We start from the raw sequence: 72,089 nt of genomic DNA, 5'->3' as shown, positions 1-72,089 counted from the left end.
TTCATCGAAATCATTCATCTATATTCTAAATATCTGCGGTCCCAGCACCGAGCCTTGCGGTACCCCACTAGTCATTGCCCGCCATTCTGAAAGAGAACAGTTTATTCCTACTCTTTGTTTCCTGTCTGCCAACCAATTTTCTATCCATGTGAGTACCCTACCCCCAATACCATGTGCTCTAATTTTGCTCACTATTCTCTTATGTGGGACCTTTTCAAATGCTTTCTGAAAGTCCAGGTACACTACATCCACTGGCTCTCCCTTGTCCATTTTCCTAGTTACATCCACAAAAAAATCCAGAAGATTAGTTCAGCATGATTTCCCCTTCGTAAATCCATGCTGACTTGGACCAATCCTGTTACTGCTATCCAAATATGCCACTATTTCAACTTTTATAATTGACTCCAGCAACTTCCACACCACCGATGTCAGGCTAACTGGTCTATAATTCCCTGTTTTCTCTCTCCCGCCTTTCTTAAAAAGTGGGATAACATAAGCTACCCTCCAATCCACAGTAACTGATCCTGAATCGATAGAACATTGTAAATTCATCACCAATGCATCCACGATTTCTAGAGCCACTTCCATAAGTACCTTGGGATGTAGACCATCAGACCCTGGAGATTTATCAGCCTTCAGTCCCATCAGTCTATTCAACACCATTTCCTGCCTGATGTGAATTTCTTTCAATTCATCCGTTACCCTAGATCCTCTGGCCAGTAGTACATCAGGAGATTGTTTGTGTCTTCCTTAGTGAAGACGGATCCAAACAGGCACGAGCCGTGAGTAATTACTCAGGGTAGGCAGGCTTTTAAAAAAATCTTAAAACACACATGCGCAGATTGTTCTCTGTAAAAATAAAGAAAGTAACAATTCAATTTGCCCAAGGCTTCCAAATCTCCTTCATACTGAATGGGAGGGGGGTGGAGGGTGACGGTAGGTGGAGAGATGGTGGGAAAAACGGGAGCACACCGGGACAAGTTGAATCAGCTGAGATAGCTAAATCTATTTTAGCTAACAACCGAACCTTCAGCCTCCAAGATGCAGGTACATTTTCGTGCCTTATTTTTGGGTAAAAAATAGCGTCTTCATTGCCGGGAATTACGGTATTTAAAAACATATAGCTCAAATAAATCTACTTACTACATTATTTGTACACAAACTCCATTCTTCTCTCTATGTTTCTTAAGATACTCTTAAGATAATGGCAATCCATGTTTGAAAAACCCTCCAACAAAATTGCACTGCGCATGCACAGTACGTAGTCCACGGTAGAAAGCAGAATTTCAGCTCCCCTTGAAATTGACGGCTTGAAGCTGCGTTGACTGCACGTCAGCTGCACAGACCTCCGCGTATTACTTGTACTGCGCATGAAAGGCACAGAGAATTATGCCTACCTAAGAGATCGATCTCTTAGGTAGGCATAATTCTCCCATGCCTTTATTATTTATATTTAATAATGACCATTTTATAATTTTAGTCAGGGCAGGCAGTGCCTAACTTGCATACCATGACGGCACGTGCCTAGATCCAAAGTACCTGTTCAACTCGTCTGCCATTTCCTTCTTCCCCATAATATATTTACCTGTTTCAGTCTTCAAGGGTCCAACTTTGGTCTTAAGTAATGTTTTCCTCTTCACATACCTAAAGAAGCTTTTATCATCCTCCTTTATATTCTTGGCGAACTAACTTTTCTACATCTTTTCTCCCTGAATTGCTTTTTTTCACAATCCGACACACTCAAGGGACAATTAATATTTATACCAAGCCAATTAGCATACAAACATATATGTCGTTAGAGTGTGGGAGGAAACCGGAACCTCCCGGAGAAAACCCACGCAGGTCACAGAGAGAACGTACAAACTGCACATCGTCAGAAACAATTAGTTGCAATGTTACAACATTTTGAGATTTTAAAAATCAAGTCTGCAATTTATCCCATCAGATAAAGCATAAAAAGAAGTTTAATTTGACACCTAATTCACTTTCATATCTTCAGTATTAAAAAAAATTATGGCCATTTTCATACTCGTTTATTAGCGTTTTGTTCCCTATTGTTTTTCCATTGACTTAACACAAAAGCTGTGGGGTGGGAGATTACAACCTTCACGTGGTCCGCCCTGTTTCGACAAATGCAATCAACCCGGCATGCACAATCAAATAAGATCAAATAGAACAAGTTGTCCGACAACTTTAGGCTGTGCACACCATACGCAAGAAGAAGAAGTACACAAAAGCTGTGACGAGGACAGTCAAAAGCCCATAACTTTCTTAAAAATCAAGAGAACTGAATGACATTTTCAGGTATTTAGAGAAGTAGCTGTTCTTGGCAACACAGCTCGGCGTGCACCCTGCGGGATTTGGTGAGAATAATTCATTTTTATATTGGAATTAACATATATGTCTTTATTGATACTATCACTTGTAGTAGTGTTATTAACAATACATATTGTGGTTTTTCATTTTTTTTTTTTTTTTTTTTTTTTCGTTTCTCTTTTCTTTCTTATATATAATCAAATTATTATTTAATCACTCTCTTAATGATTTATAACTGTTCTATTCTTTTTCTATCATTATTTCTAAAAAAAATAGTAGATAAGTATTACTAGTGTTTTACTTAATGCAAATTGAATTAATTTGATATAAAGTTGTTTGAAGCATTGTAATTGATTACCTTTAATAAAAAAATATATATCAAAAATCAAGAGAACTGAATGACATTTTCAGTTATTATAGATTGAAGCATTCGGAAACAAACATAAAACAACTAGAATGTTGCCTGGGTTTCAACAACTAAGTTACAGAGATAGATTGAATAAGTTAGGTCTTTATTCTCTGGAGCGCAGAAGGTTAAGGGGGGACTTGATAGAGGTCTTTAAAATGATGAGAGGGATAGACAGAGTTGATGTGATCAAGCTTTTCCCTTTGAGAATAGGGAAGATTCAAACAAGAGGACATGACTTCAGAATTAAGGGACAGAAGTTTAGGGGTAATATGAGGGGGAACTTCTTTACTCAGAGAGTGGTAGCGGTGTGGAATGAGCTTCCAGTGGAAGTGGTGGCGGCAGGTTCGTTGGTATCATTTAAAAATAATTGGATAGGCATATGGATGAGAAGGGAATGGAGGGTTATGGTATGAGTGCAGGCAGGTGGGACTAAGGGAAAAAAGTTGTTCGGCACGGACTTGTAGGGCCGAGATGGCCTGTTTCCGTGCTGTAATTGTTATATGGTTATATGGTTATCTTACTTGGGTGACCTGAAATTAAAGCATATAATTAGTTAATTACCTAATTGTAGTTAATTACAAAATTGACCGTTGTGACGGAAATAGTAATAAACACCCTGACTGCCTTGAAAATTCAAAAATGTGATATTCTTAAGATCAGAGCTTTAATATTATAGTATTATATGCTGCAAGTCTGTAACAGATAGGTAAATAAATTACAATTTCTAGCAATATACCAAGTATTTATGGAGAAGTCAGTTGCTAGCTGGTACATTGACATATCATAATCAGTAGCATCATAATACTTCTCAGATTGTGACAAATAAACAACTCTGTACACTGTGTTTTTCCTCAACTTTTCAATTTTGGCATTGTAAACCACAAGTTTTTGCTCTTCAAACCACGCATGACATGCCTTTCTGCCCACTACTATCCCATTAAGAATGTCCTGTAGATTCCATTTCTTAAGAAAAGGACTTTTTTTTTAAATAGCCTTAGTATTCAAATAGCAAACTAATCCCTTTCACACAAGAATTCACAATATAACATGATTTTAAAATCTCACTATCATGAATTTATATGCCAGATGGAAGGAATTTAATGTTTAATTCCCATAAATTAATCTAGAATCATCCACTCAATATAATTAAAATCATTATTTTTTTGCACAATAAATGGGACTAAAACTGATATTTAGAATAAAAATATTGACTATGGATAGACAATAACACAAAATATAGACGATTTAGATGCTCCTTTGACATGATTGTCCAATAAAAAGAGCATTATGGCGAGTGGGTTTTTCTGGAACGGGATCGATTGGAACATTGCATTTGCGGTGAATTTGAGCCCCATATCGGCAGGAAAAATACTGCTGGTTTGTATAACGTAAAATTAGATTAAAACCATCCCAAGAAACAAGATTATATGTAAAATATACGACTTTGTTTTGTTCCGTTCATACGATCCGTCACGTTGTTGAGGTTAGAAGTCGCTTTTTAGTTGAATCTAATTATTAAATTGTCTCGCGATTAAAAAATAAAGAAATAAAGAAATAAAGAAATAATCGGGGATGGAAGTCGGATCGATTTTTCTTCAACAGCTAGCAGCCCAAGGAAATCCGCCTCGGGCAGGCGGTAAAAAACTTTAATCGCGCCCCCCCCCCCCCAAAGGCGCCAAAGTCGCGCACACGGCCAGTGGCAGAACAGCAGCGCCGTTGAAGGTAAGTTTTGTAACATCGCTATAATTAGAATACGAGAATAATTCACATATCACTGTACCTTAATTGGTAAACTTGACGATAAAAGACCTTTGAAACCTTTGAACCACGAGCGTGAAAATTCCCCAAAATACACAAACACCTTGACAGGTGGACAGATCCTGGGGAAACACGTCCAGGAAGGCCCATTGTGTCTGATTGTGGTAGTGAATCCTATCGGGTAGCAGAATACATCGTCTCCCTTCTTAATCCACTGGCACAGCAGCACCTCTACTTCAGACCACGTCACATTCCCTGACTGTGCCACCTGATGTCGTACACTTACATGGACATCGAAGGCCCGTCCACAAACAGAACAGACAGGAACATACAACAGTTAAACATATCTCAGAGAAAAATGCTGACCCTGACAGACTAGACGAGGCTTTGGTCTAGAAGTGGCCCGGGCGATCAATGTCTTTTCACCAAGAACTGGATGACATTTGGGAATGTCACATTCAGAAACAGAGTCAGAGGAATTCATTCACATCTTTCACACATACCACCAAGGTTAAAACCACCACAAACCAACAATACATTGACTTTCTGGACTTTCCCTAAACTTGCCGGACCTCTTTCCCTGATGAAGCTATAGACAAATCAAAACTGGAAGATTGGTGTCACCCAGTCGTGGACACCACTGGATTGAATTGGCATTAGAGAATGGTGGGCACAGTGGTGTAGCTGTTCGAGCTGCTGCCCCACAGCACCAGAGACCCGGTTTAATCCTGACCTCCAATGCTGTGTGTGGAGTTTGCACATTCACCCTGTGACTGCATGGGTTTTCTCCGGGTGCTCTAGTTTTCTCCCACATTCCAAATACGTGCAGGTTTGTATGTTAATTGGCCTCTGTAAATTGCCCCCAGTGTGCAAGGAGTGGATGAGAAAGTGGGATAATACAGAACTAGTAGGTATGTTGCAAAACTTACCTTCAGCGGCGCTGCAGTTCTGTCACTGCCCGTGTGCGTGACTTTAGCGCCTTTGAGAGGGGGGTGGGGTTAAAATGCCGTTTTCTCCAGGCTGTTTAAATCGATGTTGGTCATCCTGTTTAGTTGCTCAAGAAAAATCTCTCCTACTGCCGTTCTCTGCACTTATTTTTAAACTAAGTTGGATAATTTAATTGTTAGAGTAAATTAAAAATCATCTTCTAAAGCCGTGAACACCGACAACTGGACGGATCTCACGTAGGGGACAAGGCAAGGTATGCTGTTTATTTTTACATAAAAAAGTACTTCTTAAGATGCCTTTAATGAAAATTTTAAGTTGCGAGAAGGTGACTTGGATCCCATCCGAACCGGCAGTATTTTTCCTGCCGACATGGGGTTCAAATTCACTGCAACCGCAACGTTCCAAACCATCGCGTTCCACAAAATCCCACTCGCAAGATGATTTAAATGGCCATTAATTTATAGCAATTAAACACTAAATTCCTTCCATTTGGCCTATAAATTCATGACAATGAGATTTAAAAATCGTTATATTGTGAATTCTTGTGTGAATGTTATTTGGACATTTAGGCTATTTAAAAATGTAAATCTTTTCTTAAGAAATGGATAGATGTTTAGTAATTGAATTTTGTAATTAGCTACAATTGGGTAACTAACTAATTATATGCTTTAATTGCAGGTCATCCAAGTAAGATTGTTTAATATTTGTTTCCGAATGCTTCAATCTATAATAACTGAAAATGTCATTCAGTTCTCTTGATTTTTAAGAAAGTTATGGGCTTTTGACTGTCCTCGTCACAGCTTTTGTGTACTTCTTCTTCTTGCGTATGGTGTGCACAGCCTAAAGTTGTCGGACAACTTGTTCTATTTGATCTTATTTGATTGTGCATGCCGGGTTGATTGCATTTGTCGAAACAGGGCGGACCACGTGAAGGTTGCAATCTCCCACCCCACAGCTTTTGTGTTAAATCAATGGAAAAGCAATAGGGAACAAGATGCTAATAAACGAGTATGAAAATGGCCATAACTTTTTGAATACTGAAGATATGAAAGTGAATTAGGTGTCAAATTAAACTTCTTTGTATGCTTTATCTGATGGGATAAATTGCAGACTTGATTTTTAAAATCTCAAAATGTTGTAACATTGCTAGAACTAGTGTGAATGGGTGATAGATGGTCAGCGTGGACTCGGTGGGCCGAAAGGGCTGTTTCTAATCGTATCTCGAAACTAAAATGGTGACCACAAACAAACAGACACCCATAACCTCTTGCGCACCACCAGCCACCGTCCAAAACATATATTCAGAGGGACAATAAAGACACAACCGATTCACTTCCTCTACATTTGCACCACAGGTCTTCAACCTGTTCACTGCACTTAAACTGAGGATGACTCAGGAAGGAAATTGAAATAAATCAAATCAGACAACTTCAAGAGAATAAAAAAACTTAACATCATTAGTAGAAACAAGGAACTACAGATGCTGGTTGGATAACTTTTCAGGTCAGGATCATTCTGTGAGCCATCATTAATTCATTGCCAATCAGGATGGAATAAAGCAAACAAAAAAATAGCAGATTCTGGAAATCTGGCAAATCCAAAACTGTGAAATAGCTATTTGCCTGAGATACTGTCCACACCATTACATTTGGCCCATATATCTCCAAACCTTTCCTATCCATGTACCTGTTAGTCCATGGATAGTCCATGTCTCAGCTAACGCCTCTGGCAGCTTTTTCCATACACCCACCACCCTTTGTGTGAAAACGTTACCCTTCAGATTCCTATTAAATCATTTCCCCTTCACCTTAAACCTCTGGGATTAAGGATTAATCATCTGAATCTGGCAAATGTCCAAACAGGTTGTTTAAAGAATTAGTGAACATCATAATCAGCTATTATAATTCCCCCTCCCCCTCCCCCTCCCCCTCCCCTTCCCCCTCCCCCTCCCCCTCCCCCTCCCTCTCCCCCTCCCCCTCCCCCTCCCCCTCCCCCTCCCCCTCCCCCTCCCCCTCCCCCTCCCTCTCCCCCTCTCCCTCCCCCTCCCCCTCCCCCTCCCTCTCCCCCTCCCCCTCCCCCTCCCCCTCCCCCTCCCCCTCCCGGCGGGAAACGAAACGTCCGTCGACGACCCGCTCCCGCGCTGCCCAAACATCGCGAGAAGTGGAGACGTGCCTCGTGGGAATGGCGCCGGTTACAGGGTGAAGCCAGGAAGGGGCGGGGCTGCAGCTGCATCTCACACACACTGTCTGCGAAGCTGCTGCTGCCTCAGCTGCAATGTTGCATCAGTGCCTCTGGACAAGTGTTTGGGCAGCAAAACCCGTCCCTCACGCTTGGTTCAGAGGGACGGAGTTGTGGCTCCTCTCACTGTTTAAGGAGTGAGGTTGAAGCCAGTGATGGAAGTGCAGACACAGACACGCGGCTCTGAGTTAGTGTGGGCTTGATGCTGCACAGAATGCAGCCGCTCTCAAACTGTCCCTGCAGCAGCAACGTGAGGCCGATGGGCTTTGGACAAATGGCAGTGGCCACATCCCAGGAGTTTAAAATCTTTCATCATTTTACCCCAATCTTCACACGTGACCACTGCTTTGTTTTACAAGTGGCCACAACCTATACGTGTTGGCTTCAATGAGCTGACAGGAACTTCAACTTGGGGAAGAGAGAAAGCGGGAGAGAGCGAGAGAGACTTCACTGAGGACCGTGATGTGCGCGGTGCCGGGACCCTCGAGTTGTCCACACCAGCCGTCGCCGACAGCACACAATGATGTACACAAGCGTGAGGTTTGTGCCTTTATCTGTACTTTACTGGATGTTGCTGTAGTAAAGATAGTTGTTTGTAGCCCAGAATGTTATTTTCTTATTCATTAATCCCAATCCTCGAAACCTGTTTTATTGCATCACAGGTTGTAAGTTTATGTTGGAGCAGCAGCCATTAATTCCAAACAAGAACCAACATTCAGAATTTTTGTTCTCATGTACATTGGAAACTATAATCATTTTGGAATTTAAAGGACAGCTTTGCCAACAAAGACAATTGGGTGTTTATTGACCTACAGCAAACCCGTAATCTTCAGCTGAAGATATTTCACACTGCTGTAATAGAGATGAAGGAATATCCAGACCAGACTGATTTGTCACTTGGCACATCAAGAATGGTCATGGGCATAAAAACAAAATGCTGGAGTAACCCAGCAGGTCAGGCAGCATCTCTGGAGGAAAGGAATAGGTGGCGTCTCGGGTCAGAACCCCGAGGGTTTCATCGGTATAAACCAGTATCTGCAGTGCCTTCCGACACACATGGCCATGGGGATATTTGTATGCCTGTCAATAATTGGTGTATTTGTGTACTCAGAGAGTCAGCCCTCACAACAGTAATGTGTGTAAGAAGGGACTGCAGATGCTGCTTTATAAACCGAGGATAGACACAAAAAGCTGGAATAACTCAGCGGAACAGGCAGCATCTCTGGAGAGAAGGAAGTCAAATCAAGTTTATTTGACACATACACATACGAGATGTGCAGTGAAATGAAAAGTGGCAAGGGTGATGTTTCGGGTCGAGACCCTTCTTCAGATTGGGAAGCTTTTAGACTTGCCTTTGAATCACTGTCTCAGCAAAGGAATAATCAGAGGTGTCTTGGCAGCTACAATATGTCCCCATTGTGATTCCTCAAAGTTCACTTGTCTGCACTCAGTAGATAATTATCAGTAAATAATTTTAGCACTTGATAATTCATTGATTATTGTGTAGGAAAGAACTGCAGATGCTGCCTTAAATCGAAGGGAGATACAGAATGCTGGAGTCACTCAGTGGGTCAGGCAGCATCTCTGGAGAGAGGTAATAGGTGGCGTTTCGGGTCGAGACCCTTCTTCAGACTGATGTCAGGGGAGGGGGCGGGACAAAGATGGAATGTAGGCGCAGACAGTAAAGACTGGTGGGAGAACTGGGGAGGGGATGGAGAGAGAAAGCAAGGGCTATCTGAAGTTAGAGAAGTCAATGTTCATGCCGCTGGGGTGTAAACTACCCAAGCCAAATATGAGGTGCTGTTCATCCAATTTACGCTGGGCCTCACTCTGACAATGGAGGAGACCCAGGAAAGAAACGTCAGATTGGGAATTGGAGGGGTAGTTGAAGTGCTGAACCACCGGGAGATCAGGTAGGTTAAGACAGACTGAGTGGAGGTGTTCAGCGAAACGATCGCTGAGCCTGCGCTCGGTCTCGCCGATGTAGAGAAGTTGATACCTGGAACAGTGGATACAGTAGATGAGGTTGGAGGAAGTGCAAGTGAACCTTTGCCTCACCTGGAAAGACTGTTTGGGCCATTGGATGGAGTCGAGGGGGAAGGTAAAGGGACAGGTGTTGCATCTCCTGTGGTTGCAGGGAAAGGTACCTGGGGAGGTGGTGGTTTGGGTGGGAAGGGACAAGATGACCAGGGAGTTTCAGAGGGAAAGGTCTCTACGGAAAGCAGAAAGGGGAGGAGGTGGGAAGCTGTGGCCAGTAGTGGGATCCCGTTCATTGTTTATTGTTGTCTCTGTTTAAAGCCAATAAAAACTCAATGTACTTTGAGTTTGGGAGATTCTACCGAGAGGCTCTTCATTAGAATGTGTTTCTCTTTTACATCAACCAGCTTCAGCCACTGAGTGACTCCGTTCAAAGGGCACAACAGTAGCTGATTAGTTAAATTTCTTCAGCTGTATTTGAAACACAATGCCATGTGGTTAAGATTTTATGTTCCAAAAATAATTGATTCATTTGAGGGAGAGCAGGAACATTGGAGAGGTGAAAGATACCCAGAGGGATGGATTTGAACTTTAAATAATGAAAGTAGTTTTGCTAAACAGCTGTGTGTTGTGGGGATTCTCTGAAACAGATGTCAACCGATTCAACCATTTGACCATTCAGCATTAAATTAGTAGATCTTCAATAGGCTGCGATTCTACCCCAATCTACATACAAAAGTTAGCTATGTTTATAAAACTAGCTGTTCTTCTTGGTCAAAACACAAGGTTAAATCAAGCACTGAGCTAGTCTCGAATGAAAAGTTTATCTTATCTGGACCATTCGTGACCCATGATTTACTGGGTGCTTCTGATTGAGCCCAAGCATTTTCCCAAACATCAAACTGTTTCTAAGCCAGCTGCTTGTGGGCACGTGGTGCTGTTAGCAGACAACTCCATCTTTGCTGCAAAGCCTCTTTGGTTAACCCTTACATTACATTCCACCCCTGGGAGTTGTCCGTCTACAGAACCCATGTACCTACTCGTCACTGAGTGCACAAGTTAAAGCAGGAATAGTAGAAGGTTCAGTGGCTCTCCCTGACAGTTCCCGTCACTCACCCCACAATATAAGTCCATGGTCAGAAGAATGCTGTCCTTCCTGTATTTGCCTCTCTCCAGGAACACGTCGACAGCTGGTGTGGGACAATTCCACCCTTGGAAAAAGGTTCTGACTGTCTACCTTATCTATGCGTCTCATCATTTTATATACTTCTATCAAGTCTTCCCTCAACCTCTGACGTTTCAGACAATCCAAATCTATCCAACCTCTCCCTGTACCTGAAACCTTCTAATCCAGGCAGCATTCTGGTAAACCTGCTCTGTACCCTCTCCAAAGCCTACACAGCTTTCCTGTAATGGGGCGACCAGAACTGCACACATTACTCTAAATGTGGCCTCACCAAAAACCTATAGATCTGCATCATGATTTCCAGACTCTCGTATGCAATGCCCCTTGTATTGCAGGTAAACAGACCATATGTCTTCTTTTAGAACCTATTTCTTTTGTGCTGCCACCTTCAGTGATTTCTGACGCCTCCCAGGAGGCCACAGAGAAGCCTCTTGGGTCAGTGGAGGGTGCTGGTGGCCGAGGACAGGCCTCGGAGCCGGAGGACACTCTGCCGGAAGAAAGGACGACCCGGTATGAAGGAACTGCTGTGAGGGAGGGGGGGGGGGGTGAATTTCACTGCGATTTGTCTCATTCATTTATCATGACTCCAAGTTCCCTCTGCACTACCATGCAGTTAAGGGTCATACCATTAACTGTATACCTTCCCCTTACATTCAACATCCCAAAGCACAATACCTAGAGAAAACAAAAAAAGATCTCGGAGAAAACGCACGCAGGTCACGGGGAGAATGTACAAACTCCGTATAGTCATGATCGAGCCCATGTCTCTGGCGCTGTAAGCCAATAGCTATACCACTATGCCACCATGTCCTTATCAATCATCCATTCATGCTAGTTCTATGTTATCCCATTTCCTCAACCACTCCCTACCCACTAAGGGCTATTTCCAGAGGCCATTTAACCTACAAACCCGCATATCTTTGGGATGTGGGAGGAAACTGCAGCACCGAGAAGAAACCCACTTGATCACAGTGAGAACATGCAAACTCCACACAGAGTGCACCCGAGGTCAGCATTATACCTTCGTCTCTGGCTCCACCAGCTACACCATTGTGCCGCTTACATCTGCTGTGCGACCAACCCTTCCCATTGTCCGTCCACCCTGGGACCCTGAATGTTTCAGTTCTGACTCTCCAATCTTCTCTCTCCACCATTTCACCAAATCCTGCCAACTATGCCATCAATGTAACGTTACAAGCAGGTTTTCCAAGATTCAGATCAATGATTGGAGAATATTTCATAGAAACATAGAATATAGGTGCAGGAGTAGGCCATTCGACCCTACGAGCCATTCAATATGATCATGGCTGATCATCCTAACTGTTCCTGCTTTCTCTCCATATCCCTCTATTCCATTATCCCTAAGAGCTATATCTAACTCTCTCTCTTCAAAACTTCCAGTGAATTGGCCTCCACTGCCTCCTGTGGCAGAGAATTCCACAGATATGCAACTCTCTGGGTGAAAATGTTTTTCCTCATCTCAGTCCTAAATGACCTACCCTTATTCTTAAACAGTTACAAAAAAGGTTCAAGGTAACAAAGAACTGTTCATGATAGTAAAATCCAGGAAAAAGAATCAAAGGCACAAACCTCACCCTTCTGCACCTCGCACCTTCACTGATGTGAGTGGTTGCTGGTCGCAACGAGTCTCCCGGCCTCTTTCCATCGGAGACTCTGCTCGGGACGGCAGGTCTGGGAACTCGAGGGTCTGGCACCATTCCGATCCTGGTCCCAGGTGAAATCCTGTCAGCTCACACACAGTGTGCACAAACGCTCAATAATCCTGCGCTTCTTCACCAACCTACACTCAACTATCCCTTGTTAGATTAGCTATGGGAACAGGAGTTATTTAGTTGAGCTACAGCTCGGACGTCCCTGGCAAGAAACTTTTTTTTTGTCTTCCTGCTGTCTGTCCCCGAGCTGTATGATCTGAGATCCCAAGATATACTGGGTCTTCCGAGTTTAGTTTAGAGATACAGGGCTGAAACAGGCCCTTTGGCCCACTGAGTCTGTGATCCCTGCACACTAACACTATCTCACACACTGGGGACAATTTACAATTTTACTTAAACCAATTACCCTGCAAACCTGTACATCTTTAGGGTGTGGGGGGAACCCGGAGAAAACACATGCAGGTCACGGGGAGAACGTACAAACTCCGTGCAGACTAGCACCTGTGGTCAGGATCGAACCCGGGTCTCCGGCGCTGTAAGGCAGCAACTCTACCGCAGCGCCACCATTCCACACTGAATGAACACAATTATTTTCCAAAGTCCATACTGTTTCTAAGCAAGCCTACTGCTTCCATCAATGCTTATAGCAGATAACTGTTCTGAGCTGAGAAGCATATTTTACTTAAGTCTGAAGAAGGGTTTCGGCCCGAAACGTTGCCTATTTCCTTCGCTCCATAGATGCTGCTGCACCCGCTGAGTTTCTCCAGATGTTTTGTGTACCTAGCATATTTTACTTGTTGCATTACTTTGGTATAACATGGAGCCCAGATGATTGGCCTTTGCCCTTGTACTCCGTGCTGAGGAGAGGGGCCGGACGGACGTTTGTCAGACAGGGGAGATCGTCTTCTTGGGCAACAGGACTACAACTGCCCTGTGCCATGAGAGGGCCATGACCCTGGTCGCCAGGCTCTCCCTCAGCACCTTCTTGTAATCGCCCCTCAGGACATCCCACAGGTTCCAAGGAGCTCCACCATCAGCCCATCCAGTCCTGGGGATGTGCCTCTCCTGAGCTGGTGGAGGGCATCAGGCAGCTCTTCCAACATTAGGAGAGCATTTCAGTGTTCGGCTGACTGGCGGTAGCCCTCACGTATGATCAACCGTGTACCCTCGTTGGATGCATCTGAACATGATCACATGACAGGACCATCCACAAGTCCCTTAAATGCCACTAATGTATGTGCCTCTTCTCCAGAGAGAAGGGTGAAGCGTAGTCCACATCATACAGCATGTAGACTCGGCAACCTCACTCAGTGACTCAGGACCACTCAAGCTGCAAGTCCCTCAGCGCTTCCTTCTGCTCTTTTTCTTTTTACAAGATGAGGTTTATTCCAACTATAACATTCAGAGTTTTTTCCAAAAGTAAACATTAATCAGAATAAAAATCCGCAAACTATTACCACATCAACCTGCCCATGGGTCTGCTCCGAGGATTATAGAAACAGAAATTAGGTGCAGTAGGAGGCCATTCGGCCCTTCGAGCCAGCACCGCCATTCATTGTGATCATGGCAGATCGTCCAAAATCAACAACCCGTGCCTGCCTTCTCCCCATATCCCTTGATTCCACTAGTTCCTAGAGCTCTATCTAACTCTCTCTTAAATCCATCCAGTGATTTGGCCTCCACTGCCCTCTGTGGCAGGGAATTCCACAAATTCACAACTTTCTGGGTGAAAACATTTTTTCTCACCTCAGTCTTAAATGGCATCCCCTTTATTCTAAGACTGTGGCCCCTGATTCTGGACTCGCCCAACATTGGGAACATTTTTCCTGCATCTAGCTTGCCCAGTCCCTTTATAATGTTTAACTTTACATTTGACTCCTCCCATTTCCTCCAAACACAAGGCGTAGCTATGGGCACACGCATGGGCCCCAGCTACGCCTGCCTCTTTGTCGGGTACGTTGAACAATCCTTGTTCGATGCGTACCAGGGCCCCATCCCCGACCTCTACCTCCGCTACATTGACGACTGCTTTGGTGCCACCTCCTGCACCCACACACAACTGACTGACTTCATCCACTTCACCACCAACTTCCATCCGGCACTCCAATACACCTGGACGATTTCCGACACTTCCCTACCATTCCTTGACCTCACCATCTCCATCGCAGGGGACAGACTCCTGACCGACATACATTATAAACCCACTGACTCACATGGCTATCTGGACTACACGTCTTCCCACCCTGCCCCCTGTAAAGACTCCATCCCCTACTCCCAATTCCTCCGCCTACGCCGCATCTGTTCCCAGGATGAGACATTTCATACCAGGGCATCGGAAATGTCCTCGTTCTTCAGGGAACGGGGATTCCCCTCCGCCACCATAGATGAGGCTCACACCAGGGTCTCATCCATACCCCGCAACACTGCTCTCTCTCCCCATCCCCGCACACGCAACAAGGGCAGAGTCCCTCTGGTCCTCACCTTTCACCCCACCAGCCGGCAAATACAACACATAATCCTCCGCCATTTCCGCCACCTCCAACGTGACCCCACCACTCGCCACATCTTCCCATCTCCCCCCATGTCTGCCTTCCGCAAAGACCGCTCCCTCCGCAACTCCCTCGTCAATTCTTCCCTTCCCTCCCGCACCACCCCCTCCCCGGGCACTTTCCGTTGCAACCGCAAGAAATGCAACACCTGTCCCTTCACCTCCCCCCTCGACTCCATTCAAGGTCCCAAGCAGTCGTTCCAGGTGCGACAAAGGTTCACCTGTATCTCCTCCAACCTCATCTACTGCATCCGCTGCTCTAGATGTCAGCTAATTTACATCGGTGAGACCAAGCGTAGGTTGGGCGACCGTTTCGCCGAACACCTCCGCTCAGTCCGCCTTAACCTACATGACCTCCCGGTGGCTCAGCACTTCAACTCCCCCTCCCATTCCCAATCCGACCTCTCTGTCCTGGGTCTCCTCCATTGCCAGAGTGAGCAACAGCGGAAATTGGAGGAACAGCACCTCATATTCCGTCTGGGGTCCTTGCGCCCTTATGGCATCAACATTGAATTCCCCCAATTTGGCTAGCCTGTGCTGTCCCCTCCCCTTCCTTCACCCTCTAGCTGTCTCCTCCCACCCACCCATCCGCCCGCCCTCGGGCTCCTCCTCCTCCCTTTTTCCTTCTTTCTTTCCCCACCCCCCATCAGTCTGAAGAAGGGTTTCGGCCCGAAACGTCGCCTATTTCCTTCGCTCCATAGATGCTGCTGCACCCGCTGAGTTCCTCCAGCAATTTTGTGTACCCTCCTTTATAATGTTATATGTTTCTATAAGATACCCCCTCATCCTTCTAAACTCCAGTGAATACAAGCCTAGTCTTTTCAATCTTTGATCCAGAGTACTAATCCTTTGGGAAAAGTTTGCTTTGGGATACGGAGACTGACGGCAGGGGTGGGCAATGCTAAAAGGGAACAGGTCCTGATTCCGATACCCATGCAGGTTGTGTGCTTAAGGCAGAATTCAGAACTGGCTTATTCACAGAAGATAGAGGTTGTGGTGGGAGGAAGATATTTTGGCTGGAGGCCTGTAACCTGTGGACTTCTGCAGGGATCTGTGCTGGGACTTCTGCTGTTTGAATCATATAAATGACTTGGACATAAATTTAGATGGGATGGTGAGTAAGTTTGCGGATGGCACCAACATTGGAGAAGTTGCAGACAGTGAGGAAGGCTGTCAGAAGATGCTGTCAGAAGATGTAGTGTGATATATATCAGCTGCAGAAATGGGCAGAGAAAAGGCAGATGGAGTTAAACCCGAGCAAGTGTGAAATATTGCACTTTGGGATGTTGAACATAAGAGGAAAGAATACAGTTAATGGCAAGACCCTTCATAGCAAAGATGTGCAGAGGGATCTTGGTGTCCAAGTTCATAACTCACTGAAGGTGGCAGCACAAATAGATAGGGTGGTAAAGAAAGTAGATGGTCTGCTTGCCTTCATTACAAGGGGCATTGAATATAAGAGTCTGGAAGTCATGATTCAGATATATAAGTTTTTGGTGAGGCCACATTTTGAGTATTGTGTGCAGTTCTGGTCGTCCCATTACAGGCAAGCTGTGTCGGAGAGGGTGCAGAGGAGGTTTACCAGAATGCTGTCTGGATTAGAGGGCTTCAGCTACAGGGAGAGGTTGGATAGACATGGATTGTCTTCTCAGAAACATCAGAGGTTGAGGGGAGAGTTGAGAGAAGTATATAAAATGATGAGACACATAGATAGGGTATTGTGGGGTGACTGACAGGAACTGTCAGGGAGAGGCACTGACCCTTCTACTATTCCTGCTTTAACTTGTGCACTCAGTGACGAGTAGGTAGATGGGTTCTGTCGACGGACAACTCCCAGGGGTGGAATGTAATGTAAAATTTAAAGAGGCTTTGCAGCAAAGATGGAGTTGTCTGCTAACAGCACCACGTGCCCACAAGCAGCTGGCTTAGAAACAGTTTGATGTTTGATAAAATGCTTGGGCTCAATTAGAAGCACCTGGTAAATCATGGGTCACGAGTGGTCCAGATAAGATAAACTTTTCATTCGAGACTAGCTCAGTGCTTGATTTAACCTTGTGTTTTGACTAAGAAGAACAGCTCGTTTTATAAACATAGCTAACTTTTATTTATACATTGAGGTACAAATACATGCATATTTCGAATGAACTTTAACTTTGGTGAGAGCGAGAGAGACTTCACTGAGGACCGTGATGTGCGCGGTGCCGGGTCCCTGGATTTCTCCAGACCAGCCGTCGCCGACAGCACACAATGATGTACACAAGCGTGAGGTTTGTGCCTTTATCTGTACTTTACTGGATTTTACTGTAGTAAAGATAGTTGTTTGTAGCCCAGAATGTTATTTTCTTATTCATTAATCCCAATCCTCGAAACCTGTTTGTATTGCATCACAGGTTGTGTTGGAGCAGCAGCCATTAATTCCAAACAAGAACCAACATTCAGAATTTTTTTCTCATGTACATTGGAAACTATAATCATTTTGGAATTTAAAGGACAGCTTTGCCAACAGGCAGGGTGTCTACTGAGACAATTGGGTGTTTATTGACCTACAGCAAACCCGAAAACGTCAGCTGAAGATATTTCACACTGCTGTAATAGAGATGAAGGAATGTCCAGACCAGACTGATTTGTCACTTGGCACATCAAGAATGGTCATGGGGATAGAAACAAAATGCTGGAGTAACCCAGCAGGTCAGGCAGCATCTCTGGATGAAAGGAATAGGTGGCGTCTCGGGTCAGAACCCCGAGGGTATCATCGGTATAAACCAGCATCTGCAGTTCCTTCCTACACACACGGCCATGGGGATATTTGTATGCCTGTCAATAATTGGGGTATTTGTGTACTCAGAGAGTCAGCCCTCACAACAGTAATGTGTGTAAGAAGGGACTGCAGATGCTGCTTTAAACCGAGGATAGACACAAAAAGTTGGAATAACTCAGCAGAACAGGCAGCATCTCTGGAGAGAAGGTAGGGTGACGTTTCGGGTCAAGACCCTTCTTCAGGTTGGGAAGCTTTTAGACCTGCCTTTGAATCACTGTCCCAGCAAAGGAGTTTGAATAATCAGAGGTGTCTTGGCAGCTACAATATGTCCCCATTGTGATTCTCCAAAGTTCACTTATCTGCACTCAGTAGATAATTATCAGTAAATAATTTTAGCACTTGATAATTCATTGATTATTGTGTAGGAAAGAACTGCAGATGCTGGTTTAAATCGAAGGGAGACACAAAATGCTGGAGTCACTCAGTGGGTCAGGCAGCATCTCTGGAGAGAGGTAATAGGTGGCGTTTCGGGTCGAGACCCTTCAGACTGATGTCAGGGGAGGGGGCGGGACAAAGATGGAATGTAGTTGGAGACAGTAAGACTGGTGGGGGGGGGGGGAGGGGACAGAGATGGAAAGCAAGGGCTATCTGAAGTTAGAGAAGTCAATGTTCATACCGCTGGGGTGTAAACTACCCAAGCCAAATATGAGGTACTGTTCCTCCAATTTGCGCTGGGCCTCACTCTGACAATGGAGGAGACCCAGGACAGAAACGTCAGATTGGGAATTGGAGGGGTAGTTGAAGTGCTGAACCACTGGGATATCAGGTATGTTAAGACAGACTAAGTGTTCATATCTTCAATAAGGCTGCGATTCTACCTCAACCTACATACAAAAGTTAGCTATGTTTATAAAACTAGCTGTTCTTCTTGGTCAAAACACAAGGTTAAATCAAGCACTGAGCTAGTCTCGAATGAAAAGTTTATCTTATCTGGACCACTCGTGACCCATGATTTACTGGGTGCTTCTAATTGTGCCCAAGCATTTTCCCAAACATCAAACTGTTTCTAAGCCAGCTGCTTGTAGGCACGTGGCGCTGTTAGCAGACAACTCCATCTTTGCTGCAAAGCCTCTTTGGTTAACCCTTACATTACATTCCACCCCTGGGAGTTGTCCGTCTACAGAACCCATCTACCTACTCGTCACTGAGTGCACAAGTTAAAACAGGAATAGTACAAGGGTCAGTGGCTCTCCCTGACAGTTCCCGTCAGTCACCCCACAATATCAGTCCATGGTCAGAAGATTGCTGTCCTTCCTGTATTGGCCTCTCTCCAGGAACACGTCGACAGCTGGTGTGGGACAATTCCACCCTTGGAAAAAGGTTCTGACTGTCCACCTTATCTATGCGTCTCATCATTTTATATACTTCTATCAAGTCTTCCCTCAACCTCTGACGTTTCAGACAATCCAAATCTATCCAACCTCTCCCTGTACCTGAAACCTTCTAATCCAGACAGCATTCTGGTAAACCTGCTCTGTACCCTCTCCAAAGCCTACACAGCTTTCCTGTTATGGGGCGACCAGAACTGCACACATTACTCTAAATGTGGCCTCACCAAAAACCTATAGATCCGCATCATGATTTCCAGACTCTTATATTCAATGCCCCTTGTAATGAAGGTAAACAGACCATATGTCTTCATTTAGAACCTATGTTATTTGTGCTGCCACCTTCAGTGAGTTCTGACGCCTCCCAGGAGGCCACAGGGAAGCCTCTTGGGTCGGTGGAGCATCGTGGGTCGTCGAGGGTGCTGGTGGCCGAGGACAGGCCTCGGAGCCAGAGGACACTCTGCCGGAAGAAAGGAGGACCCGGTGTGAAGGAACCGCTGTGGGGGTGGGGGGGAATTTCACTGCGATTTGTCTCATTCATTCATTTATTATGAAGTTGGACTCCAAGTTCCCTCTGCACATCCATGCAGTTAAGGGTCATACCATTAACTGTATACCTTCCCCTTACATTCAACATCCCAAAGCACAATGCAGAGAGAAAACAAAAAAAGATCTTGGAAAAAACGCACGCAGGCCATGGGGAGAATGTACAAACTCGTATAGTCGGGATCGAACTTGGGTCTCTGGCGCTATGCCACCGTGCCGCCCATAAAATGCCGCCAATGTAGCTCAACTAAATAACCCCTGTTCCTATACCTAGTCTAACAAAGGATAGTTGAGTGTGGGTTGGGGAAGAAGTTCGGGATTATTGAGTGTGTGTGCACACTGTGAATGTGCTGACGGGACCTCACCTAGGACAAGAAGTGTGGCAGCTTTTCCAGCTTATCCCCCAACTCTCTCTCCCAATACTGAGGTGGCCCCCATTTAGTTTAGTTTGGAAATATGGCATAGAAACAGGCCCTTTGGCCCACCATGTTCTTATCAATCATCCATTCACACTAGTTCTATGTTATCCCACTTCCTCAACCACTCCATACACACTAAGGGCTATTTACAGAGGCCATTTAACCTCCAAACACGCATATCTTTGGGATGTGGGAGGAAACTGGATCAGCAAGAAGAAACCCACTTGATCACAGTGAGAACATGCAAACTCTACACAGAGATAACCCGAAGTCAGCATTATACCTGGGTCTCTGGCTCCACCAGCTACACCATTGTGCCGCTTCTTACATTCGCTGAGCGACCAACCCTTCCCATTGTCCGTCCACCCTGAGACTCTGAATGTTTCAGTTCTGACTCTCCAATCTTCTCTGTCCACCATTTCACCAAATCCTGCCAACTATACCATCAATGTAACGATACAAGCAGGTTTTCCAAGATTCAGATCAATGATTGGAGAATATTTCATAGAAACATAGAAAATAGGTGCAGGTGTAGGCCATTCGGCATAAGAGCCATTCAATATGATCATGGCTGATCATCCTAACTGTTCTTGCTTTCTCTCCATATCCCTCTATTCCATTATCCCTAAGAGCTATATCTAACTCTCTCTTCAAAACCTCCAATGAATTGGCCTGTACTGCCTTCTGTGGCAGATAATTCCACAGATTCACAACTCTCTGGGTGAAAATGTTTTTCCTCATCTCAGTCCTAAATGACCTACCCTTATTCTTAAACAGTTACAAAAAAGGTTCAAGGTAACAAAGAACTGTTCATTATAGTAAAATACAGGAAAAAGAATCAAAGGCACAAACCTCAACCTTCTGTTCCTCGCGCCTTCACTGATGTGAGTGGTTGCTGGTCGCAACGAGTCTCCCGGCCTCTTCCCATCGGAGACTCTTCTCGGGACGGCAGGTCTGGGGACTCGAGGGTCTGGCACCATTCCGATCCTGGTCCCAGGTGAAATCCCGTCAGCTCACACACAGTGTGCACAAACGCTCAATAATCCTGCGCTTCTTCACCAACCTACACTCAACTATCCCTTGTTAGATTAGCTATGGGAACAGGAGTTATTTAGTTGAGCTACAGCTCGGACGTCTCTGGCAAGAAAAGTTTTTCTTGTCTTCCTGCTGTCCTCTAGCTGTATGATCTGAGATCCCATGATACAGGGCAGAAGCAGGTCCTTTGGCCCACAGGGTCTGTGATCCCTGCACACTAACACTATCTCACACACTGGGGACAATTTACAATTTTACTTAAACCAGTTACCCTGCAAACCTGTACATCTTTAGAGTGTGGGGGGAACCCGGAGAAAACACATGCAGGTCACGGGGAGAACGTACAAACTCCGTGCAGACAAGCACCTGTGGTCAGGATCGAACCCGGGTCACCGGCGCTGTAAGGCAGCAACTCTACCGTAGCGCCACCATGCCACATTGAATGTTGACACAATTATTTTCCAAAGTCCGCACTGTTTCTAAGCAAGCCTGCTGCCTCCATCAATGCTTACAGCAGGCAACTATGTTCTTAGCTGAGAAGCATATTTTACTCGTTGCATTACTTTGGTATAACATGGAGCCCAGATGGTTGGCCTTTGCCCTTGTACTCCGTGCTGAGGAGAGGGGCCGGACGGACATTTGTCAGACAGGGGAGATCGTCTTCTTGGGCAACAGGATTACAACTGCCCTGTGCCATGAGAGGGCCATGTCCCCGGTCGCCAGGCTCTCCCTCAGCACCTTCTTGTAATCGCCCCTCAGGCCATTCCACAGGTTCCAAGGAGCTCCACCATCAGCCCATCCAGTCCTGGGGAAGTGCCTCTCCTGAGCTGGTGGAGGGCATCAGGCAGCTCCTCCAACATTAGGAGAGCATTTCGGTGTTCGGCTGACTGGCAGTAGCCCTCACGTAGGAACAACCGTGTACCCTTGTGGATGCATCCGAACATGATCACATGACAGGACCATCCACAAATCCCTTAAATGCCACTAATGTATGTGCCTCTTCTCCAGAGAGAAGAAGGGTGAAGCGCGGTCCCAATCACACAGCATGTAGACTCGGCAACCTCACTCAGTGACTCAGGACCACTCAAGCTGCAAGTCCCTCAGCACTTCTGATCTGATCCCTTCCTTCTGATCTTTTTCTTTTTACAAGATGAGGTTTATTACAACTATAACATTCGGAGTCTTTTCTAAAAATAAACTTTATTCAGAATAAAAATCCGCAAACTATTACCACATCAACCTGCCCATGGATCCGCTCCGAGGATCATAGAAACATAGAAATTAGGTGCAGGAGGAAGCCATTCGGCCCTTCGAGCCAGCACCGCCATTCATTGTGATCATGGCAGATCGTCCCAAATCAATAACCCGTGCCTGCCTTCTCCCCATATCCCTTGACTCCACTAGCCCCTAGAGCTCTATCTAACTCGCTCTTAAATCCATCCGGTGATTTGGCCTCCACTGCCCTCTGTGGCAGGGAATTCAACAAATTCACAACTCTGGGTGAAAAAGGTTTTTCTCACCTCAGTTTTAAATGGCATCCCCTTTAATCTAAGACTGTGGCCCCTGTTTCTGGACTCGCCCAGCATTGGGAACATTTTTCCTGCATCTTGTTTATCCAGTTCTTTTATAATTTTATATGTTTCTATAAGAACCCCCTCATCCTTCTAAACGCCAATGAATACAAGATCTTAATCCTTTGGGAAACGTCTGCTTTGGGATGCGGAGACTGACGGTGGGGGTGGGCATGCTAAAAGGGAACAGGTCCTGATTCCGATACCCATGCAGGTTGTGTGCTTAAGACAGAATTCAGAACTGGCTTATTCACAGAAGATAGAGGTTGTGGTGGGAGGAAGATATTCTGACTGGAGGTCTGTGACCAGTGGACTTCCGCAGGGATTGTGCTGGGACCTCTGCTGTTTGAATCATATAAATGACTTGGACATAAATTTAGATGGGATGGTGAGTACGTTTGCGGACGACACCAACATTGGAGAAGTTACAGACAGTGAGGAAGGCTGCCAGAAGATGCTGTCAGAAGATGTAGTGTGATATAGATCAGCTGCATAAATGGGCAGAAGGCAGATGGAGTTAAACCCGAGCAAAGTGTGAGGTATTGCACTTTGGGATGTTGAACGTAAGGGGAAAGAATACAGTTAATGGCAAGACCCTTCATAGCAAAGATGTGCAGAGGGATCTTGTAGTCCAAGTTCATAACTCACTGAAGGTGGCAGCACAAATAGATAGGGTGGTAAAGAAAGTAGATGGTCTGCTTGCCTTCATTACAAGGGGTATTGAATCTGTCATGATGCAGATATATATATGTTTTTGGTGATGCCACATTTGGAGTATTGTGTGCAGTTCTGGTCGTCCCATTACAGGCAAGCTGTGTAGCAGAGGGTGCAGAGGAGGTTTACCAGAATGCTGCCTGGATTAGAGGGCTTCAGCTATAGGAGAGGTTGGATAGACGTGGATTGTCTTCTCTGAAACGTCGGACGTTGAGTGGATGGTTGAGAGAAGTATATAAAATGATGAGATGCATAGATAGGGTATTGTGGGGTGAGTGGCAGGGAGAGGCACTGACCCTTCTACTATTCCTGCTTTAACTTGTGCACTCAGTGACGAGTAGGTAGATGGGTTCTGTCGACGGACAACTCCCAGGGCTGGAATGTAATGTAAAGGTTAAAGAGGCTTTGCAGCAAAGATGGAGTTGTCTGCTAACAGTGCCCACAAGCAGCTGGCTTAGAAACAGTTCAATGTTTGGGAAAATGCTTGGGCTTAATTAGAAGCACCTAGTAAATCATGGGTCACGAGTGGTCCAGATAAGATAAACTTTTCATTCGAGACTAGCTCAGTGCTTGATTTAACCTTGTGTTTTATAAACATAGGTAACTTTTATTTGTAGATTAGGGAGGGAGGGAGAGAGAGAGGGGGAGTAAGTAACTCAGCGAGTCAGGTAGCATCTCTGGAGGAAAGGAATAGGTGACGTATCCGGTCAGAACCCCGAAGGTATCATCGGTATAACATTTGGGTTATTTGTGTACTCAGTGAGGCAGCTCTCACAACAGTAATGTTGGGTGTCTGGGCTCTCTCTCCCAGAAGCTTTGAGACCTGCCTTTGAATCACTGCCCCAACCAAAGATCCTATAGCTCCGCTATAGGATCTTTGGCCCCAACCAAGGAGTTTGAATAATCAGAGGTGTTTTAGCAGCTATAATTGTCCCCATTGTGATTCTGCAAAGTTTATTTTGAAAAATGAAAGTAGGGTTTTGCCGGACTGCTGTGTGTGGTGCTGATTCTCTGTAACAGATGTTTACACAGGGCTGCCAACTCCCACGCATTGGACCAAATTCTCACGCTGATGACTTAAGTTCTCGCTCTCAAAAGATCATTGAAAAATATAAAAATAAATAACTATAGTCATACTCCTCCACACTCACCAATGAGAATAGTTTTCTGTCGGCGGGTTCCCCGTAAAGAACAAGCAATTTAATTGACTTAAGCCCATCGCATACTATTTAAAATTGCAATGTAGACAAAAATGTGGGAGAAACTCAGCGGGTGAGGCAGCATCTATGTCTAAGTTTGACCCTTCTTCAGACTCAAGCATTTCTCCAGCATTTTTGTCTTCCGCTCTATTGATGCTGCCTCGCCCGCATTCACATTCCTGTGCAGATGGTGTGATAGGTGAGACGCTGCGGTAGCCCCAGCACCGAACGCCCCCCGCTCCCCCACCCCGAGGCACCGCTCACACCTCCCATCCTCACCTCCGGCGGCTCTGTGTCCGGCGGCCGCTCTGTCGACGCCAGGTGCGGACCGGGTGAGTGGGGGCGTCGGTGCCACCTCCGCAGTCGCGGGGATGAATCTCGGGCTATAGCTCACTTCCGATGCCCGACCCCCGGGTCAGGGACCCTCACCTCCCCCGGGCCCCCGGGTCACTGACCCTCACCTCCCCTGGACCGCAGCTGGACACAGAGCACCTGGGCCTGCCCACATTCCCGGGGAAAGAGGGGGAAATGCTCCCCGGACATCGCCAAGTCTCTGCTCACTCCGGGTGGTGTCACCGCTTCACTGACACACACTCTCACACACAACTTAACACACACCCGTACACACACACTGGCGCACACACAAGGTTTAAAGGGATATTGGCCAAATGCAGATAAATGGGACTAGTTTAGATGGGACATCTTCATCTGCATGGACAAGTTGGGATGAAGGGCCTGTTTCCATGCTGTAAGACGATGACACACTGTAGAAAGGGTGCAATTACTCGAGAGGATCCAGGGGCCATTTCTGAACATGTTGGCAAGGCTGGAATTTTTTTTTTCACTTTGAAGGAAGATTTGATAACGGATTATATTCTCTGCAGCACACAGGTGAAGAAAATACTTAGTCGAGGTGAATAAAATGAGAATAGGACCTGTTTCGCTTAACAGAGTGTGTCGGAAGGAACTGCAGATGGTGGTTTAAACTGAAGATAGACACTAAAAGCTGGAATAACTCAGCGGGATAGGCAGCATCTTTGGAGTGAAAGAATAGGTGATGTTTCGGGCCGAAACCTTCAGACTGAAGAAGTTGAAAACCAAGCATAAAACACAATGACTGGAGATGTGTGTTATCCAACTAAGGGCAGAAATCAGAATCATGTGTTCATCTTTATTGATGTGACACCATAATAAATATATTACAGAAAAAATAATTTAATGGGGTGGCACGGTGGCGTAGTGGTAGAGTTGCTGCTTGCAGCACCACAGACCCAGATTTGATCCTGACTACGGGTGCTGTCTGTACAGTATTTGTACATTCTCCTTATGACCACATGGTTTTCTCTGGATATTCCGGTTTCTCCCACATCCGAAAGAAGTGCAGGTTTGCAGGTTAATTGGCTTCTGTAAATTGTCCCTGGCGTGTAGGATACAACTTGTGTATGGTAGATTGCTGGTCGATGTGGACTTTGTGGGCCGAAGGGCCTGTTTCCATGTACCTTGTACGGTTGAATATGTGGATTGAGTTGAGGAATTGTAAAAGGCAAGAAGACACTAATTGGTGTTGTCTACAGACCCCCAAATAGTAGCCCGGATGTAGGGTGTAAGTTGCAGCAGGAGTGTAACTGGCATGTAACAAAGGTAACACCACTGTGGTGATGGGGGATTTCAATATGCAGGTAGACTGGGGAAATCAGGTTGGTTCAGGACCCCAAGAAAGAGAGTTTGTAGAATGCCTCCGAGATGGATTCTTAGAGCAGCTTGTAATGGAGCCGACCAGAGAAAAGGCAATTCTGGATTTAGTGTTGTCCAATGAACCAAATTTGATAAGAGAACTCGAGGTAAAGGAACCGCTTGGAGGTAGTGATCATAATATGATTAGTTTTAATCTACAATTTGAGAAGGAGAATGTTAAATCGGAAGTGGCAGTGATACAGTTGAACAAAGGGGACTTTGAAGGCATGAGAGGGGAGCTGGCCAAGGTAGACTGGAAAGGGATCCTAGCAGGAATGGAACAGGCAGGAATTTATTGCAATAATTCGGAAGATGCAGGATCATTTCACTCCAAAAAGGAAGAAAGATTCTAACGGGAGTAGGAGGCCACCGTGGTTGACAAGAGAAGTTAGGGATCGAATAAAACTAAAAGAAAATATGTATAACACAGCAAAGAGTATATAACCATATAACAATTACAGCACGGAAACAGGCCATCTCGACCCTTCTAGTCCGTGCCGAACACGTATTCTCCCCTAGTCCCATATACCTGCGCTCAGACCATAACCCTCCATTCCTTTCCCGTCCATATAACTATCCAATTTATTTTTAAATGATAAAAACGAACCTGCCTCCACCACCTTCACTGGAAGCTCATTCCACACAGCCACCACTCTGAGTAAAGAAGTTCCCCCTCATGTTACCCCTAAACTTCTGTCCCTTAATTCTCAAGTCTTGTCCCCTTGTTTGAATCTTCCCTACTCTCAGTGGGAAAAGCTTATCCACGTCAACTCTGTAGCCGGAAGCCAAAGGATTGGGAAACTTTCATAGGACAACAGAAGGAAACAAAACGGGCAATACGTGCTGAAAAGATGTACGGAGGGAAGCTGGCCAGGAATATAACAGTAAAAGCTTCTTTAGATATGTTAAGGGAAAAAGAGTAGCAACGTCAAATGTGGGTCCCTTGAAGGCAGACACGGGTGAAATTATTATGGGCAACAAGGAAATGGCAGAAGAGTTGAATAGGTACTTTGGATCTGTCTTCAATAAGGAAGACAAACAATCTTCCAGATATACTGGGGGGCAGAGGATCTAAGGGGGTAGAGGAACTGAAATAAATTTTCATTAGGCGAGAAATAGTATTGGGTAGGCTAATGGGACTGAAGGATGATAAATCCCCTGGGCCTGATGGTCTGCATCCCAGGGTCCTCAGGGAGGTGGCTCTAGAAATAGTGGTCGCATTGGTGACCATTTTCAAATATTCAATAGATTCAGGATCAGTTTCTGTGGATTAGAGGATAGCTAATGTTATCCCACTTTTCATGAAAGGAGCGAGAGAGAAAACGGGGAATTACAGACCAGTTAGCTTGATTTCGGTGGTGGGAAAGATGCTGGAGTCAATATTAAAGAGGTAATAATGGGGCATTTAGATAGCAGTAAAAGGATTAATCCAAGTCAACATGGATTTATGAAAAGGAAATCATGCTTGACTAATCTTCTGGAATTTTTTGAGGATGTGACAAGTAAAATGGATGAAGGGGTGCCAGTGGATGTAGTGTATCTAGACTTTCAGAGCCTTTGATAAGGTCCCGCATGGGAGACTGGTGCTTAAATTAGAGCACATGGTATTGGGGGTAGGGTGTTGACATGGATAGATAATTGGTTGGCAGACCTGAAGCAAAGAGTAGGAGTGAACGGGTCCTTTTCAGAATGGCAGGCAGTGGCAAGTGGAGTGCCGCAAGGCTCGGTGTTGGGGCCGCAACTGTTTACCATATATATTAATGATTTGGAAGAGGGAATTAGGAGCAACACTAGCAAGTTTGTGGATGACACAAAGCTGGGTAGCAGTGTGAACTGTGAAGAGGATGTTAGAAGGTTGCAGGGTGACCTGGACAGGTTGAGTGAGTGGGCAGATGTGTGGCAGATGCAGTATAATATAGATAAATGTGAGGTTATCCACTTTGACGGCAAAAACAAAGGGACAGATTATTATCTCAATGGGGTTAGGTTCGGCAAGGGGGAGGTGCAGCGAGACCTGGGTGTCCTTGTACACCGGTCACTGAAAGTTGGCTTGCAGGTACAGCAGGCAGTGAAGAAAGCTAATGGAATGTTGGCCTTCATAACAAGAGGATTTCATTATAGGAGTAAAGAGGTTCTTCTGCAGTTGTATTGGGCTCTGGTGAGAACACATCTAGAGTATTGTGCAGTGTTTTGGTCTCCTAATTTGAGGAAGGACAACCTTGTGATTGAGGCAGTGCAGCGTAGGTTCACGAGATTGATCCCTGGGATGGCAGGACTGTCATATGAGGAAAGATTGAAAAGACTAGGCTTGTATTCACTGGAGTTTAGAAGGATGAGGGGGGGATCTTATAGAAACATATAAAATTATAAAAGGACTGGCCAAGCTAGATGCAGGAAAAATGATCCCAATGTTGGGCAAGTCCAGAACCAGGGGCCACAGTCTTAGAATAAAGGGGAGGTCATTTAAGACTGAGGTGAGAAAAAAACATTTTCACCCAGAGAGTTGTGAATTTATGGAATTCCCTGCCACAGAGGGCAGTGGAGGCCAAGTCACTGGATGGATTTAAGAGAGAGCTAGATAGAGCTCTAGGGGCTAGTGGAGTCAAGGGATATGGGGAGAAGGCAGGCACGGGTTATTGATAGGGGACGATCAGCCATGATCACAATGAATGGAGGTGCTGGCTCGCAGGGCCGAATGGCCTCCTCCTGCACCTATTTTCTATGTTTCTATTATTTTTGACTTGTTTCTATAGTCAAAGGGTATGGTTGATTGATTTATTTGTGCAGAACAGTTGTGGAAGTCTGACTCCTCTTGCCTTGTTTCTATGTTTTTGTTTCTCTATATATATGCATAACAGCATGAATTATAATCTGATTTCCATACATGAATATACAGGTGCACAACCTTTTATCCGAAAGCCTTGGGACCAGACACTTTTCGTAATTCAGAATTTGTCGGTCTTCGGAATGGAAATGTTTTAGCGTAGATTTTAATGGCTGGCTCAGTGGTAGAGTGCTCGGCTCATATCCGCAAGGTCGCGAGTTTGCGCCTTGATCCTGGCAGTTACTCGATCGCGAGTTTGAGTCTTCAATGTCGTTTTTTCTTGCAGAATAAATGTCTGTATGAAATGCAGTGTAGGAGAGGTGTACTGACTGTGTGGGCAGAACTTTGGAAGTGATTGCCCACCAGTCTAAAAAGCCGCTGTGTCTCCCTGTCCCTGGGATAGCAGGGGGCAATCAAACAACACAATACCCCCCTCCCCCTCCAACTCCAGAGGAATCCGCTCCCCGATGGGCCGCTACGGCGACAAGTGGCAGTTTGCCCACAGCCCGAGCTGCGCCCCCTCATCCGCCACCCCAAGAACAAGACGTACCTTGCACACCATCAGCTACTTCCCCTACGTGTTCCCCTGGAGTTGGAGCGGGGCTGGGCTGGAGTTGCTGCTGGCTGTGGGTCTCTGGGATCTCCGTGCTTGCAGTGGGCCTGGGGGTCGGTGTCCCGTTGGTCCTGACGTCTCCGGCCACCCCCCTGGACTGGATCTGAGACTGGGAACTGTACCGCCCTTGTCCCCTCCCTCTGCAACTGCAAACAACCCCACTCTCCTGCAAGGGCGGTACAGTTCCCGGAGGATGGCAGGTGGCCGGAGACGTCAGGACCAACAGGAACCCGCTCCCCGATGGGCCCCTACGACGCCCCGAGCTGCGCCCCGTCATCCGCAACCCAGGTTCCTCTGTAGTTGGAACCAAAGATCTTTGGTCGCAACGGAACGGGGCTGGGCTGCTGCTGGCTGTGGGTCTCTGGGATCTCCGTGCTTGCAGTGGGCCTGGGGGTCGGTGTCCCGATGAGGGGGCGCAGCTCGGGGAACGGCTTCTGGTGGTCCTGACGTCTCCGGCCAGTTTGCAGTTTTCCTCTGTAGTTGGAGTGGGGCTGGGCTGGGCTGCTGTTGGCTGTGGGTCTCTGGGATCTCCGTGCTTGCGCTTGAAAACGTTCACCGAGGGCGGCCCGCAGAGGTGACAGCGGAACCTCCGGTCGGTCCTCGAAGAAAGGGGAACTAAATCCCCATTCATAAAAGAGAAGGTGAGGGTATATTGCGCGGGAAGGTTAATAATTGACAATCTGCTGCTGCCTCCCCCGCTGAGTTAAAAAGTTAAAAAGTTCCCACGCAATGTGGGAACTTTTTAACTCAGCGGGCAGGCAGCAGCAGATTGTCAATTATTAACCTTCCCGCGCAATATACCCTCACCTTCTCTTTTATGAATGGGGATTTAGTTCCCCTTTCTTCGAGGACCGACCGGAGGTTCCGCTGTCACCTCTGCGGGCCGCCCTCGGTGAACGTTTTCAAGGACCTTTCTTCAAGGACCGAAAAAATGGCCGCTATTCGGAGGTTTTCGTTATTTGGATCTTCGGATAAAAGGTTGTGCACCTGTACTAAGGTAATTCATGTGCTGCACCTGTTGATCAGAGCCTGGCTTTACTGTGGAATATTATTAGGAATGTAATTTGGCGTAATGATTCATACCAAATCCAATTTGAAGCATAAATGTTGCATTCAATTGTAATTTAAAAGACTTGCTACAGTATGCACCAGATTGCACAATTTCAAGCTGAAAAATGCATGCTCCCTACCGTGGGAGGGGGGGACACCTGCCTCCCACACCCTCCTCTCCTCGGTCGCTGCGCTCCCTCGCAATTTCTCACTCTAAACTCTCATCCAATGTTGGCAGCCTTGTAGTAGTGTTCAAGAGCATGATGGTTGTTGGGAAGAAGCTGTTCCTGAATAGTGAGTTTACGGTTTCCAGACTCCTATCCCACCTTCCCCATGGCAGGAGTAATGAGAGAATGGCCAAGGTGGTGTGGGTCCTTGATAGTTCTGGCTGTCTTTTTTGTCTTTCCCCATGAAGAAAATTGTCTATGCCTTTATTCCTTCTACCAAAGGGAGGTGCAGTGGCAGAGTTGCTGCCTCACAGTGCCAGAGATCCCGACTACAGGTGCTGTCTGTACGGAATTAGCACGTTCTCCCTGTTTTCCCTGGGTGCTCCGGTTTCTTCCCACATTCCAAAGACGTGCGGTTAAGACGTTGGTTAATTAGCTTCTGTAGCTTCTGTTAGCTTCGACTGCGAGCTGCTCTCAGAAGCCATTTCGTGGGCAGCGGATAAATTCCTTCTCGTGGTATTCAGTACCTGCTTGATTTTCCCAGTGTACCTGCATACTGAAATCCCTCATAACCACTGTTGAGGCCAGAGAAGGGCAGGGAGTGTACAGAGGTAGAGGCGAGGTGCTGTGGGGGATGGTGAGGGTTCAATGAAGAGGGGGAGCGTGAGGTCTAGTGTATGGGTGGGAGGTGCTTGGAGTAACCTGGTGAAAAGAAGGGGATGGGGAAGGCCCAGTGGAATCATTACTGAGGTGCCCTGTAGGAGGGGGGGGCAGTAGGACCTAGAAGAGTCGCAGTCGCTGCCTCTAAAAGTCTGGCAGTACCATCAAAGACCCACAGCATCCTGGCCACACTCTCATCTCCCTGCTACCTTTAGGTAGAAGGTACAGGAGCCTGAAGACTGCAACAACCAGGTTCAGGAATAGCTACTTCCCCACACCCATCAGGCTATTAAACCTGGCTCGGACAAAACTGATTATGAATAACCCATTTTCTGTTATTTGCACTTTTATCAGTTTATTAATTCATGTGTGTATATATTTATATTATGGTACTAGACCAAGTGCAGACCCGTTGGGTCTGTTCCCCCAACGTGCGGTTGTGGGGGGGAGGCGGCATGCAGCGTCACACACACTAACTATCCCCCCCCCCCCCGCACTCACGCTAATTACCCCCCTTGATATTATATTAATATAATTAATTTGCTCCTTTTACCCCATAACCACCCTATCTACTGACACATAGCCCTAAACTTGCAGTCACATCTAGAGAGAGTGAGGGCAGAGAGAGAAGGGGCAGAGACACAGAGAGAGGGGCAAGAGGGATTGGGGGGTGGAGAAGAGGGAGGGTGGGTGAGGGGGGAAAGGTGGGGGAGGATGGGAGGAGAGAGAGAGGGTGAGAGTGAGGGGGAGAGAGGGAGTGCTGAGAGGGGGGTGAGGGGGAGTGCTGAGAGGGGGGTGAGGGGGAGAGGTGGGGAGCTGGGAGGGGGAGGGAGGGTGGATGGACGAGGGTAGGGGGTGTGGAGGGGAGGGGGTTTAGGGGAGGGAGGGTGGGGGAGGTAATGGAGGGGAAAGAGAGAGACGGGGGAGGGGGGAGGAGGGAGGGGGGGAGAGAGGGTGTGCTGAGAGGGGGGTGAGATGAGGGGAAGGGGAGGGTGGTAGGGGTGTGTGGAGGGGAGGGGGGTTTAGGGGAGGGACGGTGGGGGAGGGGATGGAGGGGGAGAAAAAGGGGGGGAGGAGAGGGGGGGGGACAGACAGGAGATGGGGGGGGGGGGGGAGGAGAGGGGGGTGAGGGGGGGGAGGACATTGATTCGCTGGGCCACTTCTGGACCAAAGCCTCGTCTTGTCTGTCAGGGTCAGTGTTTTTCTCTGAGATATTTTTCACTGTTGTATGTTCCTGTCTGTTCTGTTTGTGGACGGGCTTCGATATTGTATTGTATTCAAATTTATTGTCATTGTCTCAGTTAGAGACAACAAAATGAATTTCCCTTACAGGCAGTATCATAAAAATAAAAAATAAAAATAAATAAATAATAATAAATAATAAAACATATTAAAAATAAAATAGAATTTAAAAAAAAAGCACAAACACTGAAAGTCCACGACACAACATAACACAGTGGCACCAAGGTGAGGAAGGCACCATAGTCCAGCCAGCCTCCCCTCCGTTCTTCCCAGATGTTCACTCGTGGTCGAGGCCTTCCTAGCACCCGCAGTCGCTGCCCCGGGTGGCCCGATGTCCAGGCCCTCACGCCGGGCTGGTGGAACGCCGACGCCGAACCCCGACGGTGAACATCCTCCTCCTCAGCGGCCCGGACCTCCTGATCAGCCGTCTCCCGCAGCTCCCGTGTCCGCAGGCCGAGCCGGGCAGAGTCGCAGGACCCCGCGCTGTCCATCAGCGCCGCCCGCGTTGGGAGCTCCGCAAACCGCAGCTCCATGATGTCGGTGCAGCAGGTCCAGCACTCCGGGCTCCAGACGGCGACCCCCGGTAAGGCATCGCCAGCCTCGCGATGTTACAGCGCTGTCCCGCCGCTGCTGGAGCTCTGGTCGATCCCGGCAGGAAAGTCCACGCCAATCCAGTAGGTAGGCCGCTGGGGGGGGGGGGAGAGCGAGGACGCGACTCGAATAATAGTCGCGTCTTCACCAGGAAGCGGCTGAAGGACGGTATCCCCCGCACCGTGCCCTCTTCCCCCACATCAAAACACAAAAAAAACACAAAAAAACACACTTTTACATAAGTAAATAAACAAAAAAATAAAAAGATACCGGGCTGTAGGTGGAGGCTGCTGTCACCAGCGCCACCGGAAGTACAACACAATCCATGGTAAGTGTATGGCATCAGGGGGCACAGTCAGGGAGTGTGCCGTGGTCTGGTGCTGCTGTGCCAGTGGATTAAGAAAGGAGTTAATGTATTCTGCTACCCGATAGGATTCACTACCACAGTCACATACAATGGGCCTTCTTGGACGTATTTCCCCAGGTTCTGTCCAGGTGTTTGTGTATTTTGGGGAGATTGTAGAATTTTCTCGCTCGTGCTTCTATCCCCCCTCGGGTATTCTAATTGTTTCTGATGTGGAGTTTGTACGTTCTCGCTGTGACCTGAGTGGGTTTTCTCTGGGAAGTTCCGGTTTTCTCCCACACTCCAAAGACGTACAGGTTTGTAGGCTAATTGGCTTGGTATCAATGTAAATTGTCCCTCGTGTGTGTAGGATAGTGTTAGTGTGCGGAGATACTTAATCGCAACATTTTCTATCTCCCCCTCGAATATTCTAATTGTTTCTGATAATGTGGCAAGATTTTTTGCGGCATTCTGACATGTCTCCAATTTCCTTCAGTGTTTCCTTCTAAATGGGCTTTGTCAACTAAGTGCAGTGTTCAGTTTTACATCAGGGTCGATGTGCCTCCAATAAATATTATTGTTTGCCCATGACCACTCTGTTCTTTCCCCTTAACTGCATGTTTGATGATAATTTCCCTGTTGTCTTTCATCTCTCCCAGAAGTTGGGTTTCACAAGCCAAGTGTACAGCTGAGGACGAGAGCCAGAAGCTGCTGATGGAGGGAAAAGACAAGGCCAGGTCAGCAATGTTTTGTGAAAGATGTCTTTTAACAGGATGGCTTGTATTCAGTTTACAAGTTGCTCTGAGAAGCCTCAGGGCACCACATAATTCATTGTAGTTTGATGCAAAGTTTAACCTGCATTTAGCTGTTAGCTGTAAACTCCAGATTTTGATAGAAGTTTTTGGAAAGAGAGTGAAAATAATCCAATGGCAAAGTACACTGAAAGCAACATAGGTGTGCTTGGCAGTTTTTGTAGCTGAAGGATGAGGTGCAGTCATTCACACCTCTGTTCATTACATTGGTTCAATGGCTGAGACTGGCTTGCCTGTATTGTGAGACACAGGCAGGCTCTGACTGCACAGGGCCTCAGATAGTGCACTGAGTTTGTACTCTTTGACTTTTACAGTTGACGCTGTTATCAGACGACACAATGGACTCTGCCAAGTTAAGGGTGCAATCCCAATCTCCCAACCTACCTCATTGCAACTAATTCAAATAAGTGCCGAATATTAGGGGTGTTTCGACATTTCGTTCAGACCGTAAGGTCTGAATGACAAATAAAGGATCTAATTCTAATTCTAATTTCTGTGGGCGCAATGGAGTAAAAAATAGGTTTTCTTTTAATGATTTCAGCAATGGATATTTTAAAGGGAAAAGAGCATTTTGATCCAAGTCGCAATTGCTGGCTCTGCCAATCAAGTCACTAGAATCGGGGTGACGTCGGTCTGAAGAGAAGAGACTGAGCTGCATGTCAACCACAGCGAGTACCACACCGCTAAGGTAGGACTCACTGACTCTGACGGGGGCAGGGGTGAATTTAGCGCCTTCGCACCAGTGAGCGGCCGGAGGGCGAGCCATGGTTTGGTCAATGTGGCGCACCCGTCCCCCCGACAAGCCCTGGCCGCACGTTCTGGGAGCGTGGACGGGAGGGCGGCCGGCGCACTGCGGTGTATTGGCAAGGCGTCTGTCTGTCTGCGGCGGTGGGATACTGGCTCTGGAGGGTTGGCGGGCTTGCACCGTTGCCAGTGTGTCTGGGTGGGTCATGACAAGGCCGGCCGCCTTTGTGGATTTGTCACGAGCCAGGTTTAAGGCTGAGGAGGAGAGGCAGCAAGCGGCTGGCTGGCTGGTGGAGGGGAAAGGCTAGGCCAGGTGAGCAACTTCAGGGCTCTCGCTTAACTTTTTTTCCCTGTTGCCAGCCGGGCAACCTTGGCAGCTTTTTAGGTTGCCAAATGACAGTTTAGGTGGTCACTTAAGATGGCTTGCATGGCGCGTACGATAATGTGCTTGGACGAAGCGCGCACGAATTATACTCAATGAAGCATTCACATATTATTTCTGCTTCAAATAAAGTCACAAACTAAACATTCACCAATCAAGACATGATAATATCCCACAATGACATGCAGCAAAATTATAAGACAGTATCTCAACTCTTTTTACACATTGCAATTAATGCAATTTCTATTAGTTCTTTCCACTCCCAAACAAAATTAGTTCTTTCCACTTCCAAACAAATAATAACATTGGGAATAACATTTGATTGCATTCCGTTATCAAACATGGTCAATATTCGCTCTGAAGACATTTCCAAGACAATAGGGTCAGGGAATGGGGTGTGTGTGAATCAGTGCAGGGTGGATAGATGGCGGGGGGGGGGGTGCAGAATGCAGAATCGGGGGTGCAGTCGGTGCAGAATAGATGGATTGAGGCAGGTGAATTAGTACGTGTAGGTTGGTGTAGATAAAATTGTGAGGGGAGAGCACGGGGGATTTCAGTGGTGTTGAATGGGGGGGGTGGAGGTTCAGTACGGGATGGTTGGGGGTAGACAAAATTGCTGGAGAAACTCAGCAGGTGAGGCAGCATCTATGGAGCGAAGGAAATAGGCAACGTTTCGGGTCGAGACCCTTCTTCAGACTGTTCCCCTCATTCTTCTTGAATGGGAGGGTCAGTACAGGATGGATGGGGGGGGAGATCAACGCAGGATGAATAGGGGGGGGGGGTCAGTACAGTGTGAATCGGAAGGTCTGTGCAGGATGAATGGGGGAAGGTGCAGGGTAAATGGAGAGTGGGTCAGTATGGGATGAATGCGTGGATTAGTACAGGATGGATGGGGGATCAGTACAGGATGGATGGAGGAGAAGTGCAGGATGGATGGGAAAGGGGTAAGTACAGGGTGAATTGGGGACCCAGTGCAGGATGGATGGGGGGGGTGGCAGGAGGATCAATGCGAGATGGATAGGGTGATCAGCGCATGATGAATAGATTGGGGGGGGGGGGGGGGAGATGGGGAGGGGAGCACAGGGGATGTCAATGAGGACTGAATAGAGGCGGGAATGGGGATCAGTGCCGGATGTAGAGGAGAGGTCCCAGGATAAGGGGGTGGGGGGGTTGGAGGGGGCTTACAAGCGAGAGAGAGAGAGAGAGAGAGAGAGGGGTGGGGACGGGGGCGAGGTAGGGAGGAAGGAAGGTCAGCACTCCTCGGACAACATCGCCCCGCTGCCTTGGCCGTGGGGAACTCCTCGCCACCGCCTCCCTCCTCCGCCAGCCAACAGCAAGGTGCGGGGCCCAGTGGTGCAGCTCAAAGATCCTATAGCTATAGGATCTATGGTGCAGTTGCTTCAGACTTGTCGGAGCGAATGACGGGTTCCGAACAGCACCGGCCGCGACCGCGATAGCGGCTTCATCTCCTCCTCCTCCTGCTTGCAAACCCGCTAGCGCCGCTTAAAAAAAAAAAAAACCCTCGTGCACGTCGAGGCATCCCCCTCCCTCCGTCCTCCCGGTCTCAGCGTGCAGGAGAGTTTTTTTAAAGCGCTGCTCGTGAGTTTGCAGGCAGCGACCCTTATCAGGGCGGGCGGGAGGAGGAGGAGATGAAGCCGCTGCTCGGGGCCCGTCATTCGCTGCGACCCTTCGTCACCCCGCACCTAGTATCTTTCCCACGCAATACAGCCGTCACCGCCGACACAAAACGTTGTGTTCCTTTTCTCCAGAGATGCTGCCTGACCCGCGGAGTTACTCCAGTTTATTTTGTCTATCTTTGGTACAAACCAGTATCTGGTTGCCAAGCCGGGCAAAATGACTCGGTGTTTAGGTTGCCCGGTGGCGCTTTGAGTGGTCAATGGCACCCGGGCAACCGTTAATTTCGAGCCCTGAAGTTGCTCTGCACCCTGTGACCTTGTACATCTGAGTTTCAGCCGAGCCGTCCACCGCATGCCCGGTGTGTTGCAGGTGGGACACACTGGGCTGTCCCACCAACACCGTATATGCTTGGGTCCCTCCGAGGTCAAACACTGAGGGGGTGGGTGATGGCTCCTTGATCTACAAGCCCTCAGCCTGACCGTCACTTGGTGCTTGCTCATCCAGATTCCACACAGGACCTCGATCTCAACGCAGCTTCTTGTTCCATCGACGGGACGAGTCAGGAAAGGTTTCCATTGCTGAGATCCTTCACCAACACCCGAGCAGTGTTGTCAATCCCTTGTCCTCCTCCCAGGGCACTCTGCGTGGCCATCGCAACGGAGACGGTGAGCAGAATTTTCTTCTGGAATGAGATTTACGTTGCCTGTCGGTCTCGATCCGTAAAAAGACTCAAGGACTCAAATCATTAACCGTCAGCTATTGGTTTATTTTACTTGCGCAAGAGGAGATGTGTCTCAGTCAAAGGTTGTGATCATATTTTCAATGTTAGTCGGCTTAGCAGGATATTTATACACTAAGATGATGACTTTTGATGATGTGAAGTAGATCAATGTGTTAATCATCAGGTCTGCTCGTAATATACACAAAGACCATGGCTTTTGATAATGTTAATTAGATCAATATGTTAATCACGTTGCTGAGTTTACATCAATCACCCAGGTTGTACAATATTGTTAATTTGCCAATTCGGCTTTGCACCACTGAAGGTTTTACTTCTATGTGAAAAAGTTTAACTTAGAAACATAGAAAATAGGTGCAGGAAGGTGCCATTCAACCCTTCGAGCCAGCACCGCCATTCATTGTGATCATGGCTGATCGTCCCCTATCAATAACCCGTGCCTGCCTTCTCCCCATATCCCTTGACTCCACTAGCCCCTAGAGCTCTATCTAACTCTCTCTTAAATCCATCCAGTGACTTGGCCTCCACTGCCCTCTGTGGCAGGGAATTCCACAAATTCACAACTCTCTGGGTGAAATTTTTTTTTTTTTCTCACCTCAGTCTTAAATGGCATTCCCTTTATTCTAAGACTGTGGCCCCTGGTTCTAATAAAACAAGCAGGTTCGCTTCTTAATAAACAGACAACTCACAATACGGTTGGTAGACCAGTTCAAAACTTTACTAATTATCGTCCGATGGAAGTGGCAAGGAACCCCAGCCAAGGGAGCAACACAGACCCTTGGCTGTCCTCTCTCCACTTCCCTGAACACAGAATTACATGGTAAATACTTTTATTTTGTCACCTTGGCACATTCCAAAAACATTAGTCATGGTCAGAGGTACAGTGATGCGCCTGAGTTGTCTCGTCACATCAGTTGCATCAAAGGCATCTTGTCATGTGGTACAAAGACTTTACATATCAAAGGCATTGGACATTTGGTACAAGATACTTGCATATCAAAGTCATCAGTCACTGCCTACCACAAAGGCATCGGACATTGTCTCAATACCCCTTACTGGGATTAATCTGGGCTTCCTCTCGTCAAATGCTAGACTCATTTCAAAGTAATCGGTCATTATCTCAATATACAGCAACCTGGGGATTCTGGGCTAGCTCAATACCGAGTCATTTGAGTGCAAGTCATTGTCTTAATACACAGCACTGGGCTTATCTTTCTGCAAATCTACTGGAGAAAAGCCTGCTTTGAGACTAAATGTAAGTGTAAACTTAGCCCAGGAATCCATTTAATATATATATTTATATTAAACATCATTCAGCCTTATTCCATTTTGCCGAGTACATACGAAAGACCATAAGCATCTCAACAGACAAATTAATAGTACAACTAGTAATCAGGCCCGTACGAAGCTTTTCAAAAAGGGGGGTGGCATGACAGGATTTGCGGAACCAGGGTTGGGTATATAGGGTAAGGCCAACGAATGCCCTTGCATTAGTAGAAGTAGTGGTAAATGACAATATACATTCAGGAACACCTGTTCCGTTGTTTTGCACAACCCGCAGGCATTGCCACTTTCATTTTACTGCACATCTTGTATGTGTATGTGACAAATAGACTTGACTTGCCTTGACTTGACTTACCTTGACGATTTGATTAAGCAGCATCATGCTAATCACATTTTGCAGTTGCATTTTGCTGTCATTGCTCATGGAAGTCCTGGTGTAGTGTTGCAGGCGACGACACTCGTTACTTGGATGACCTGAAATGAAAGCATATAATCACTTTCCTAATTGTAGCTAATTACAAAATTGACCGTTGTGACGGAAATAGTAATAAACACCCAGACTGCCTTGAAAATTCAAAAATGTGATATTCACAAGATCAGAACTTTAATATGATTGTATTATATTCAATTCAATTCAAGTTTATTGGTCACATACTCAATTATACAGGTATAACCAGTAGTGAAATGCTTAAGTGCCTGTCCAGTTGTGCATGGTTCCCCACTTACACATAACCCACATAAAACAATACCCACATGTAACACATAATATATATGTACCCCATAGATACCACATAACCCACATAAAACAATACCCACATATAACACATACCCCATAAATATACCACATAGCAAGTAGTGCTGTTACAAGCAAAGTGACAAGTGCCGTGGAACACCTGTGATGATAGCATGTTCCATCCAGTTCAGTCCCATGTGTGTGTGTTTGATGGTAGCGGGGCGGGGGGTTTGGGCGGGGGTGCAGGTGCTGGTGAGGTGCTGGTGGGGAGGGTTTGGGCATTGGGGGGCTTGGGGAGGGGGGTGGGGCGGCGACACTCAGTCCTCGTTCAGCAGTCTCATGGCCTGGGGAAAGAAACTCCTCATTCTCTCCGTGTTGGCCCTGAGCAGCCGATACCGTTTCCCTGAGGGCAGCAGGGAAAACAGTCTGTTGTTGGGGTGAGTGTGGTCCTGGATAATCCTCCTGGCTCTTGACCTGCAGCGCTTGGTGTAGATGTCCTGCAGGTTGGGAAGGGTGGTTTTGATGGTCCGCTCAGCTGAGCGAACCACCCTCCTCAGAGCCAGTTGGTCCCTCTTGGTGGTGTTCCCCCTCCAGATGATGATGCTCCCACTCGGGAAGCTCTCCACAGTATGGGTGTAGAAGTTCTTGAGCACCCTGAGGGGGAGCTTGAAGTCCCTCAGCCGTCTGAGATGGTAAAGACGCTGGTCACCTCCTCGCTGCTGGATGAGATGTGATGGGCTTCGAGGGCCTGGGTGTTATTCTCAAAGCGCGCATAAAAGACGTTTAGTTCGTCCGCGAGGGAGATGTTCGGATTTGGGATGGATGTGGGTTTGGGTTTATAGTCCGTGATTGTGTGAAGACTTTGCCATAGCCCCCTAGAGTCCGACTGCTGTAGCTGTAACTCCAGTTTCCTCCCGCAGCGTCGTTTTGCCTCCTTTACTGCTCTGCGGACGTAGTAGGAGGCAGCTTTGAAATCCTCCTTGTTTCCGGTTGCCAGCGCTGTGTTGTAGGCGGCGGTGCGGGTCCTGAGAGCGTCACGGATGTTTTTGTCCACCCACGGTTTTTGATTGGGGAACATTCTGACAGTGTGTTTGGTGACACAGTCGTTCATGACTTTCTCAATGAACCCCAGCACCGCTTCCGTAAACATGTTGATGTCATCAGAGCAGCAACGGAACATGTCCCAATCAGCAATGTCGAGGGCATCTTGTAGAGAGGCCTCTGATTGGTCGGTCCAGCGCGTCACCTCCCTCCTTACCGGAACTTCCCGTTTCAGTCTCTGTTTATATTTTGGCATGAGTAGTATGGCGGCATGGTCGGACTTAACGAATGGAGGGAGAGATTTGGCCCTGTAACCATCCTTAAATGGTGAGTAGCAGTGGTCTAAAGTTCTCTCACCTCTGGTGTTGCAAGTGACCTGTTGCAGCAAGTCCGGCCTTACTGATTTTAGGTTTGCACGGTTAAAGTCCCCGGCCACAATGAGGGCTGCATCGCGGTGGATGGTTTGGCAGCTAGCAAGCGCATCATGTAGCTCAGACAGGGCAGTGACTGTGTCCGCTTGTGGTGGAATATAAACGGCACTGATAATGATAGATGTAAACTCACGGGGGAGGTAGAACGGGCGGCATTTGATAGTCAGGAGCTCCAGGTTTGGTGAGCAGGAGTGTGTGAGAGGGACTACGTTTCTGCGGTCACACCAGTTGTTGTTGGTCATCAGACACAACCCTCCTCTAGACTTCCCAGATTCCTCTGTTCTGTCCATACGGTGAACAGAGAGGTGTTCCGCTGGCTGGATAGCGTGGTCCGGCGTCGTTGGGGTTAGCCATGTCTCGGTGTTACAGCCCCGAATGTCCCGTTGGTATCGGACCCTGGCCCTGAGGTCATCGAGCTTGTTCTCCAGCGACTGGACGTTGGCTAGCAGGATACTAGGCAGTGGTGTACGATGGGCTCTACTCCTGAGCCTGTTCCTGACCTCGGATCGTTTTCCTCTGGGCCTCCTCCTTGGTCTTGTGTTGGTTCTCTCGGTGTTGTTTACTCCCGGTAGTATCTCCCTTGGCCAGTCGGAGCTGTTACTGACTGTGGGCAGGCAGTTTTTCCCGATGTCAATAAGTGTTTGTTTGTCATAAGTAGTCCGACAACGTGCAGGTTGTGCTAATAAATTAAAAACGACAATTGACAAGACAATATACGAGCAAACACCCGGAGCAGGTACGATGGCAGCCACCTTCACCGGCGCCATCTTGTATCTACTGATGATATATGCTGCAAGTCTGTAACAGATTGGTAAATAAATTACAATTTCTAGCAATAGACCAAGTCTTTATGAAGAGGATCAGTTGCTAGCAGTGGTGGACTGGGTCTAAAATATTGGTTGCCAGGAGACAAAGGGGGCCCACTTGATATAGGGGGCCCACTTCAACAGGGGCCCATTTGCCATCGGGCAAGCTGACATCCGGGCCAGTCCGCCACTGGTTGCTAGCTGGTACATTGGTATACCATAGTCAGTAGCATCATCATATTCCTCAGATTGTAACCAATTAGCAACTCCGTACTTACACCGGAAATTCGTATGGGGCCCAAATAACATTTTCGCAACGAAAATTAGATTAAAGCCACCCCAAGAAGCAAGATTATATATAAAATAAACGACTTACCCTTTGTTTTGTTCTGTTTTTGCGATCTGTCACGTTATAGGAGTTAGAAGTCGTTTTTTACTTTAATCCAACTATTAAATTGTCCAGCGATTTATTTTACTAAAAAAAAACGGTAGTCCGATCGATTTTTCTTCATCGACTAGCAGCCCGAGGAAATCCCTCCCCGACAAGCGATACAAACCTGCATTTTAATCCCCCCCCCCCCCCCCAAGGCCCCTCAAAGGCGCCAAAGTCGCGCACACAGCCTGTGACGGATCTGCAGCGCCCCTGAAGGTAGGTTTTGTGACATCGCTGCATTAAGGCGAATGCAGACAGCTTGTCATTGATCATGGAAGTCCTGGTGTAGTGATGAAGTGGAACAGACACTCATGGCAAGCCAGCATATATTGCCATTTAGCCATAAATCATGTTTTTCCAGTTCCATTTTCCAAGAATATAACTGCGCAAACCTAGTCACCACTTTGTCCAAGTTATGAGCAAAGCCACAGTGAATATGGACTAAGGCGAATGCAGACAGCTTGTCATTACTCATGGAAGTCCTGGTGTAGTGATGAAGGCGTTAGACATTCTTGGGAGACCAGCATGCATTGAGCCACAAATAACATTTTCCAGTCCCGTTTTCCAAGAATATAACTGCGCAAACCTAGTCACCGCTTTGTCCAAGTTATGGGCAAAGCCACAGTAAATGTGGATTAAGGCGAGTGCAGACAACCTGTCATTGCTCATGCAAGTCGTGCTGTAATGATGAAGGTGACAGACACTCGTGGCAGGCCAGCATATATTGCCATTTAGTCATAAATCACATTTTCCAGTTCCATTTTACGAGGATGTAACTGCGCAAACCTAGTCACCACTTTGTCCAAGTTATGGGCAAAGTCACAGTGAATATGGATTAAGGCGAGTGCAGACAACCTGTCATTGCTCATGGATGTCCTGGTGTAGTGATGCAGGCGATGGAGAACACTGGCAGAACGCTCACACTCTGCGCTTGTCATGTTGAGGGTACAGGCAATCATCAGCAGCACATGGATGTTGGGGCAGAGGACAGGATTGTAGCGGCACCATACGTGATGAATAAAGGAGACGTCGGCCGGTTCAAAGAATCATTTATTCGGTGGTAGTTGGTGCGCTAACTATAATACAATGTTGTTGCAGCTGAGCGAGGTTGTTCCCTCGTGCTCAGCTGCCAGTTGTCTGAGTGGTCTCGTGGTGAGAGAGCTTTTGTATCAGGACACTCCCTCTAGCCCATGACTTCACGTGCCCGCCCTCGTATCTCCTGACGAGGGTTCGAGCATGAGTGGCCCGTGTTTAGGCTGACGCCACAGGATAACACATTTTGATTGCTTTGGCGAGCGTATCAGGAAGGTTATCAGCCAAGGAAAATAACATTTGTTCAATGAGATTAGGCCTGCTTCCCCTTTAATAAAATGAAGACACCATTCAGACTTACAATAACTGAAAATATATTACATTAGGAGACAAATTTATTAAGGCATTAAGGGCTAAAATCAGCTTTTATTAAAAACTGTCAGATGTGTTACTCTCTTACTACTGATCTAAAGATTAATTCGTCATTCTACCTCCTGTGATATCTTGAAAACTCTCTCCCCAGCGGATGTACTCATCATGAAGTAGTGCTGGTGAGGGCAAGTCCTGCTCGTATGTCGTGGCAAGAGTGTCTAGGCTGCACTGCCGCACCTTGGCCACTGACGGGACCAATCCAAGCGTCTGACCTGCAGTCTTAGAAAGAGCTGTAAGTCAACAATACAAAACACATAAGAAAAAAGTCTTAAGGCTAGTATTACCAGTTAACCCCCTAAAAAAGACTGGGGGCATGATGCCCCCGACCTGCTATACAGATCTGGTTGCGTAGTAAGATATACAATAAACTGATAATCAAAACCAAGTAGTAATTAACCAATCGTAGTGACTGTAAATAGTGCATTAAATGTTTTGAATTCAATACTCAGAAAACATTACTTACTTGTGAATTGCAGTTGGAGTTCAGATATAATGTGGTCCACAAATGGAATGGTATAGTTGACCAGGTAGTGTGTCTCCACTCTGTGTAAGCATCTGCCAGAATCAACAAATTCTGGTTCAGCTGACAGTGCTTGGGGCATTTGGCCTCATTGTTTGTCTAGAGTTGGTTCTCGGGATGGTTACTGGGACCTGTATCTGTTACCACATGTTTTTTAACGTTCATTTTTATAGGATCATATTCTTATTATTATAGAATGACATATTCCAACAGATCAAAATAATCAAATCTAATGCAATCTGCAGCTTCTTTACCTAGCATATTTAGGAAAATGTACGTTGTTTGCCATTCTGCATGCCTGTTGAAACCACGACTTAAAACGGGGCTCAATGTTGTCACGCAGCCTTTTGTACGAGGACAAAACGTCATCAACCTGAAAATTTTAAAATCCCATATTGATTAAAGGGAATATGGAGTACTGGAAGCTAGAAAATGGGGGGGGGGTGTTGGATTTATTACCACATAAAACCTGTTCTAGATTTAGTTGGATATAAAGTTTTAACACCCTGTGGAATTCTTTCTGGAATGCTGATGTTATTATTAAGATATAAGCCATTCTTCAGCTCAAGTCTTCATTGTAGGTTTAGCCATGAAAATGGTTGATATTTAATTAATACACCATTTCAGAACAAACTCATTCCAGTGTTTAAACTTTATATTTTACACAAATTAAAATAACCATTAGACATAACACTTGACATGAAAACTTTATGCAACCCAAACTCCTCTTCCTCTTCAATATCAATTGCTGTGCCTAAGTGCCTGACATATTAAAGTTTTATACACTTTTATAATATTAAGAGCTTTAATGTTATGAACACATATGTACCTTGCTGTATGCATCATATGCGTCAAGGCTTCTCTTCTGGAGAGACTCGCTGATGCCAGACACAGGGGCAAGTCCTAGATAAGCTATCATGATAAATTTGAACGATGTGATGCCCAGCAACAGGGATGAGGCCCCGACCTTGGTGGGGCCGCTCCAGGAGCCACCGGATAATCCCAACTCGTAGTGGTCTGTATGGTGGCCATGGCCGATGTGTTCAAGGCTCTCCACTAGAAAGATATATGTGTCATAGAAGTGGGAATATGCTACATGGCGTTCAGCCCACCTTGTCCTACATACCTCCAGAAGAGGCTGCTTCCTGCCAGATGGTGCCACAATGCTGACAATCTTCTCCAATAGGCATTGCCATTTTGGACTGTGTTTGAAGAACAGACAAACTGATTTCATCTGATCCAGTGTGAACCTGACATCAGTTTCACTTGAGGCATGGCAAACTACAAGATTGAGGGCATGGGAACTGCAGTGGGTATATGGGGCAAGGTTGGCACCATGGTCTCACACACGCCTGTGTACCGCAGCGGTCGCTAGACATATTTGCTGCCTTGTCATAGCACTGACTGCGCATGTCTTCCAGGGGTATCTGTTTCTTCTGCAAAGAAGAAACAATGGCCGCACCAACATCAACACCTCGAATCCTTTCCAGAAAAGTAAACTCCAAAAACTCCTCTCTAATGTCCAATTTTTTGTCCACAAATCTTATGCAGAGGTACATAAATTCTCTGTTATGTGATGTCACTTCATATGCCATGACCCCATAGTACTTGGCTTTGTGAATTTCTCCAACAAGCTTGTCCATGATGAAGCTTGCCAAGACACCTATAATTTCATTTTGGATTCTTGGGCTTGTATACCACGCATTGGTGAGCTTGCTCTGTAAGTGTGTTTGCAGAACTTCATCATGGTGGGCAAGCTGTCTTAGAATAGCTATAAAATTGCAGGGGTTGGTTTCATGCTGGTTGTACTGCTCCTCTGTCCCACGTAAGGCAATGTTCTGTTTTGCACAGAACATGATTCCCCTAGCTAGCTGTCTGACAACATGCCTGTTAATTGCTATTCTTTTAGCCTTGGTTTGGTCAATATTATGCCTAATAGTGACCTGTGGTCGGGTCATCTTGTCAACATGTCCCTTAGCTTCGCTGACAGCTTCCTTGTGGTATTTGTTCTTGGCATGTCCAACTGCCTTTTCATTATGTTTATTCCAGTTATTGAATGGCTGGTTGACAAACTGCCCAAGTGATTTCCTGTTGTTCACAAACAAGGCACAAGGTAGGCAAAAGACACCATCCACATGATCACTATATACAAGCCAGGGGTATGCTCGAAACCAGTCGGGGTTAAATCTTCGCCAGCATCCATTCTTATAGAAGGCACAATATTTGTATGTTGGACCCGGTTTAAAGTGATTCTGTATGAGGTACACCTTCTGAGCATCTGAGAGGTTGGCAATAGCATTAGCAGCTTCTTCATTGGTTGTGGTAGAATTAAGGAGAATACCAATGTCACTAATGCTGTTGAACAGAGGCGCAGGAGGTGCTGGCTGGGTACATATCGACCCAGGCACCGAAGGTGCTGGCTGGCTATCTGTTGATCCAGGTGTAGGTAGTAATGGCTGGCTTCCTGTTGATCCTGGCACAGATGGTACTGACTGGCTACCTGTTGATCCAGGCGCAGGAGATGTGGTAGATATGGGTCCGGATGGCATATTGGCTAATGAGGGAGGCATGGCACTTGAAGTGGCTGGAGATGGCAGACAAGTTGGAGAGGATGAAGGAGTCTGCTTTAGAATTTCTTCATCACAGTCAACCTTTTGCAATGGTACCTCCTTTGGTCCTAAAATTAAAAAACAAAAACAGGACTTAAGACATTACATGTATTCAAAAAATATTTTACTGATAGACATAGAAACATAGAAAGTAGGTGTGAGAGTAGACCACCAGGTCCGTCGAGCCCGCACCGCCATTCGCTCATGGCTGAACACTAAACAGACACACTTACCCACAAACAGTAGACACAAGACACAGAACACAAGACACTACCCTCCCCTTTATACCGCTATCACCCCTCTCCACCCCAAGAACCGCGTGATCTCCTGGGGGAGGCAAAAAAACGGATAAAAACCCAGGTCCAATTCGGGAAAAAAATCCGGGAAATTCCTCTCCGACCCCAATCCAGGCGATCGACACTTGTCCAGGAGATCACTCAGGTCTTACTATACTAACCATACCTAGGTCCATATCCCTGCCCTCTCCCCGTAGCCCCTTATCCCCTTGGCAGCTAAAAAACCATCTATTTTAGACTTAAATATATTTAACGTTTCTGCTTCCACTGCTCCCTGGGGCAGTGAATTCCATAAATTAACCACCCTCTGGGTGAAGAAGTTCTTCCTCATCTCAGTTTTAAAAGAGCCCCCCCTTATTCTGCAACTATGTCCCCTAGTTCTAGTTTCCCCGATCATTGGGAACATCCTCGGTGCATCCACCCGATCAAGGCCCCTCACGATCTTATATGTTTCAATGAGATCGCCTCTCATTCTTCTAAACTCCAAAGAGTAGAGTTCCAGCCTACTTAACCTTTCCTCATATGTCAATCCCCTCATTGCAGGAATTAATCTTGTAAACCTTCGCTGCACTGCCTCCAGGGCTAGTACATCCTTTCTTAAGTATGGACCCCAGAACTGTACACAGTATTCCAAATGTGGTCTCACTAATACTGTGTACAGCTGCAGCAAGACCTCCGTGTTTTTATACTCAATCCCCCTAGCAATAAAGGCCAAAACTCCATTGGCCTTCCTGATTGCTTGCTGCACCTGCATACTAACTTTTAGTGATTCATGTACTAATACCCCTAGATCCCTTTGCGTTGCATTACAACGCAGCTCCTCCTCATTTAGAAAATAACTTGCCCTATCATTTTTTTTCCCAAAGTGAATGACTTCACATTTATTAGTATTAAATTTCATCTGCCAAGTTGTTGCCCACTCACCTAGCTTATCTATATCCTTTTGCAGACTCTTCCTATCCTCCTCATCCCCTACTTTTCCTCCCATTTTTGTATCGTCCGCAAATTTTGATATATTACACTTGGTTCCCTCCTCCAAATCATTTATATAAATTGTGAACAACTGGGGTCCCAGCACCGACCCTTGCGGAACCCCGCTAGTTACCGGTTGCCATCCCGAGTATGAACCATTTATCCCCACTCTCTGCTTCCTATTTGTTAGCCAATCCTCTACCCATGCTAATATATTACCCCCAATCCCATAATTTTTTATTTTTAGCAATAGTCTCTTATGTGGCACCTTGTCAAAAGCCTTTTGGAAGTCCAAGTATACCACATCCACCGGTTCCCCTTTATCCACCCGGGTTGTTACTTCCTCAAAGAATTCGAGCAGATTCGTTAAACAGGACTTCCCCTTCACAAAACCATGCTGGTTCTGTCCGATGAAGTCATGTTTATCCAAGTGCCCCGTTAGTGTTTCTTTAATAATTGTCTCTAACATTTTACCCACCACCGATGTTAGACTAACCGGTCTATAGTTACCCGCCTTCTGTTTACTTCCTTTTTTAAATATAGGTGTTACATTGGCCATTTTCCAATCCACTGGGACCGTTCCTGCCTCCAGGGAGTTTTGGAAAATTATCACCAATGCATCCACAATCCCCACCGCTATCTCCCTCAAGACCCTTGGATGTAATCCATCAGGCCCAGGGGATTTATCCTCCTTCAGTCTCATTAATTTCCCTAATACCACCTCCTTGGTGATCTTAATAGTATTTAGCTCCTCCATTCCTACCGCCCCCTGTTTATCCAGCGTTGGAATATTTTTTGTGTCTTCTATGGTGAAGACTGATACAAAATACTCGTTTAATGCCTTTGCCATTTCCATGTTCCCCACCAACAACTCTCCAGTCTCACCCCTCCAATGGACCAACGTTCACCTTAGCCACCCTTTTTCTTTTTATATAGCTATAAAAACTCTTACTATTAGTTTTTATGTTGTTCGCTAAATTCCTTTCATAGTCTATTTTCCCCGTCTTAATTAATCTCTTAGTTATTTTTTGCTGACCTTTAAATGCTTCCCAATCCTCTGCCCTCCCACTATCTCTGGCTACCTTATATGCCCTTGCCTTCAGCCGAATACTATCCTTTATAGTTTTACTGAGCCATGGCTGACTGTTCTTACTCTTACCCCTTTTTTTCTTCATAGGAATAAATTTTTCTTGAAGGTTATACAGTAGATCCTTAAACGTACACCACTGCTCATGTACCGTCTTATTCTTGAGTCTGCTATCCCAGTCAACTTTGATCAGCTCAATCCTCATACCTTCATAATCCCCCTTATTTAGACTAAGCACCCTAGCCTGAGTTTCAACCTGCTCCCCTTCTATTTGAATATGGAATTCAACCATATTGTGGTCACTTGTTCCCAACGAGTCCCTAACATTTTTAATTAATCCTGCTTCATTACACAGGACCAGATCCAAGATTGCCTCCCCCCTTGTCGGTTCTGCGACATACTGTTCTAGGAACCCGTCTCTAATACATTCTATAAACTCTTCCTCTAGTCTACCCTGCCCAGTTTGGTTTGCCCAATTAATATGAAAATTGAAGTCCCCCATGATTACAGCAGTTCCCTTTTTACATGCGTCAACTATTTGCAGATTTATGTTCTGACTAACAGCGTCACAGCTATTTGGAGGTCTATAAATTACACCCACTAGTGTTTTTTTCCCCTTGTTATTCTCTATCTGTACCCAAGCTGTTTCACTATCCTGATCCTTCAACGCAATATCCTTCCTCTCTATTGCCGTTATTCCCTCCCTTATTAAAAGGGCCACCCCTCCTCCCTTTCTTTCCTGTCTATCTTTTCTAATTGTCGAGTACCCCTCTATATTTAACTCCCAGTCCTGATCCCCTTGCAGCCATGTCTCCGTAATGGCCACGATATCATAACTATATATACTTAATTGCACCGTTAATTCATTTATCTTATTTCGAATACTCCGTGCATTTAGATAAAGCACTTTCAGATGATTTTTACTACCCTTCCTTTCCGTTTTTGCCCCTTTTACATCTAGAGCTTTATCTTCACACATTCTGGATCCTCCTGTCACATTTTGATTTTCCGCTTCCCCACTGATACCCTGCTCTATTTCCTCTACCCCTGCCGTTATTACCCCCCTTGATACCTCCCCCCCGCTACTTAGTTTAAAGACCTCTCTACTGCCCTAGTTATATGATTTGCCAGGACCCCAGTCCCAGCACCGTTCAGGTGAAGTCCGTCCTTACAGAACAGATCCCCCCTGTCCCAGTACTGGTGCCAGTGGCCCAAGAAACCAAACCCATTTTTCCCACACCAGTCTTTGAGCCACGCATTCAGCTTTTTAATTTTACGTACCCTCGCCGATTTGGCCCGTGGCTCAGGTAGCAATCCGGAGATCAGTACCCTCGAGGTTCTGCTTTTTAATTTATTCCCTAACTGCTCAAACTCCTTCAGCAGATCCTCCTTCCTCGTCCTTCCTATGTCATTGGTCCCCACATGGACCACGACCACTGGATCCTCCCCCTCCCTCTGCAAATTTCTCTCCAGCACCGCAGAGATATCCTTAACCCTAGCACCGGGTAGGCAACACAGCCTTCGGGACATGTTCTGCTGGCCGCAGAGAACCTTATCTACCCCCCGAATAATACTATCCCCTATCACAACGGCATTTCTTCTAACTCCCCCCTCTTGAATGGCCCCCTGATCCACGGTGCTGCAGCCAGGTTGCTCATCCCTCCCACAGCCCCTAATCCCGTCCTCACATTGAGTAAGAGCCTCGGTCATGCTCGTCAGGGACAAGGGCTGTGGCTCCTGCCGCATCTCCTCCTGGTTCCCCCTACCTGCCTCGCTTATGGCCACACCTTCCTTTCCTTGCTCACTAACTACTGAATTAGTTAAACTGGTCGGTGTGACCATCCCCTGGCACAAAACATCCAGGTAATACTCCCCCTCCCTGATGTTCCGCAGCGTATGAAGTTGGGTCTCCAGCTCATCAATGCGGAGCTCGAGTTCCGCTAGCCTCAAACACTTACTGCAGCTGTAGGGATCATCTACATCAATGGTGTCGACAAATTCCCACATCTCACAGTATTGGCACATCTCCTGGCCGCCCATCTTGATATCATTAGTTCCCGAAGATAAACTGCCCTTTCAGCTGCACAATAGTTTTTCCAGTCCTTCCTTGTTTGCCAGGGATGGGGGTGTATGGCAAGAGGGGTGTCTGATAGGCTGATATATGTGGAGTTTTCCCAATTCTTGAAAGAACTCATGATATAGAATCATAAAACGTTTAGAAGGTTAACAGAGATGAAATTCTTCACAAATTGAGCCCACATTTGTCAAAGTTCTATATAAGGTATGCTCAGAGGATCTTGTTTAATGCAAAAATAATCAGTAATTTATAAAATTGGCAACAATTTTGATAATCGAAGTCAATATTTCTCATGAAATTTGGCAATGTTCTATCGAGCATTTAAATGGAAATGCTCATATTTTCATTTGCAATACCTCGTAATGTATCAATATAAGGAAAAAAGAAAAGTTTGCTGCCAATGTGAATGATGAAAGAAGGACTTTTTGGCTCCTCAAAAAAAATGCTTATGGCATCAACGGGTTTAAACAAATGCAAATGTGATGTAATTTACCTTTTGAGAAATACGATGTGATTTGTTTGGGGATTACCGCGGCCCTTGTGTGTGAAGTTTTCTTTCGTTTGGATCTTCCACTGCAGGATGCCGCTGTACGCTTTAGACTATCTGCTGTAATGAAATACAGGATAATGCTATGGATTTATTTCATGTTATGATTAACATGTATTATGCAATACAGTGTCCATTAATCCTTTAACGATTAGGCTATTGGCTTCAAAATGAACTCGAAATGGAAATGTTACACCTGTATATAATCTCATCAAAATGTATATTTTATAAATTTCAATATTTTATACAAAGTTTATTAAAATTGGTTCAGTACTTTTGTTATAAGAAGGAAGGAGTAGAACCACAATTAGCTCTGAATATAATCGGTGATAATGTTTTCCATCTAACCTTTTACTGCACCAAGGAGATCTTCCAACTTCTTTTGCTTAGCTTCCACAGCAGCAACATCATCAACGGACTGCTGCATTACTGCGGTCAGGTCCCATGATGACTCTGAAAACATGCAGATTTTTGTAATATTCAAATTATGTTAAAAATATGCTGCAAAAAGTCACAAACTTTGGAATTCATATTTTTCAGTATTGTTATCAAGGCAAAGAAAGCAGTTCCAATTGTTTGATATTATTTGATATTCATGAGGAAAAAATATAATAGCTCTAAAACCTACCTCAATTTTACAATCTCATTAAAGATATTCCCCCTTTCCGTCTCCCCTCCTCCATCTCTCTTCTCCCCCCCTTCCCTTCCCCTCTCTCTCCCTCTCCCCCCCCTCACATCCCCTCCTCTTTCTGGTGTGGGGGGGGGCGTGAAGATGAAGGTGGCGTGGCTCAGCAGGAGTCCGGGGGGAGGATGAAGGTGGCGTGGCTCAGCAGGGGTCCGGGGGGAGGATAAAGGTGGCGTGGCTCAGCAGGGGTCCGGCGGGAGGATGAAGGTGGCGTGGCTCAGCAGGGGTCCGGGGGGGAATGAAGGTGGCGTGGCTCAGCAGGGGTCCGGGGGGGAATGAAGGTGGCGTGGCTCAGCAGGGGTCCGGGGGGGGGTGAAGGTGGCGTGGGCGTAAGATGGCTTGGGGAAACGCTAGACCGGGCACACCGCACCCCCGCCCCTCCTCCTCCCCGCCGAAGCCGACGCGGATGGAAACGCTAGACCGGGCGGGCAGACACCGCACCCCGCACTACTTGCCTGGAGTAGACGCGAGGCATCGAGTTCAATGGATAAAGCACAAATGGCAGACTGATCCCGCCCGGGCCAACTGCGCACGCGCGGAGAGACAGCGTCATTTTGCGTTGCTTCCCCAACTGCGCAGGCGCGGATGGGCGCATTTGTTTCTCCCCCAGCAGCCGGAACCAGAATTTCAGGCGATTTCCCTCAAAGTGGAAACGGTGATTATGCACCGATTTTTAAAAAAATTAAAAAAAACTAAAAATTCTGGGGATATTTTCTTACTCTGGGGGAAAAAAAGGGGGGTGCGGACGGTCATGGTAATACAATCAATCCATAGTGGACAATAGTTCCCCAAGTCCTTCCAAACATATTAAATGGCCACCAACCTCCCTGGAGCTACAATCATGGAATTCAGCTCCTACCTTCCTTATTTTAGCCACTTCCATTCTGACAGCCAAGTTGGTAATGTTGGAGGAAGCATCGGGAATAGAAGTACAACTTTCTCGACCTATTATTGCACATGTCCCTCCTTTTTCTGCTCGGATAAAATCTAAGGCCATTCTGTTTTGTAATACTACAGTTCTCATAGCTACCATCTCAGCTGTTACCCCTTCTATCTCCTCCTGAGTTGCACTCAAGGAGGCGGTAGTGGCATTAGCGAGTCTCTAAAGCGGGGACCATTTTAATTAGTTCCCGTGAGGCTATCATACTATCATGGGACGGGAAGAGGATCATAAAAAATTGCTCAGCCTTCGTTAGGTTTTGCTTGGAAATCCCCGTGTGCTGGTGCAACTGGCTCATGCGTCTCATATGTGGGACCACATATGCAACATAACAACACCCTGTCCAGTGATGGGGTCCTTTTAGTTGTTCCCAAGTTGCCCCGTCTGCCAACGGCATTCCTGGTAACCATAGGTAGGCCCAGGATCCACATACAAAATATGTGCCATCAACTGGTCGGGGTGGGCCGATAATAGTGGTTGCCTGAGTTGACATACAAGTACTGTTTCCCAAGAATACACCTGTGCCTTGGTTGTGGCAAAAACAGGTAGTATTAACTGCCCTGCGCGGATCTCTTACAATCTGTAGTGAGGGTATATCTGCTGCACTTGTCACGTTCAATTTCCAACCTCGTTTAAAGGGAGGGGTGTACCATCCCTTAAAGTTATTGTATTTCGTGCCTCCGTAGGTGATGTTTATTGTTTCGTTTTTGGTATTTGTTATCCGTATGATTTTTAGGCAGGACATTTTTTTAGTGGAGTTACAGAAGCACCTCAGTGCTAGTCTCTCGGTAAGGTTTAGTGGAATGGGGACCAAGGGAATTCCTTCATTACTGCTAGTCGGAACACCGGTGCATATCCAACATTCAGTTCCATGTGCCCGTACGGCAAACTCATGGCTCATAGCCAGATAGGTATTAGTCCATGTTACCCTGGCCGTGGTTAGGACCATCAGCAGAACGAGCAACACTCGTGCCATCCTTGTATCCAATCTTTTTGCCGTCTGAGAGATGTATCTAACCTTCACTGCTGTTGGTGTAGTCAGCAGCACCTGGTATGGTCCGTTCCAACGAGGGTCAAGTTTCTTACCGTCCCAATTTCTGATAAGTACGTAGTCCCATGGTTGGACTATTTCGCTCTGGTCATCATCAGGTAGCAGCCTCTGGGACTCCTTTACCTGTAAATGCAATGCTGACAGAATATGGGTGAGCCGTTGAACATAGGTTATAATTTCATCATTAAATTAATAATCTAAGGTTCCTTCATGAGTAATGCTCGCTCCCCAGGGTGTTCGTAGAGGTTTACCGTAGATAATTTCTGCTGGAGATAGCTTCGTAACACTGGGGAATTACCCATTTTAATCCATGTCTGTCCCATTTCTCCCATCAGCTTGGTAATTTTGTTTGGCTCTTTCCACCATCCGGATGCCTGTGGGAGGTGTACACAGTGAAATTGCTTTAAAAAAAAAAAATTTTAATTTTGTTTTTATTAGAAGTACAGTAAATTACAATAATACACATCACATATATCTTAATACATTTGTTGTACCACTTTGTTTTTCGAGCTTTAAAAAAGATAGAAATAAAAGAAGTAAGGAAAGTGAGCAAGAATCGTGAAGGTGCAGGAAAGTGTTGGGAAAAGAAAGCCCCTTAGGGAAGAAGTTAGAGAAGGAAGTAAAGAAAGGAAATTAGACCCTAGAAAGAAAAGAAAAAAAAGGAAAAATAATCGCTCTATTGTAACACAAAACTCTGCAAAAAAAGATATACCAACCGTATTTTTTTTAAATTTATTTTATACCCCCCGTTATCAGATCCTGGCATCATTTATATTTTAAATTACTATTGCACCTTATACTTGTAATAGTTCCATAAATGCAGACCACGTCTTTTGGAAGTGGTCTGCTTTGCCTGCTGGGAGGAGTCTCATCTCTTCCAAGTGTAGTGTTTCGAACATGTTTGAAATCTACATTTTTATTGTTGGTATTGGAGCATTTTTCCAAAATTTGAGTATAAGCTTTTTTCCCATTATTAGCCCGTAATTAAGTAAGTTCTTTTGAAACACGTTTAATTCGGGTTTACCTTTCGATATTCCAAAAATGATCCATTCTGCTTTTGGTACAAGTTTTATTTTAAATAATTTTGTGAATATTTCGTTCCATAATTTTTGGATTTTTATACAAAAAACAAAAGAGTGCGCTATGGTAGCATCTTGTGACTGACATTTATCACAAATGGGTGAGACATTGGGGAAAAGTTTAATTATTTTAGTTTTTGAATAATATAGTCTATGTAATGTTTTGTATTGAATTAGAGTATGTCGTACGTTGATCGAGCATTTATGCACATATAGTAAGTGTTTATCCCAGCTCTCTTTTGAAATTTTTATAGCTAGTTCTTGTTCCCAGTCTCTTCTAATACCATCGGTTGTAGGTATTTCTATATTTAGTATGATATTAGATTTGCTGATTCAGCCTTTGTCTTCATGGCTTCATCCAATATGTCTGGGGACATGTTATGATAGTCTTTTGTGTATTTTTTCAGATAGTCACGGATTTGAAGATATTTAAAATATTGATTATTTTTCAAATTATATTTCAGTTGTAATTATTGAAATGATAATATTTTTTCTAATTCATACAAGTCTCCGAGCGTTTTGATTCCCATTCTTTCCCATTGTGTAAATGATTTATCTATAATTGAAGGTTTAAACGACAGGTTATTAACTATTGGCATTAAAAGAGATAGATTTCTTAAGTTTAGATTCTATTTTATTTGTTTCCAAGTTCTAATTGTGCTATGTATCATTGGATTTTTATTATAATTTTTGTTATTCAGATTCATTGGTGAGAGGAGAGTCGCTCCTGTATTACACGGAGAGCAGTCCTCTCTCTCCATTACAATCCAGTCCACCTGCTGGGCAGAGTTGTCCAGCAGGTGAATCATATTTTTAATATTTACTGCCCAATTATAGTACATAAAGTTAGGGAGCACTAGACCACCAGCTCTTTGGGTTTACTAAGGGGTGCTATAATTGGCGTTAAACTTAGCATGATAGTTTCTAGTGATTTCAATTCCTAAATATTTACATTTTTCTGTGGCTATTTTAAAGGGGAATTTCAAGAGATGTGTTGAGTCTTTCGGTTTTATCGACATAATTTCACTTTTGTTCCAGTTTATTCTGTATCCTGAGAAAGATCCAAAGTCCTCAATTAGATTTAATATGTTTGGTATACTGATTTGGGGTTTTGTGATATACAGTAATACATCGTCTGCATATAAGGATATTTTGTTATTTGAATATTTTGTATTATAACCGTAAATACCCGGGTGTGTTCTAATTTTTTCAGCTAAAGGTTCAATTACCAGAGCGAATAACAGCGGTGATAATGAACATCCTTGTCTGTTGCCCCTTGTTAATTGGAATTTCGTAGATAGTATATTATTAGTTAACATTCTAGCTGTGGGTTTGTTATATAATAATTTTATCCATGCGATGAAGTTCTCTCCCATTTGAAATTTTTGCAATACTTTAATCATATAATCCCATACTACTTGATCAAACGCTTTTTCTGCGTCCAATGAAATGATAGATAGCTCTTGTTCTTGAGGTTTGTGAGAGTGCATTATGTTAAGCAGACGTCTCGGGTTATTAAATGAATGTCTCTTGGGTATAAATCCCGTTTGATCCTCATTTATTAATTTACTAACATATTGACTTAGTCTTCTAGCTAGTGTTTTCGCTAATATTTTTTGATACGTATTTAACAAAGCAATAGCTCTATATGAGCCTGGTTCTTCTATATCTTTATCTTTTTAAAGTATTAATGTGATCGTTGATTCTGCTAGTGTTTCAGGTAAGATTTGTTCTTTAAAAGCGTATGTATACATTTTCTGTAGATGTGGTGTAACTATGTCGTAAATTTTCATTCTTAAGTGTGTTTATTGTGTCTTTATTGTGTCTTCTATTTCCTTAGATGTAATTTGTGCTCCCAGTTCCTCTTGTTCCTTCAGTTCTAGTTTTGGAAGGTTACAATTGTCCAAAAATTCTGAAACTTTATTATTGTCTATTAGCGTTTTTGATGTGTATAAATTCTTGTAAAATTGAGCAAATCATTTATTGATATCATTAGGTAGTATTAATAATTCCCCTCTATCTGATTTAATCTTTGAAATTGCATGATCTTTTTCCCGTTTTTTCAGTTGGCGTGCCAATAGTTTATGGGGTTTATCCCCAAATTCGAAATGTTCTTGTTTTGTAATTTGGAATAATCTTATAACCTTCTCTGATAATAATTTATTTAGCTTAAATTTCAGTATTAAAATTTTATTATGTTTATCTATAGTTGGATCTTTAACATTATCTATATCTAGTTGTCTGATTTGTTCTTCTAATTGTCTTTGTTCATTCTTATTCTTTTTGTTTTGAAAAGCTTAATACGAGATAATGACTCCTCTAATAAATGCTTTGAAGGATTCCCACAATAAAGTGGGCGATATATCTGGTGTATCGTTTATCTCAAAAAATAGATCCATCTGTTTTTTTAGGTATATACTCCCTTGTGGGTCTTTCAAAATTTGCGAGTTAAACCTCCAGAACGATTTGTTCGTAGACATTCCTTCTAATTTTAGAACGAAAGTTAGCGGGAGTGATCTGAAATCGTATTGGTGTGATATTTAGGGTTCATAATATAAGGGATTAGTTTTGTATCCACTAGGAAGTAGTCTATACGTGAGTATGTTTTGTGTACCATTGAATAAAACGAGTATTCCCTTCCAGTCGGATTCGCGATCCTCCAGACGTCTGCTATATTTGTATTTTTTATATATGTATTTAAGAGTTCACTAGTTTTAGATTTCATATTACCTCTTTGTTTTTGCATCGATTTATCTAAGTACGGATCTAAAACACAGTTGAAGTCTCCTCCAATTATAACATTTTGGTAGTTAAATTCTGCGATTGTATTCAGGATTTTATTAAAAAATTGAGGATTATCAAAATTGGGCGCATATATGTTTACCAAGGTGATTGGCGTAGCATGGATCTCTGCTGTAACTATAAGATATCTCCCTTCCTTATCTGATATAATGTTCTTTGATTTGAATGGTATTCCTTTGCGAATAATGATTGCGGTGCCTCTGGTTTTCGAAGTATATGAGGAGTGAAATGTTTGGCCTATCCAATTCGCCCTCAATCTCATCTGATCTTGATGTTTAAAGTGCGTTTCTTGTAGAAAAGTAATGTCCGTGTTATATGATTTCAACTGAGCTAGTATTTTGCCCCTTTTAATTGGTTCATTAATACCCCTTATATTCCAGCTACACAATGTGATTCCTCCCATTTTCTTTTGTTTATCATCTTGCATTTTCTCTGATTTTAATACCCTTATTTATTACGGTGCATCCATACCTCAGGACTCTGGATATTTGGGGGACGTTTATATTACAAACTTCCTTGGTAGATCCTTTTTGCGATTTTCCTTGAAAAAAAAACACATAGTAGTGACATATTGTGATTAAAAAAAAAAATTGAACAAGTAAAATTACAGTGTCTGAAGTATTCGACACTGTAGTGCGTGTCCCACGCGTCTGTGGGATTCGACATCTATTCGACTTCCGAAGTTGATGTTGTACAGTTAACTCCGCTCCTTTTATTACTCTAAACCTAGGAGGGCGGTACCATTTCAAAATCAATTATATTTCCCCCAGTTACACTGTATATATATATATATTTCATTCAGACTTATCAGATTTGTGTTCAGCTACTATGAAATTTATTTATCTAACACTTTCATCTACTAATTATTTATAATTAGTTATACTTTTGATAATAGTAAGCTGTTAGCTGTAAGGGTTAACCAGAAACAGGCTCCTGGAATTATGCCAGGTGCCCGAGTCTCCTCCCTTCCCCACACGAACTACATAACACTTAAACATTCAGTAATATCTACTTTAATTCTAAAATTTGTTATCTCTATATACGCGCTGGTCAGTCTTTTTAGCACCTTATTACATTTTGCCCCTTATATAGTTCAGGTTAGTTTCCATTTATATTTCTATATTAGTATTGTTAATTATTGTTAATTCTCTATATTTTGTAAAGCTGTTTTAAGATCTTAAACCGCCATTTGTCCTTGTGATGTTTTCCACATTCGGCTCTGCTGTTCGTCTCTGCGTTGCTTATCAGTCTTTCCTTCATTTTGAACAAAGAATGTCCTTGAGTTGAATTCCAAAGCATCCAAAGGAGATAAGGTGTCTAGACCGGCGCACGTGGAGATGCTCTTCCATTTTAAACTTTTAGAGAATCGTGTTTCTTCCCTTATCTTCAGGTGTTCTCTGTGAAGTCATAAAAGGAAAGAAATTGTCCATATCGTCCCGCTCCCTTGATTAATCTTCTGTTTCTGCCACAATCTCTTGGGCATATTTATAAGATGCGTCCGAATTTGTGAAAGTTTTCTCTTTTCCCTTGAAAGTAATGCTCATCCTGGCCGGATAAAAAACACCACATCTGACATCTTTAACTCCATGGAGAATCTGTCTTGTCTGTGAGAACTTTCTTCTCTTTTGCACAATCTCATAGGGATAATCCCGGAGGAGTTTGATAGAGGCATTTCCAAACGTCATCTTCACTCCGTATTTGATTTTTTTCATCAGTTCTTCAAGTGCTGAAATGTCCCGAAGTTTGACTATGATCTGTCGTGGGTGGGCTGGATCTGCTTGTGATCTTGGCTTAAATCAAGGTATTCGATGTGCCACTTCAATTTCCGGTTCCACAGGTAAATTGAGTACCTTTTTGATTAAGTTGGCAGTGAACTCACGGGCGTTATTTCCCTCTGCTCCTTCAGTTACTCCCAGTATTCGTAAATTTTGGCGTCTTGACCGTGCTTCGAGATCAAGACATTTATCTGAGACTTTCGCCAGTTGGCTCTTGAGGCTGTCTAGTTCTAGCTTCATTCCCTGCATATCTTCAGCCATTTGATCAACAACTGTTTCCATGTCTTTCATTGCAGTTACTTGTGAAGAAACAATTACATGCACAGCTGCAAACTTCTTCTTAGATTCTTCTTCCCCTTTATTAATTCTCCCCATTAGCTCTTCATGCACATCCTCAATTCGTTTTAGTATAATGCCAATGCAGTCAATAACTTTTTGATTACCAGCATTAATGTTCAACATATTTTCCATCAATTTGACATTAATATTTTCCATCATTTTTGAGTTTCCAGCCTCAATATCCTTTCTCAGTTCTCTTACCGAGTTCTTTATCTCCTCCATTTCATTTTTCTCCTTAGTAGCCAGCTCAGCCTTGGCCCTTGTAGCCATTCCAGAATCCACTTCAGAGGTCTGTTCTTCAGTTTTCTGTGTTTTCAGCATTTTTGAGATTGTTCTCTGAGGGCTCTGAGCTGATGACGGTTTTTTCATTTACAGTTTTTGCCCGTTGCTTGAACACGTTTTGCAAAACTTTGCTCATTGTGTCAAAACTCTACACACAAGCAAATAAGACACAACACTGGGAAATAAACCATTCACATCCATGTCAAATTGAAACTGTGCTATCAAAACCTAAACTCTGCTATGAAAACCTAACAATCCTTTGTCAAAACGTCACTCTGATGACAAAATGATACACACTTGCATCATATGAATACACTTTCAGATCAGCAGCAACACACTAGTCTACTTTATATAAAACACTGCAGTCTTTAATTTTCACTGTTTTTATTCAGTTCCACAGAAGGCACGTTTTCACAACAACCAAAAAAATCAAATACTCAATACAGTACATTGCAGTACTGTACTTCACAGTACTGTAAATTCAGTTAAAGCAAAAATAAAACCAAAAATACACTATACTGTAAACACAGAAAAACACGGCAATCGTTTGTAGGTGGGCTTATGGATCCTGCCGTCTGTTGGGGTCTGGCCACCGGATCTCATCGGCTAGGCATCGGGGAAAATATCCCCTTGTGTGCCGAATCCATCCATGGATTGACCTCACCTCAATGTCTCCGCAGGCCTGTTCCATTGCCTGCAGAAGAGGCATGCGGGCATGTGGTTGGCGGTCATATACACGCCATCTCCAAGCCGAAAAGAATTCTTCTATAGGGTTTAGAAATGGCGAGTAAGGGGGCAAGTATACCACTTCAAATTGATTATGGTTGGTGAACCAGGTCCGGACCAGAGCAGCCAGATGGAAACTGACATTATCCGAGACAACAACAAACCTGGGCTGCTCTGGTCTGTCCTGTACAACTATATTATGAAGAGCATCTAGAAATGTGATGATATGTTGTGTATTGTATGGACCTAGTTTTGCATGATGGTACAGAAGCCCTCGAAGGCTTATGGCGGCACACAATGAGATATTTCCCCCGCGCTGCCCCGGGCCGTGCACAATTTCCCTTTGGCCAATTATATTACGACCCCTTCGTCTTGTTATGCTAAGGTTGAATCCAGCCTCATCAATGTAAATAAATTCATGAGGCTGTGCAGCTCCATCCATGGCCAAGATTCTCTGTAACAAAAAATACATATTGTGGATGGCTATGTGGTACTGATACAATGGTACATATTCAGCTGTTACTGGATTACACCAATACTGTATTGTAAATGTAAAGGACTGTAACACTTACCTGTACATATTCACGTCGAAGTCCTTTGACCCTGACACTGTTCCTCTCAAATGGGACCCTGTACAGTTGCTTCATGGTCATTTTGTGCTTTACCAAGATGCGTCTTATAGTGATAATGCTTACTCGGTTTATGTTGTTGAACACTTGTCTATCTGCAAGTATTTGTTGCCGTAGCTGCTGGAGACGGATTGCATTGTTTGCTCTGACTAGGTCCACAATGGCAAGTTCCTGCTGTTGGGTGAACAGGCGTTGGCGTCCACCCCCAGAAGGTCTTCTAGTCATTCTATAGCAAAATGCAACCACAAATTGTTATTGGTTTGCTTCTTTTTTACAGTACTGTATATACTGTACTTTACTGTAAATACCATACACTGTACTGAAACATCTCAATATACGTAATCACGGTATGTTTCACAAAACTACCACTTTCGTTCCAAAAGGAGCATTAGCCACCCTGCAATACAATACATGTGACACGGTAATGTGATATGGTACAGTACTGTAAATACTCTAGATACCATCTGAGTAGAGTAGAAAGTAGAGAGTTGAAGACATACCTGTTTTCCAGTCGGAATGTCCTTATTATGGATGAAACTGTGCAACGGCTTAGATTAGGGTGGACTCTCTGCCCAGCTTCCCTCATAGTCAGGCCATGGTTTATGACATGGTCCACCAAAGTTGCTCTTATGTCATCGGAAATAATGGTCCGTGCATGGCCTCTTCGACCACGTCCTCATCTTCCTCTTCCTCTACCTCTGCCTCTTGCTCTCCCTGCATCCATGCTTGCAAAGTTCTCAAAATGGCTTAACTGAGGCCTTTTTGTAGCTGGCTGATTGGTGTTCAGTGTTGTAAGTAATGGCCGGTTCTCACGGTGCGACCTGACGCAAGATGTCACAAGAGTGAAGTGGTCGTGGTCCAGCACGAGTTCCGCACGATATAACGGGGGGTAGATAAAGAGTTCCCACGGTACTCGGCAATTCTGTCATTTGTGCGAGTGACTTGTCCGTCTCCCGATCTTTCCCGTTAATCGTGAATGAACATCGTGGACTGTATAGTTAATCACGTGGCACAAATAATGTCACTTTTTTTCACACACTATATAAATATCCTCCGTTCCTAGAATTGGCTCATTTGCAGACATGCCTATACAAAGTTGGTTCGAGTACAGGCTGGTTGTTATTTTCATTGACGCGCTGTATGCATTAGCGCAACATGTGCATCGAAAACGCTTGCGTGAAGGCAGAAGGGTGAGATTAATTAAAAAGAGAATTAAGAGGAAGTCTCACTGGGTTAAGCCCATGTTTCAACGGAGACCTCAATTTGGACAATATGAGCAACTGCTTAATGTGCTGTGCGAAGAGGATAAAAGTGCATTCAAAAACTTTGTCAGAATTTCACCCGAGCTCTTTATTGAGTTAAAGAATAATTTGGGACCTCTGCTGAAGAAGACTGACACTGTAATGAGAAAGGCACTGGAACCAGGGTTGCGCATAGCAATCACCCTCCGCTACTTGGCCTCAGGCGATTCTTATAATAGTCTATCTTACAACTTTCTTGTCGCCACCAACAGCATCTGTGGTATTGTCCGAGAAACCTGTGAGGCGATCATCCAATTTTATTCAGCTGAAGTGATGGAATGCCCCTGTACACCAGATGCGTGGAAGAGAGTTGCACTGGGGTTTGAAAACAGGTGGAACTTTGCTCACACATGTGGGGCTTTGGATGGCAAGCATGTGGCAATTCGTAAACCACCCGGAGGTGGCTCAAATTATTTCAATTACAAGAAATTCCACTCAATTGTACTCATGGCGGTGGTTGATTATAACTACGACTTCCTGTATGTGGATGTGGGCACACCTGGAAGTGTTGGTGATGGCCGGATTTGGAAAGAAACCTGGCTTGGAAAGAAAATGGAAGGTGGAACAGCAGGCATGCCTGATCCAGAACCTCTGTCAGGAGAAGACAGCCCGGACATCCCATATGCGATGGTTGCTGATGAAGCCTTTGCACTACGGCCCTGGATTATGAAGCCATATCCACAGAGGAATCTAACTAGGGAACAGAGGATCTTCAATTACAGGCTGTCAAGGGCCAGGAGGGTAATAGAAAATTATTTTGGCATCTTGGCAAACAGATTTCGATGCTTGCTCAAGACAATGGAGCAGAGGCCCAAGAATGTGGAGAGTATAGTATATGCAGCATGTGTTCTGCACAACCTGATCCGAATGAGAGGTGCAGCTGCTGGATCAGCAACATCCATCCAGGACGGTGACATAGTGGACAGTGACACAGGGGAAGTAACACTAGGTGCTTGGAGAAGTGGTGCGAACAAGTTGAAAATGGTCTCACTGCAGCGTTTGAAAGGTAACTCGGGCACATCCAGTGTGAAAGAGCAAAGAGACCATCTCTGCGCTTACTACAATTCACAATTGGGGAGTGTGCCGTGGCAGGACAGCTATATTGATGGGTAGCCGACCACAGGAACACTACTGCATGTTATAAGCTGACTTCCTAGTGTTGTCCTCTGAAAAGTGCTTCCTATAAGATGTTCGTCCGCAAAACCTGCCGTTTAGAACATTGCATTGTCCCTTTAAATGCCTGAGTTCACGCTTGTAGCGGAGGTTGATGGATATAATGTGTTTTAAATAATCTCGCGTGCCTCATTTGTTGTATTTCGTGTTTGCGAGGCCCTTTTACAGACAAATGTTTTGTGTGATGCATCTCCTCTCAATATGTGACAGAATTCGTCTTCTTATATTGTCAAATAGGAATAAAGACTTTGTATCACGTTTACCGTGCTGATTGTCTTATTTCATTTTCTACCAAGAGGTGAAGAACACGTTTAAATAGCTGAACATTTCAGGGTCCTGCACACTCAAAAATGTAAATGAGTGAAAATGTGATTATATCACCTCCATTAAGGTATTTTGTGTTTCAGCATGAGAGGGATTATAACATTAGAGACATTCATCTTGTAGTGATGTATTAATGACGATTTGCAGACATCAAGCTGATAGTAAAAAATAAATTTATTTAGCAGTGAGGTAAACAAGCAATGACAATCAAAATGCTGAGGTAAAAGCTTTATCACACTTCAGGATATAATAAAATGTGGAGCCACCAACAGAAAAAAAAATGCACAAGAGTAAAGGACACATAAATTAACATACAGACATTTACAAAGGACTATAGATGTCACACCAAATGGTGAGTGGCCAACAAATAAAATTAACGAAAACTCAAACTGTTATTTGAAACACCACAAAAAATATTCTCAGCTTCCGAGGGTTAACTGGGGTAGTTGACGTCAGCGCAACCTTCTGCACTTTCTTGAAAAGGACTTTTTGCACGGACCTCTCCGTAAACAACAGGCAAAGGTGGATTTCGAGCAGGCTGCAGCTCTGCAAACATCAGAGGTGATGGTGAGTGTCTCTAGAAGGAAATTAAGAAGTACATGTGGAAAATTTCTCACGGACCTTACAATTGCGGGACCTTTCATTAAAGTTCCCTTTGAAGATCAGAGTTCTTCTCTTGAATCTCATTAACACAACTCATGAATAAGTTGTTGTCCATATGCGGATGCTAATGTTTATTTTTTAATTTATATCGCACTAAACACAATAGTTTACCTGTTCAGCACGGAATGGTGGATGTCCCCCCATTGCACGCGGCAATCCATAGGGCCTGTCTGTGTACTTTAGAATCACAGAGTTATGTATTAGTCAATGTAAAAAAACCCCACAGATTATGAATCAAGTTAGGGAAGCGCACATATCTTTGTTAATACCTGGTCATAGAAGTAAGGCGGGCGAGGCTGAGGAACCAGTGGACGCTGCGCCTCAGGTGCACGTGCTTCCATTAACTGCACAGACAACACCACACATTAAAACTATGTTGCTTTCTGATGTGAGAAATAAAGAGTTTTAACAGAGACGCTGAATGAAGGGAATAATTTTAAGAATAGATCTATACCTTGTTATTTCTATAAGTGATCGCACCATTTATCATATTCCATGAAAAATCCCATTCACCATCACTTATTTCATCTTCCATCATTGAGCGACAGAAGTCGAATGTCCTGTGCGTGAAGCCCATTGGTGTCACGCGTCCTTCCTCCAACAATCTTTCGCAGTCTCGAATAGTTTTATGGAGCTGAAAATTCAGAGCGCAAATATAAAAATCAGCAAAATGCTGGGTGGGTGCATTGTCCAATAAGCATCAAGTTTATATACTCACACTACTAATGCTGTCTACATCTGTCCCTTCTTCAGCACCTCTGGGTGTGGTGAGTTCGATGCTTGCACTGTGCCTACTGCGGTGCTGGTGGATGGGCTCGGTGTGGAAGTCCCTTCCAGAGGATCATCCAACGCCTGTTCAATGATGTGTTTTTCCTGTAGGAATTACATGAAGTCATTTACACATGGTGTCCAGAGCCTCAAGACCTCAAAAATTTGTTGTAATAAAATTACCTTGGGTGCGCTAGTCCTGGCCACTGCACGCACAATATGCCCTGATAGGAAATGCCACCTCTCCTCTATCCACCTATTCCTCTCTGTCTGTCTGTTTCCAGCTGACCCTGATCTGGTCCCAAGTGCGGTGATTTTTCCGTAAATGGTCCTCTGGTTAGCGAACCATTGCAAACGTTGGTCATCTGCATTAAAGTAGAGTGCTGGAATTAAATGGAACTTCAAGCATTGGATCTATTCCATTAAATTAAAGTTTTGGTCAGTAAAGAGAGGCCTGTTTAAGAGCATGCCCTCCGCATTTAATGTGCTATTTATTGTTCTTCTTGGATAACAGAGCTCAAGTTGGTAAATACAGATGGCCTTTTTGAAGACAAGCATTACAAGTGAAATTTGCCTGCCCTCATGCATAATTTATTTTATGGCTCTTAGAGACATGATTCCCACTTCAAACAAAGAGGGTGTAAAAGCTGTCTGCCACTACTTTTACATTGCAGCTGCAGGGAACAGACAGACTTATAAGATAAATTAAAAGTAACTGCAAAAACAGCACTTTTACATCTAGCATTGTATGTTTTTAAATCATGGATAACATTAAATTGTTCTGTACATAAACTAATATATTGTTATAGATACTCACATGAGCACTGGGGATACTCCGCAGCCTTCGTCTCCAGCAGGTTGCGCTTTCTCTCCCTGTTTCTATAATCCTCTCTGGATTTGTCATAGAGAATCTCATTGCATTGGTACCACTCCACCAGTTCCCCCTCTTGTTCCCTGTTGAAGTTATATGGCCTTACCTTCTGCCATCTTACCTTTATGCTATCGTCTGCTGAGGATATTGGGGAGGCAACAGCTACTGGGGAGGCAATCTCAAATCCACCTTGATCACCCTCTCCCTGCTCCAAGGAGCCCACAGGCAGTGGTATCTCTGGCATCTCCTCTTGCCTCTCCACCTGTCTCTCTTGCTGAGTTTCCTCCTCATTTACCTGCATGGCTAAAAACTTTCTGACTTTCTTTGACCCCTTTCTTTGCGCTTTTCTGAGAGGCATCTCTGCAATTCTTTTTACTGTGAAAATTAGGTGGGAAATCCTCGATGGACACATGGTCCATTGGCGATATTGAGAACACCTTTTTTACTCGCCTTATGTCCCTTCTGTCAAGCTTCCGGGTTTACCGTTCGCAGGAGTTCCCACTGTACCCGCAAGAGTCATTACGGATATCGCACGGATATTGCACTGGCATCTGCGTTCATACAATGTTGCAACGCTGCTCAAGTCACTCTTGGAGAAATTCAAAAATTTTTGAATTTTCTCCCGACCGTACAAAGTTACACGACCACCTGCCGTTAGCGCCACGGAGGTCCTCGGTGGTCCACGAATGCCGTACTGCTATCGCAGAAGGTTCCCACGATGTTAAACTCTTGTTAAGTCTTGCTTCAGGTCGCACCGTGAGAAAGCCCTTTAAGTATTTTCAGGTGTGTATCTTAGTGTTTTCAATTACCCGATGTGTTTTGTATTTAGAATAGCTGTGTCTTCCCAATGGTACCCTGAGATTTCATTTTTGAACGAAGTGTCTTATGTATGAAATAGTGTGTAGTGTGCAGGAGCAAGTGTGTTGCAGAAAGGAGCAAGTGTGTTGCAGAATTGCAACTAAAGTGCAAAGCAGCGCTTTTGTTTAAGGTATGGTTACATGTGTTTAAGGTATAGTAACAAAAACTTCAAGTTGTGTTACTTTGGTCTAAGCATGGGTCTATAGTGTTCAAGCAATGGGCAAAAACTGTAAAATCCTTTATCCTCCGTTTTAAATCACAGCGCTTACTGATGACGTCATCAGCGCGACGTCCCGGGGCTCCGGTGAGTTTTTGAATCGGTCCCGACCTCCAGACCCGATTTTAACGCGAAAAATCGCGATTTTACAGGAGCGGAGCTAAAAGTTGCGACTGCTAGTCCAGCATGGCGCCACCGGAAGTTGCACAGTGAAATTGCTGTCGGATATTAATATGTGCACACAGTTCCTTATTAATAGTGGCAATAAAATGAGGACCATTGTGCGAGATTATGACAGTAGGTAGCGCAAACCTGGGAATAACTTCTCTTAACAACAATGTTACCGTAGTTTCAGCCGTATTATTAGTGGTTGGTAGAGCTTCAATCCACCTGCTAAATAAATCTAAAATCACTAGGCAATATTTATAACAATGGGCCCTTGGCATTTCAATAAAATCCATCTGTATACATTCAAACGGCCGTGATGGCATTGGCGTCACCCCGAGGGTATCTTAATTGGTTTATCTGGATTGCTTCATTGGCAAATTTTACATTCAAAGGCCTGCTTCAGTGCCCCTTGCCGAATTTTCGGGTGCCACCACGTTTCCTTTGTCATCCTTACCAGCATGGGTAAGGGAGTGGATATATGACAGTAAGACAGGAAAAAATGCTTCAAGTACACAAACTTGTCGAAGCGGGGTGAGCCAGAGACCTGTGGTGGAATCAATGGCACAGCCCTCTCGTTCCCATCGTTTTTGGTTATCAGAGGCGTCCCTCTGTAATGTACATACCTCCCTCGTGTCTGGCAGGACTGTTCTATTTGCTAGCATCTGTTCACCTGCTGTCACTACGCATTTGGATGCACAGGCTGCTTGTTTGGCTATACTATCGGCAAATGCATTGCCTTTGGTTATAGGGCCCCCAGCACCAGTGTGGGCGGCACATTTAATAATGGCCAGCTGTTTTGGGAGCATCAATGCCTTAAGCAAATTACGCACAATAAGGGTATTCTTAATGGGTGTTCCTGCGGAGGTCAGGAATCCTCCGTGCTGCCAGTGAGCGCCAAAGTCATGAGCAACGCCGAAGGCGTATCGGGAATCAGTATAGATGTTAATTTGTTTGTCCGTTGCTAACATGCAGTCTCTTGTTAAGGCAAATAGTTCTGCCTGTTGTGCTGATAACGGAATCTGAAACCTTCCTTCTTCCAAAATGATCTGTGACTCGTTTACTACTGCAGAGCCGAAAGCTCGCTGTCCTGTTTCAGGAATAATCATGGAGGAGCCATCGACAAACCATGATGGTATTTTGCCTTCCAATGGCACGTCAGACAATCCCTCCCGTGTGTTTGTCAATACGTTATTGGCCAACTCACGATTGTGGGGCGGCTCTGCAAGGCTCAGGTGGCTCTGCCAAAAAGGCAGACGGATTTATTGTAGAGCAATGCCAAAAGGTTAAATTTGGATTATTTAACAATGTCCGTTCATAACGGCCCAGGCATGCCTGGGTGAGGTATTTTGTTTGGCCCGCATTCATTAATGCGGCGACACAATGAGTCGTAAATACGATCACCTGTTGATACATTGTTATGTTTACGGCGGCCGAGACAGCGACATGTATACCAGGCAAAATCTAGGTGCAAGGGGGGTAGCCACGTGCTACTGCATCCAGGCGAACTGAGAAGTAAGCTACTGGTCGTTTAACATCCCCATGTTTTGGGGTCAGTACGGCTGACGCACAGTCTTGGATTATTGTAACATAAAGCTGAAACGGTCTGTCATACAGTGGTCTGCCGATGGCTGGGGCAGAGGCTAATGCATCTTTTAATGCTATAAAAGTCTCAGCCTGTTTCTCATTGAGGGAAAAATGTTGTTCGGCATTTGCAGACGCCAGTGGTGATAGATGCTTTGTATAGAGTACAACGTTGGGAATCCATTGCCAGCAAAAGTTTACTAACCCCAAGAAAGCTCTCATTTGTTTGGGGGGGTTTCTGGTTTTGGGTATCGGATAATAGGGTCCACTCTTGCTGGAATGAGTGCTCTTTCAGTAGCACTAATCATAATTCCAAGAAATTTAACCTCCTTTTTGCCCTCTGTAACTTTCCTCTGAGCTATCACATATCCCCAAGCGTGTAAGGCTTCCAATAGCTTTGCAGTGTCAGTGATGTTGCTAGCCTCATCAGAGTAGGTCATCAACATACTGAATTACAATGGAGCTTCACTAAGAGGGTTAATTTTCTTTAACTGGTTTGCTAGCACATGGGAAAATATAGTGGGCGAATGTACAAAACCTTGCGGTAGGTGGGTCCATGTATATTGTTGTCCTTTGTATGTAAAGGCAAAAAGGTATTGGCAATCAGGATGTAGTGGGACAGCAAAGAATGCGTGCTGTAGTTCAATTACTGTGAAGTTGGTTGCAGAGGCGGGAACCTGGCTCAGGATGGTTGCGGGGTTTGGTACGATGGCATGCATAGGCGTAACAATCTCATTAATTGCACGGAGGTCCATTACTAGCCTCCACTCTGAGCGTCCGGGCTTGGGTACCGGGAAGATCGGGATGTTACATGGTGAGTGACATTGCACCAATATGGAGTCTGAAGAAGGGTTTCGGCCCGAAACGTCGCCTATTTCCTTCGCTCCATAGATGCTGCTGCACCCGCTGAGTTTCCCCAGCAATTTTGTGTACCTTGCACCAATATACCCTGGTGTAAAAGGGACTGTACCAGTTGCTGTAATCCTGCCGCTGCCTCTGGTTTTAATGGATATTGGGGGACCGCCCGGAGGCGGACATCCAGCTTAAGCGTGATCATTACAGGAGCACAATAAGTCAGTCCTACCTCGTGCGGTGATGTCGACCAAATCTGTTGTTTGTCTATGTCATTTGTTGGCAGCTGGTGGCGTCGGATAACTCCTTCAACAATCTGGCATTCTTTCCAGTACTCCAGCGTTCCCTGAGAAAAATATTGCTCGCCCGATATGTTACTTGCTTGGTTGCGTAATTCGTAGGTGAGGTACCCCAGCTTTTTTGCTGAGTGATCTGCCCTCACTGAGGTGGTTACATGTGGTGCCACTAGGGAAGCATTCTGTT

At 45.0% G+C, this 72,089-nt stretch overlaps 2 long non-coding RNA genes across 2 annotated transcripts; one reads left to right on the top strand and one right to left on the bottom strand.

Moving 5' to 3' along the window:
* Window positions 1-18,530: 18,530 nt before the first annotated feature.
* Window positions 18,531-36,877, top strand: LOC116966858. Its single transcript, XR_004410082.1, has 3 exons — window positions 18,531-18,658; window positions 31,670-31,672; window positions 36,867-36,877. It is a non-coding gene; the product is annotated as an uncharacterized LOC116966858 (long non-coding RNA).
* On the bottom strand, window positions 23,669-39,849 carry LOC116966855. Its single transcript, XR_004410079.1, has 3 exons — window positions 39,756-39,849; window positions 26,001-26,003; window positions 23,669-23,679 (listed from the first exon to the last, which is right to left on the bottom strand). It is a non-coding gene; the product is annotated as an uncharacterized LOC116966855 (long non-coding RNA).
* Window positions 39,850-72,089: the final 32,240 nt, after the last annotated feature.

The sequence above is a fragment of the Amblyraja radiata genome, chromosome 38 (assembly GCF_010909765.2).
Source record: "Amblyraja radiata isolate CabotCenter1 chromosome 38, sAmbRad1.1.pri, whole genome shotgun sequence".
In the NCBI taxonomy this organism is placed as follows: domain Eukaryota; kingdom Metazoa; phylum Chordata; class Chondrichthyes; order Rajiformes; family Rajidae; genus Amblyraja; species Amblyraja radiata.
This window is presented reverse-complemented; position numbering and strand designations above follow the sequence as displayed.